At 39.0% G+C, this 66485-nt stretch overlaps 2 long non-coding RNA genes across 2 annotated transcripts; both read right to left on the reverse strand.

Moving 5' to 3' along the window:
• Positions 1 to 51553: 51553 nt before the first annotated feature.
• On the reverse strand, positions 51554 to 52644 carry LOC133849943 (uncharacterized). The gene is made up of 3 exons (XR_009895532.1): positions 52517 to 52644; positions 52359 to 52445; positions 51554 to 52289 (listed from the first exon to the last, which is right to left on the reverse strand). It is a non-coding gene; the product is annotated as an uncharacterized LOC133849943 (long non-coding RNA).
• A 4345-nt stretch (positions 52645 to 56989) lies between these two features.
• Positions 56990 to 57425, reverse strand: LOC133849942 (uncharacterized). The gene is made up of 3 exons (XR_009895531.1): positions 57292 to 57425; positions 57134 to 57220; positions 56990 to 57064 (listed from the first exon to the last, which is right to left on the reverse strand). It is a non-coding gene; the product is annotated as an uncharacterized LOC133849942 (long non-coding RNA).
• Positions 57426 to 66485: the final 9060 nt, after the last annotated feature.

A 66485-nucleotide genomic window follows, 5' to 3' on the forward strand; every position in this document is an offset into this window, starting at 1 on the left:
TTTTGTCTGTTAACTTATATGTATGTGGGAATGTGTCTGGCAACGCCAATCTTTCCCCCTATCGATGATATGAAGCAAGGAGTATCGATGATATGAAGAAAGGAGTATCGATTAAGAAGGAGTATCGATTGAGAAGGAAGTCGATAGAATATACTTAGACTTTACTTTTGTGACGACGACGAGAAAAGCAAGAAGTGCTAACGACGACCGCGACGATTTATTAAAATAATTAAATTAATCAATAAACTAAATATCATAATAATTAAGGATTAAACTTATGAAATAATAAATAAACATTATCATAAAACCAATTCCACATATATTGGGGGCTCAACCTTAAAGAAAAGCCAAATGAAGTATTTCACAATGTGGTGTGAAGCAAATTGAAGTATTTCACAATGTTGTGCAAAGTTGCGTAAACGTTTACAAGCGTGTGACCGACATTCATCTACGAATACATACAAAATCTTGAACATTGAGACACATACTGGTGAAATTCGAAAAAATGTCGCGACTTGGTGAATTTGAAGAGGTATGCGAAAATTTGCGCATTGCAAAAAGGAAGAATATTAGTTTGCTGCATAAATTCGTGTTTGAAAGTGAAGGGGATAGTAAAAATCGTGAACGCTTACGTGAATTTAAAGGATTTGAATATGATGAAACTAGCCAAGAATACAAGGACAAAATAAATTTCGTTGCTGAAAATCTAACAGATGGTGATCTTGTTATAATCTGCCATTTGCTTGACGTCATAATGTAAACGATTTAGCATTTAGTAATGGAAAAAAATATTGAGTTCGCTGCTGTAGGCAATAGGAACGTGCCAAGATTCGCTCTTAATTTTCGAGATATCGAGGATTCAATCCGTTTGTTCAGTGGCGACGATACATTATCAATCGAAGTGTGGATTAATGATTTTGAAGATATGGCTTCTATAATGCAGTGGGACAGCTTACACAAATTTATATTTGCAAAACGATCTCTTAGAGGTTTGGCTTGTATGTTTGCATCAAGTGAGCGTTGTATATCAACGTGGCAAGCATTAAAACAAGCACTTCTTAGTGAATTCAAAAAGACAACTAATAGTGCAGAACTTCACAAACAGATGAGTGAAAGAAAAATGAAACGAAGTGAAAGTGTCTTAGAGTACTTACTGGTAATGAAAGAACTAGCAACGCGCGGAAATATATGTAGATGATGAAGCTATTATGCAATACGTGATAGATGGTATAAATGATCGAAGTGTTAATAAATCTATATTATATAATGCCCGAGATATCAAAGAGTTCAAAGAAAAACTAAAAGCGTACGAAAAAATGAAGGGAAAAGTGAACTATGTGAAAAACGATGATTATTCAAAAAATACAAATAAAAAAGAACAGTGGAGTGACGCAAAGGAAAAATATGACGACAAAGATAATAATAATAACGCTATAAAATGCTATAATTGTGGCGGCAGGGGACATGTTTCCGAGAATTGCGATCATAAGAGTAAAGGCAAGAGATGCTTTAATTGCAGAAGCTTTGGTCATATTTCGAAAGATTGTCAAAATAATAATAACAAAGCCGAAAGTGAGAGTAAACCTAATATGGAAATTGTGGACGAAGATTCAGTGATGTACAAACGAGTGAGAGTTCAAGATAAGAATTTCATAGCCTTCTTCGATTCGGGAAGCAAGTACAATATCATGAATGACGTTTCGTACAAACGTTTGAACAGTTCAGTCTTAAATAAAGTGAATATTTATTTAACGGGTTTCGGATCTAAAAATAAAATAAAACCAATCGGATTGTTTAAAGAAAAACTATTAATTGACGGTGAAGAATATGAGACAGAATTTCTGGTGGTTACCGCAGAAATACTTCCCAACGAAATAGTTTTAGGTGAAACTTTTGCTAAAAATGCCAAAATAATTATAAGACCGGATGGTTTAACAGTTCGCAAAGTCAAGAGGGAGTGTAATAACTCCTATAACAATCAAAAACTAAATTATGACTCTACAAATGAAATAGATATGATGATGAAAATAGAAATTGACAGTGCTGAAAGTAATATGATTGATATCGATGAAAATCTAGTAAAACCTCAATTGACTATGTGAATAAACTCATCAAAAACTTCAAGCCGGAGTGTACAAAGTCGACAAACGTTGAAATGAAAATAGTGGTAAATGATGAGACTCCGATATATTCACGGCCGCGCAGATTTCCTTTCACAGAACGCTGCATAATCGATGATCAAGTTGAGCAGTGGTTGCACAGTGGTATAGCCGAGCATTCTGACTCACAGTACTGTAGTCCCGTGGTGCTTGTAAAAACGTGATGGTACCCCACGATTATGCATTGATTATAGACGGTTAAACAAGGTAATAGTGCGAGATCCATTTCCGTTGCCACTGATTGAGGATCAACTTGACAGATTGCAGGAAGCCAGTTACTTCAGCACTATTGACCTTAAAAATGGTTTCTTTCATGTCGATGTTAACCAAGACAGCCGAAAATATACATCATTTATAACACACAGCGGTCAGTATCAGTTCCGCAAAGTGCCGTTTGGATTGAGCAATTCACCTGGTGTCTTTCAAAGACACGTAAATGCCATATTTCGAGATTTGACGCGTAAAGGCATTGCTTTACCTTATGTGAACGATATAATTATACCAGCGAAAACCGAAGAAGAAGCTGTGAAAAATCTTTCAATCGTGTTCCAACGTTGCCAAAAGTACGGACTAAATATAAATTTCAAGAAATGTAGTTTCCTGAAGATAAAAATACAATTCTTAGGACATATTATAGAGAACAATAAAATAAAAATATCTGATGAAAAGACATGCGCCGTTACCAAATTCCCAATTCCAGTGAACCAAAAACAACTCCAAAGTTTTTTGGGCCTAGTAGGATATTTTTGAAAGTTTATTCCAATGTTCTCAATCATTGCAAAACCGTTGACCGATTTATTGAAGAAATATGCCAAATTTTCAATTGACGATAGAGTGCTGAGTGGGATTAACAGTTTGAAATCGCTAATAACAATGAAGCCTGACTTAAAAATATTCAACCCAAAACACGAAACCGAATTGCACACGGACGCATCGATTGATGGATTTGGTGCTGTCCTGCTCCAGAAATCACCTGATGATGGAAGTGTACACCCAGTATACTACATGAGCAAAAAAAACTTCAGATGCTGAACGATGTCTCACGAGCTACGAATTAGAACTTTTGGCAGTGGAAGTAGCATTGACAAAGTTCCGTGTTTATCTTCTGGGCAAGCACTTTAAGCTTATAAGCGATTGCAATGCATCCATAAAATCGATGAATAAACATAACATAAGCCAGAAAATTGCTCGATGGATCATGGTTCTTCAAGAATTTAGCTACACTCCTGAGCACAGAGCCGGCAACAAAATGCGTCATGCGGATGCTCTTAGCCGTTACCCTACAATGATGATGATTACTGACGATACCGTATATAGCAGACTTAAATGCATCCAAGTGCAGGACGATGAGTTGAAGGCCATTATTGACGTTCTACGAGATAGAAGCTCTCATAAGTCAGCGCACGAGAGAGGTCATTTCTCCATAAAAAAGACAAAAGAAATTATTGGAAAGCAGTATCACATTCCGAAGTTGGAGGAGAAAATACAGCAGCAAATTCGATGTTGCATACCTTGCATTGTGCTTACCCGTAAAAGTGGCAAGAAGGAGGGAGAGCTGCATCCGATTCCGAAAGAAGAAGAACCACTGCAAACCTTCCACATCGACTTTCTTGGGCCTCTGGAATCTACTCATAAGCAATACAAGCATATCCTAGCTATTATTGACGGATTCACGAAGTTCTGTTGGCTTTACCCGACAAAGACGACGTCAGCGCAAGAAGTCACAATGAGGCTACAGACGCAGAGCTTAATGTTTGGAAATCCAATCCAAATCATCACCGACAGAGGTTCCGCATTCACATCAGACGAGTTCAAACGTTATTGCGAATTGGAGAACATAGCTCATCATTTAATAACGACTGGTTTACCAAGGGCCAACGGACAAGTTGAACGACTAAATTCTATTATCATTTCAGTGCTATCTAAGATGTCGATCGACGACCCTACCAAATGGTATAGACACGTGGGCAAGGTGCAACAAACCATCAATTCGACGTATTGTAGAAGTACCCATGCTACACCGTTTGAAATGCTTTTTGGCATCAAGATGCATACTAAGGACGACCTCATTTTGAAGCAGATCATTGCCGACGAGATGATTCAGATGTTTAACGACAACAGAGACGAGCTCCGAATGCAGGCCAAACAGCAGATAGCGACTATTCTAGATGAGAATAAGCGCTCCTACAATCTTCGACGAAAGCCAGCTACAACTTACAAAGTCAACGACCTTGTAGCTATAAAACGCACTCAACTAGGAGGTGGGCTTAAATTAAAAGCTAAATATTTTGGCCCGTACCGTGTGACGAAATCAAAACCGAATGATACCTATGATGTAACCAAAGATGCGGTGTTCTATGAGGGACCGAGACAAACTATCACATGTGCGGAATTCATGAAACCATGGCTTCCAGGTGACGACTGCAACGACGACGCATTCGAGGCGAATGCATGAGAGGATGGCCGAGTTGTGGGAATGTGTCTGGCAACGCCAATCTATCCCCTATCGATGATATGAAGCAAGGAGTATCGATGATATGAAGAAAGGAGTATCGATTAAGAGGAGGAGGAGGAGGACGACGACGAGAAAAAGCAAGAAGTGCTCACGACGACCGCGATTATTAAAATAATTAAATTAATCAATAAACTAAATATCATAATAATTAAGGATTAAACTTATGAAATAATAAATAAACATTATCATAAAACCAATCCCACATATATATATATATATTCATGTATATATATGTAACAAAATAGAGTAATTTATTGATAGAAAATCTAAAAGAAATGAAGTAAAGATAAATTAAACAGATTAATGATCAACACAATTAGAGAACAACTGTTCTTGTCAACGCCGACACACCAACTGACTTCTCGTCGATCTGGCTTTCGTGATTAGTGCTGTCATATCCTTTCCCAAAGCTCGCGTTGCCACTCGTTGCCAGCGACCAGTAGTGCCATACTTCACATTCGGCCATCCTGATAAGCATCGTCTCCAGACGACAAACAATCATCGTTGTACCCGACGTACTACCACAGCTTCATATTGTCAGAGCTTGTGTTAGTAATATTGGGCCCCTCGATCTGTGCAGCTTTTCTGACTTCAAAACACCCATTGCGTTTCACTTTTATTACCTCATATGGACCAAGATAATTATTGTGTAATTTCTTCCCAGAAAAGAATTGTGTCCGCTTCACAGCAACAAAGTCACCTTCTTTGTAGCCATACATCTTTTTACGCTTTTTCTCGTACTGCTTTTGTTGCAAAGTTTCCAGCAACTCACCATTCGACTGATTCAGCAGTTGCTCAGCTACCTCGATAGATGTGCCCTGCAAATTCCGATCGGTTTGTTGCAACAACTGTCGAAAGCTCCGCATTTTTGGCCGATAAATTGGCATTGGCCACCTGAATGGCCTCGACTAGCGTTTTCAAGTCGTCGATCTTTTGTTCATCTTCTCGTGCCAACTGCTCCTTGTCCTGCAGCTCGGTGTTTGTGATCTCCAGTCGCTCTTGCAGCTCCTTCATGGCCACCTCGTTGTCGCTGCTCTGTTGCTGCTGTTCCAATTGCAACTTGGCTAAGTCTCGCTCATGTTTGCATTACTCGTTTGAAGCTGTTGACGCGCCTCCTGCAGCTCACGCTCCAGCTGCAAGCGTTCCTTGCTGCTCGCATCGCTACGTACGCTGCTCCGCTCCGGCTTCAGCGACTCAATGCTTGGTTTGTACTGCAGGGGAGCATCTATATCAACTTTTGTTTCTACGATATTATAAATACTCATCTGATTAAGGTCAGCGTGATCCTCCTGAGCTGACGACGAAGAAAAATTAAACCCATTTTCATTCAGGGCAAAATAAAACTGTACCGTTCTTTTGGTTTTCGACTTCTTTTACAGACTCATAATCGCAGAATTTTTCTTTTAGTTCCTCAAAAGTTTTGCAAGCGTACATGCTATATTTAAACTCTTTTGCAATATTTAAGCCATTTACTATGTAGCGAATAATTGACTTTGTTTCGACGTTACCCAAGGCAGCAATTTTTCTCATCTGCAGTACATATTCTTGGAAACTTTCAACATTTTGTTTCTTCCTTTCATTCAGTTTTGTATGTATCTCTGCACTTTCGTATTCTCTTTTGAACTCCTTTAACAGCTTGCTCTTTAGTTCTCCGTAACAGTGTTGCCAACTTGGCTATTTTCTAGCCAGATTTGGCTATTTTGCATGACCTAAAACTAGAAACTACTCAATTTTGCAGGAGCCTGTTATGTTGGCTATTTCACAAAAAACAAGTAAGAAAGCTACAGTCGAGTGTACTCGACTGTGAGATACCCGCTACCCATTTTGAATAAAAGAAACATATTTTGCGGTATTTTCTCAAAATATACCGAATATACTGCAAAATACTAAAAATATACCAAATGGTATATTTGGTATATCGACATAGTACCGCATTCAAAATATACCATAGACGGCACAATATACCAGATTGTCACCCAAAGCAACTCAGACCCCTAGTAAGTAGGCGTTTTTGCCCATACAAAAGTATTTCTTTAATAACTTCGACAATTTTTATCTGATCGCAACCAAATTTTCAGAAATCATAACTACTATAGTAGTTATTATATATACCAAAATTCGGAACTCTAGCTTTAAAATTACGCTTGTTATTCGATTTTTGATTTGCTGGGGCGGAAGTGGGCGTGGCAAAAATTGAAACAAACTTGATCTGCGTGCAAACATAACAAATGCTGTCGAAAAAATTATAGCTCTATCTCTTATAGTCTCTGAGATCTAGGTGTTCATACGGACAGACGGACAGACACACAGACGGACAGACGGACAGACGGACAGACGGACAGACGGACATGGCTATATCGTCTCGGCTGTTGACGCTGATCAAGAATATATATACTTTATAGGGTCGGAGATGCCTCCTTCTACCTGTTACATACATTTCCTGCCGGCACAAAGTTATAATACCCTTCTACCCTATGGGTAGTGGGTATAAAATGCTATTTTTAGCTATTTTAAATAATTTGTAATAATAAAAAAATTGTTAGAGCATTACATATTAAGGTCGACCGTTTTTAGGTCGACTTTAAGAAAATAAATATTATCAAATATTACAAATTTTTAAAATAGCTGAAAAATAGCAAATTATTTATGTGAAATAGCCAAAATAGCAGGCTCCTGCAAAATTGAGTGACTTTCAGTTTTAGGTCATACAAAATAGCCAAATCTGGCTAGAAAATAGCTAAGTTAGCAACACTGCAACTTGCTCAATCCTTGGTATGTAAAAAAAAAAATTGTTTAAGAAAAGTAAGAGGTAGTAATTAAGTGAAGAAGTAGTAAAGTAACAATAATGTAGTAAATCAACGATAATTAAATTTTAACAAATTATGTATATCAAATATCAGTTAAACAAATTCACGCGTTTCTTTTATTAACACGGTCTTTGGCATGTACGAAAAATTTTTAAAACCATGTTCTTGTCCTTATCCCACAGTGGGCGATTTTGTCACGCTAGCGGCATTTAATTAATAACATTTATACTAAAATAGATGTCTCCAGAAGGTTTTTATACCCGCTACCCATAAGGTAGAAAGGTATTATAACTTTGTGCCGGCAGGAAATGTATGTAACAGGTAGAAGGAGGCATCTCCGACCCTATAAAGTATATATATTCTTGATCAGCGTCAACAGCCGAGACGATCTAGCCATGTCCGTCTGTGTGTCTGTCTGTCTGTCCGTACGAACACCTAGATCTCAGAGACTATAAGAGATGGAGCTATAATTTTTTCGACAGCATTTGTTATGTTTGCACGCAGATCAAGTTTGTTTCAAATTTGTGCCACGCCCACTTCCGCCCCAGCAAATAAAAAAATCGAATAACAAGCGTAATTTAAAAGCTGGAATAACTATAGTAGTTAGTATTCCTGAGAATTTGGTTGCGATCAGATAAAACTTTTGGAAGTTATTAAAGAAATTCTTTTGTATGGGCAAAAACGCTAGGGTCTTAGTTGCTTTGGCTGACAATCTGGTATATTGTGTCGTCCATGGTATATTTTTAATGCGGTACTACGCCGCTATACCACATGTACTATTTGGTATATTTTTAGTATTTTAGCAGTATATTTGGTATATTCTGAGAATAATACCGCAAAATATATTGCTTTTATTTAAAATGGCTAGCGGGTATCTCACAGTCGAGTACACTCGACTGTAGCTTTCTTACTTGTTGGCATTAACACTGTGCCTGTGATTCACACATTCGGCTAATAAAAGAGTTAGACTGAATCCACTTGAATCCAGTAAGTTCGACTCCACGAAAGACAGGTGTACGCTAATCCGACTCGTTGTTAATATACTGAATTACCACTACGTTTTATGAGCTACACATTTATAGACCGGTCACAAACATTAATTTTTTTGTAATGCATACCTATATATCCGTACAATTGTATTTTAGGTGGCAAATATTTAGGAGGAGAAAAATATTAATTTGTTCACCAATAATATAAGTATTTTCTTACTTTTAATTATTGTTATAATGTGACGCACCATACTGCGCCACAAAAATAAACAATAGTCCGAAAACATATGAGTAGTTGGAATAACACGTTTCTATACAAAGCACATTTCTGTACAAGGAAGTACTAATTATGGTCACATGTCATTAATGTCAATTTAGGGGTAATAAAGATGCAATTTAATTAGGGTAACCTATTGAAATGTCAAGTGTGAGGTAATAAAGATGCAATTTAATTAGGGTTAGCTGTGGAAATGACAAGTGTGGGATTTGTGTGACGAATCGTACGCGACCCGAGACGGGGCGATGAAAGGATCGGGATCGGGGTCGGGGGAGTTTCGTCAGACAAATCCTTCGGAGTCGGGGTCGGGGTCGAGATCGCTTGTCCCGAGACGCCCTCGGGGTCGGAGTCGAGATCGCTTGTCCCGACACGCCCTCGAGGTCGGGGTCGCAATCGGTCTCGCACTCGGGGTCGCAATCGAAAACGATTCGTAGATCGAGGACGAAAACGTGCAACGAACATGTGCTACGATACGCTCTCGAGGTCGAGACGAGACGGTGAGGGATCGGGTCGGTGTCGCAATCGAAAACGATTCTTAGATCGAGGGCGAAAACGTATGACGAACACGTGCTACGATACGCTCTCGAGATCGAGACGAGACGGTGAGGATCGCGGTCGGGGTCGCAATCGAAAACGATTCGTAGATCGAGGGCGAAAACGTGCAACGAACACGTGCTACGATACGCTCTCGAGATCGTGTGTCCCGAGACGAGACGGTGAGGGGGTCGGGGTCGCAGTCGAAAACGATTTGTAGATCGAAGGCGCCTTTGCACGCTAGCTAGCATCGCTAGCTGTAAAACGATCGTAGGCGCCACGCTATCTATAAAACGAACGAAGGTGTGGCGCCCTCTTGTCTCGTCATTTCGAATGTATTCGAAATCGGAGCGGAGGAAGGACGATGTGATGAACGTTAAAAAGGATGGGAACGTGATGTAATTCAGACGAGAGTACAACACCATTTCCAAGACACTTGAAGATAAAATAGAAAATCTAAAAGAAAAGCCGAATATTATAAGCAAGATGCAATGAGGGTAGCACACCATGAATACCCATAGATATTCGTCCACTATTCAATTTTCCTCGGTTTTCATCCAAAAACCTAAAATCCTTAAAATCACTTCTAGTTTGTGACTCGAAGATACACATCGGCTCCGCGATTCTCCAAAGTTAACAATATTTAAAAATTGTTAAGTGAATAATTGTGTAGTGAAAAATTGTTTAAACATTCAGTATTAACAATAAAACCCTCGTCGAAAACAAATTATAATTGTGCAGTGAAAATTGTTAATAACTTTCAAAATCAAGTTATTCAAACAACATTGTAAAAATCAATTTTACAATACACAATCAAATACTTTAAAACAATACTTCAAATAAAATAAACTTTATTTCATTCAACCATCAAATAAAAAAGAAACAAACAAAAAACATCAACTTGAATCCCGAGAATATCAACAACTTCAACTACACCACCAACACCATCAATGGGGAGTATTGCTATTCCTGCCAGCATAACCTGCAGGTATGCAATGGCATTTCCACGCTCGCACCGATATACATAAATACAACTCTATCCGTCCGGTGGACGGAAGAATCAAGCAGATTGTGAATGGGTACAAGGGTCGTATTCTCCAATACATGTTTGAGAATGAGGGAGCGGATGTAAGGATGCCTATTGAATTCCTAAATGAGGCTGGATTAGCACTGATCCCACACTTGGAATGCGTGATGACTACCCACCTATCATCCAAATGCAATTTTGAGTTGTTTGTTGAGTACATGCTAATAAAAGAGTATGATATTCAACAAGAAATAAAATCGTTCCAGAGCACAATGTCTCAGGTTTCGACTGGATCCGACTTCACCCGCTTCTTTGAATCACATAAAAATGTGATAGACGCAAAAATGAGTGAGTTTCAGGAAAAGGATAGTGGATGGACCTTGACACGAATTATTAGGCTGGAGCTTAATGTTTACAAATATGATCCGACAAAAGGATCTAATCATTTTGAGCTTCCGCTTAAATTAAAAATAGAAAGGCAGTTGTTAATGTACATAACAAAGATGCCTTCTGTTTTAAGTGGGCAATTATATCAGCTCTCAAACCAATAAGTAGATCATACCATTGTAATAGTTATGGTGTTGAGATTACGTCCCCAATAATTGAGGTGAATAACATAAAGATTGACTTCAATGGATTAGCATTCCCGATGGAAATTCGAAAAATAAAAGAGTTCACTCAACGAAACCCTCACATAAGTTTAAATGTTTTCGGGTATGATGAGGAATCTGACAAAATAATTGGACCACTTTACTGCGATGGAGTGGAAATGAGAATCCACATTAATTTATTATTCGTCGACGGACCAACGGCGGGTATTCATGGACACTATGTGTGGATTAAAAATAATTCATCGTAAGTACATTCATTAAATTTGAAAATATCACAATCACCTTACAATTTCAATTTTCATACACAGTCTACTTGCCAAACAACTGGGTAAACATCGAGTTAAGCGTTGGTTCTGTAATCAATGCTTACAATACTCAACGAGTGAGGAGAGGGCGGCTCAACATACATTGAGATGTAGTCGGGTGGTTACCGAGGGACCAAGGAAGGATCAGAAGATTAGCTTTAAAAACCATCACCGTCAGTTGGAGGTTCCGTTCGTCGTGTATGCAGACTTTGAATGTATATTGGAACCAGTATCATTAGATGTAAGTGTAAACACGAAAATTATTAATAAGCATGTGCCAGTAGCATTTGCATACTACATAAAGTGTGCGTTTGACTCTGGCTTAGATAAGTTTGTTTCGAAGACAGGAGGTGATGTCGCTCGCACTTTCATTAAAAATTTAACGTCAGATTTGTCCGATTTGTATGAGAACCACATGAAAATAGTGGTTCCAATGCACATGACTCATAATGAGTTAGATAATTTTAGGAAAGCGACCATTTGCCACATATGTAAGGGTATTTTAAATAATGATAGAGTGAAAGATCATTGTCATTTTACAGGTAGATATAGAGGTGCAGCCCATAATTCCTGTAATCTTAATTACAAGACGGGTGATTTTATCCCCGTATTCTTTCACAATTTCTCCAAATACGATTCTCATTTGTTTGTTAAAGAACTTGGAGAAATTGAGGGGGAAATAAAAGTTATTCCTTTGAATAAGGAATTGTATATTTCAATTTCTAAATATCTCCCTCTAAGGAAAAATACGCTAGAAATCAGGTTTTTGGATACTATCAGATTCATGCCCTCTAGTCTAGACACACTCGCGGGGAATTTGAGTGAGGAGAATTTCAATGTGCTGAAATCACAGTACAAAAACAAGTCAGATTTTGAACTACTTCGCAGGAAAGGAGTTTTCCCATACGAATATTTAGATTCTGTTGAAAAACTAGATGAAACTTCTCTCCCACCAAGATCCAAGTTCTATAGTAATTTAACAGAGTCAGAATGTTCAGAAGAGGATTACGCTCATGCCATCCAAGTATGGTATCATTTTAATTGTCGTTCATTGAAGGAATATTTAGAATTGTATTTGAAAACTGATGTTTTATTGTTAACAGACGTTTTCCAAAATTTTAGGGCAATTTGTTCTTCAATTTACAATCTTGACCCAGCCCATTATTACACTACACCAGGATTGTCGTGGGATGCTATGTTAAAAACCACAGAGATTGAACTCGAGTTACTCACTGATATTGATATGATTACATATTTTAAGAGTGGAATTCGGGGTGGGTTGGTGCAATGTAGTCATAGACATACAAAAGCAAACCATTAAATACTTAAAAATTTCGATCCTACTAAAGAATCGGAATTTTTAATGTATGTGGATGCAAACAATTTGTATGGATGGGCTATGTCTGAACCACTACCTTACGGTGAGTTCAAATGGTTAGACACGAATCAGATTAAGAGTTTTAATCTAGAAAATATTCATGAAAATAGTGAGTATGGATATATTCTAGAGGTTGATCTAGATTACCCTTACTCAGTTCATGATGAACATAATGATCTACCATTCTGTCCGGATAACAAGCTACCATCAAGCAGTTGTAAAACTCCCAAGTTAATAGCCGATCTCGCTGAAAAGAAGAATTATATCATATACTATAAGACTTTAAAACAGTGTATGAGACATGGCTTGGAATTAAAAAAAATTCACTCCATCCTTCAATTTAGGCAGAAAGCCTGGCTTAAGAAATATATTGATATAAACACTGAGCATATAACCAGAGCCAAAAATAATTTTGAAAAAGATTTTTTTAAATTATTGAACAATGCTGTTTATGGAAAAAACCATGGAAAACAGTGAAAAAGGGTGGATGTACGGATAATAACGGAGTGGGACTATCCAGTTGAAAATAGGAAGTTAGGACGACCCAAATTATGTGCCAGGGATTTAATATCAAAATCTAATTTTCATAGTGCATCAAGGTTCAGTGAAACTATGTATGCAATTCAAATGAAGAGGTTACACAACATTTGTGATAAACCAATTTATTTAGGATTTGTAGTGTTGGAGATGTCAAAATACAAAATGTATGACTTCCATTATGACTACATGAAACCTAAGTTTGGGAAAGCACTCAAATTAAATTATATGGATACGGATTCATTTATTTATAGCATAAAACAAATGATTTTATGCAGATATTCGGAATGATGTGGAGTTAAAGTTTGACACGTCCGAATATCCAGATGAATTGGCCGAGTTGTATAAGTTTAAGAAATGTAATAAGAAACGATTAGGTTTCTTTAAGGATGAGTTGCATGGTAAACCAATGACTGAGTTTGTTGGTTTACGCTCAATGTATGCGTACACTTATGAAAATTTCTGATAACTCTGGTGAAATATGCATAAAAAAATAAGGGGTAAAGGCATGTTGTTTGATGGGCATTTCATTATCAAATTATTCAAATACTTTGTATACAGGAAAGCAAGAACGTTCTAGTATGCAGATGTTTAGGTCTAGAAGGCATGAAATCACTACAGTCGAAGTAACAAAAACTACATTAGATAGTCAGGATGATAAGCGAATAATAGAAGAAGATGACATTTCAACTATAGCAAGAGCTCATTATTTAGTAATACCCTTTGAAATTGAGAGTTCCATATCAATTTTAGAAGCGGAGTCAAGAGTTTGGCGCAGCCAAATGTTTGCACTACAGAACTCACACAGTAATCAAACTAGTGTGAACAAAATAAATAATCTTAAAAGAAAGTTGGATAGTAATGAAAGTGCGATCAACATTTACGAAGGACAATTAATATTTCATTTCAATTTCACAATTCGCTCGCTCTCGCATTCGCAGTCGGACGTGTTTTTTCTTCCCTCTTAAATTTGTGATTTTTCATTAAATTTCATATTTATTTACAATTATTATAACATTAATTTTACTCTCTCACTTGTATTTAACTACTGATCGTTAAATCGCTGTGTGCTTTCGTGTATTTAGTAAATTATTATCATTTTTCTAAAAATATAACAACAAATTGTGTGGTCAAACTTTGCTTTGCTTTGTTAGCAAAACAATTCTGTTTTCGTTGCCGCTGCACTTTGTTTTTGTATTTTTGTTTACTTTCGCGCTCTTCTTTTTCACTTGCTTTTCTTTGCGCTCAACGCTGTTACAATAGTTAACTCTCCCTCTCTTGGTGTTGTTGTTGGCTATCATCTATCTTGCGTCTCGCTCGACCCGCGCTTTACTCTCAGTGCTTGTGCTTTGTGCTCTCAACGCTCTTTAGAATAGTAACTCTCCTCTCTTGGTGTTGTAGTTGCCTACCTATCTTGCGTCTCGCTCGACCTGTGCATACTCTCTGTGTTTTGTGCTCTTCGTAAGTACAGATCATATTAGTTTGCAAATAATTTACCTATTTTGATTTATTTCTTTTTTTGTTTTTTAATTGGTTTAATAATCTTTGTTTTAGCAACATGTTGGTCTGCTATAACAAGAAATGCCGGGTGCCAGTTGGTGCCAAAATGGGTTTTGTTTGTTGCTGGTTATGCGACAACGTTGCACATGAAAAATGTGCTGGCTTTAACGGCCGTATTGTTGATTTGATTTCGGCCAAGTCTGGTTTGAGATGGACTTGTGAACATTGTAGGGACTCTGAACGCGATATTGCTGGGTTTATACGGCAGACGCGAACTGGTTTTAAAGATATATTGGCGGGCTTTAAAAACTCTCCGATAGCTTTTCTGCTTTGGATTCTGGGTTTAAGAGTATGAATTTGACCGAGTCTCCGAAGCGTAAAAGGTCAATACGCGTCTGTCGATTACCCCAATCGAGCTTTCTGTCCCAGTTGATGTTCCAAGCTTATCTGTACCACCTGCTGGGGAATTAATGTCGTTTAGTTCTCCGTCCCCTCAACCTTCGGTAGCTCTGGATGTTCCAGATCATGACATTACGTCATTAAGATTGGAGTCGCCGGCTCCGGCTTCGATTTTGTTGCCGACTGAGATGGAGACGGTTGAAGAAATTCAACCATCACCATCCTCTGTTGAGATCGTTAGTGCTGTAACGATACAAGAATCGCCTCCAGCTCCTACCTCTGTTGTCCGCAATACATTAGTTACAGTGCCGCCTCTTAAGCAGATTTTCGTTTCAAGGCTTTCCCCTGATACGACATCTGATGATGTTCGGGCTTATATTAAGTCCAAATCCCAAGCCAGGGTTAAAGTAGATAAATTTAATTTCTCGTATGAACGGGAGATTTCATCTTTTAAAATAAGTGTTCCCGCTGAACAATTTAGCATGATGTGCAAAAGAGTTTTGGCCGGAACACCTATTAGTTAAAGAATTTGTTGCGAAAAAGAAAAATCGGTCTCCGGTTTCTCTTCCTGGTAGTGGCAAGAATTTGATTGCAAAGCCTTCTTCTATGTCTGTCAGTTCAAAAAACTAACATCCTCTTTACTTTTGGCTATCAGAATGTAAGAGGTATTTGTAGTAAACTTACTGACCTATATTTAAATAGTGTATCTTTCCCTTTCAATGTCATTGCCTTTACTGAAACGTGGTTAAAATGACATCCTTGATACGGAAATCTTTTCTAGTAGATTTTCCGTATACAGACGTGACCGCAAGGTACGTCGCGGTGGTGGGGTTTTAATCGCAGTAGATGCTCAATTAAATTCAGAATTGATTGATCACACTTCTGACATTGAGCTAGTGGCTGTTAGATTATCCTTTGGTAGTTTAAACATTTTTATTTCTTGCTCATATATCCCTCCTGCTTCAGATGATGCTTTATATTTAGCTCATTTTTCTATTATTAATGACATTTCTAATATGCTTTCTGATCGGGATCACTTTATTGTCCTTGGTGATTTTAATATAGTGGGGTGTCATGGCTTTCAGCCGAGAATATAAATGGACTTTCCCCTCTGTATCCCTTTTTATTGATATCTTCTTCATTGTCTCAGATTAATGATATTCCAAATTGCTTAAACAGGTCTCTAGATCTTATTTTTGTTTTAGACCCAGATTCATGTTCTCTATCGAGAATATCTCCTATATCTTCCCCTGAAGACCCTTACCATCCCACTTTAGAAATTACGTTGGAGTTCCCATTTATTGCGTCAGAATCGAGTGTACGTTGTGGTGAGCTTTCTCGTTGTTTTCGGAAAACCGATTTTGAGAAACTTTCTTGCTTATATCTCGAACTGACTGGTCCCAACTTTCTTTGTTTACAAACTTGGATATAGCGGTGGAATTTTTTATTCTACTTTAAACTCGCTATTTGATGCTTGTGTTCCAGCAAGTATTCCACATTTGTCTGATAAACCCTTATGGTTTACCAAGAAATTATCGAATTTAAAAAATCGTAAGTCGAGACTTTACAAAAAATTCAAAGGAACTGGCTCTTCCTTTGATTTTCTGCGTTATTCTGTTGCACAAGCTGCTTTTCGCACTCATAACAATGAGTGTTATAATAATTATTTGAGTGGGCAGAATAAGATTTCAGCGTGATCCAAAGCGATTTTACGACTTCGTTAACTCGAAGCGTAGATCCGCGTCATCACCAGCATTTATGTCTTTGGAAAATATGACAGTATCTAATGGTCATGATGTTGCCGATTTATTTGCGGACTTTTTCCAAACGACATATTCTGTCCCAAGTTCTCAAAATTCCTTTTCTTATCCTTATCAGTTAAATTCATCTAATTGTATTTTTGGTCCTTTAATTACTGAAAGCTCTATTTTAACGGAACTATTGGCTATAAAACCTGTTTTTTCGGCTGGTCCGATGGAGTACCTAGTTGTGTGCTAAGGTATTGTGCTGGTAGTATCTGTAAACCGCTTTTAAATTGTTTGAATTATCCGTTAACTCATGTTCTTTCCTAAAATCTGGAAAAATCATACATTATACCTATCCTAAAAAAAGGGAGCAAATCTAAAGTTCAAAATTATCGCGGTATATCTAAATTGTCTGCGATTCCGAAAGCATTTGAAAAAATTATAACTTCTCAACTGCAACATCTGTGTAAATCTATAATTTCACCTTACCAACATGGGTTTGTGAAGTCTAGATCCACTTCTACTAACTTATTGGAGTTCTCTTCTATTGTAATTAAAGGATTCGAGAATAAAATGCAAACGGATGTCATTTATACCGATTTTAGTAAAGCTTTTGACTCTGTTAATCATCACCTTTTACTGTATGCAATGTTTTAGGGTTTCCTCATAGCCTAATTGAGTGGATATCCTCATACCTTTCCAACAGAATTCAGAATGTTTATTTTAATGGTTTTGTATCTAAATGTGTTCAAGTCACTTCTGGTGTGCCCCAGGGCAGTCATTTGGGTCCTCTATTGTTCACTTTGTTCATAAATGATCTTCCTTCTGTTATTGAGCATTCCCTGTACTTATGTACGCCGATGACGTTAAGCTTTGCCTGACATTTAATGATAGTCTTGCGAGCTCACTGTTACAATGTGACCTTAATCGTCTAGAATCTTGGTGCAGAGTAAATATGTTACATCTGAACTGCAATAAGTGTAAGTTTATGACCTTTTGTAGGGGTTCTTCCCAGTTAAATAACTATATGTTATATGATACTCCTCTTGAGCGAATTGAAGGTGTGAATGACTTAGGGTTCTGCTTGATGCAAAACTAAAATTCGATAAACATATTCTGTCTGCTGTAAATAGGGCCATGGGTGTTTTGGGATTTATAAAACGCTGGTCGAAAGAGTTCAATGATCCCTACATCACTAAGACTTTATACGTCTCACTGGTTCGTCCTATCCTTGAGTACGGATCTCTTGTCTGGAATCCCCAGTACAGGGTTTATCAAGATAGGATTGAATCGGTGCAGAAACAATTCTTATTATTTGCTCTTCGTAGTTTAAATTGGAATCCTAATATTAGATTACCACCGTATCGAAGTAGACTTTTATTACTAAACCTTCCTTCTTTTGACCGTAGAACTATGCAAGGTGCTTTTTTATACAGAGACTAATTAATGGTGAAATAGACTCTTTGGAGCTGTTAAGTCAAATTAGTTTTGCAGTTCCTGTCAGGATCACTAGGAATTTTCTTCCTCTTGTCATTTCACGTAGATCTACTAACTTTGCTTGCCATAATCCCTTCCGTATTCTGTGTGTGAACTATAATAATCTCAATAACGTAGTTTGCTCTAGTAAATCTATTCCTTTGCTTAAAACCTTATTATTAGCTTATTTATCGAGTATTTAATTGTTATTTATTCTATTATACACTTATTCTAACATATTTTTTAATCTAAATTAATTAGCTGTCCAGCGTCTTTTAATATTTATTCGCGGTTTTCGTTTAATGCATGCTGTTTACAAATTTTTTTGTTTTGTCCGCGCGTCAACAAGCCCGTGCTTGGTATCGCTGGGCCACTTGATGGTACTGCCGTTAGTACGTCAACGTCCAAATAAATAAATAAATAAATAAATAATGGATAGAATGAAAAAGAAAACTAGATGATTAGATTAATAAACAATACTTTATTGAAAATTGAAATGTATAAATTAAAAAATAAAAAATGATTAAAATTAAGTGTACATATTAGTAAATTAAGAAAAATAAAAATTATAAATAACTTGAAGATAAAATAAAAAGAAAAATACAAAACACAAAATTGTTTTCAATCTTATAATATTACAAAATTTCATTCTTATGAATCCAGCTGTCTTCGGTTTTGGGGAAACCCAACCAGCGCACTAGAGCTCTATTGCCTTTCTTTTTAACACTTTTCAACCAGATAAGTGTTAGGAAAACTTGTTTTTCAGTTCCTCTTTGTAGAAACCACCTTGAATTGGATTCCCATTGAAGTCTTGTAGTAAGTATGTTGTTGGGTAAGTATTCTGTACTTTGTTTATTTTAAAAATTTCAGTTGTCCAATTAGAGTATAGCCTTTTTCAAATACGTGTTTGTACTTGCTGATGCGTACATAATCACCCATTTTCAATTTGCTTCCCGCAAACATTTTAATGTTATTGTAGACAGTTTTCAAAATATGTTTCTCATTTTTAGTGTTTACATTAACGGGTGGCATTCGTATAGTTCTATGATGTCTATTGTTGTAAACGGAAATTAGTGATTTGAATATATCAACCCACTTGTATGTCCCATTGAAACTAAATTCACGCCACATTAGGTCTTTTAATGATCTATTAAATCGTTCAACAATTGAGGCCTTTAGACTACTAAATGTTGAATAGTGGTTGATTCCATATCGTTTCATTAATATCTTAAATTGGGTGTTAAAGAACTCTTTTCCATCGTCTGTTTGAAGATTTTTGGGGAATCCTCTCCCTGATTGAAATATTTTCTCCATGGCCTCAGCAACATCTTTTGCATTTTAGACTTTATTGCTTCCCCAATCCAAATTTTGAGAATGTGTCTATCACTGTTAGCATGTAGCGATACCCATTGTTTGAGTGTGCATACTTCCCCATTTCAACCAAGTCAGCTTGCCATAATTCGTTTATCCCTTTTGTTATGACTCTACGTCAAGAAAATGCTTACGTGAAGAAGCATGTATTTCATTAATTATTCCCCGTCTAGACATATTTATTACTTTCGAATATGAGAGCGTACAATTTTATCAAGAATATCTGATGTAGATTCCTCAGTCTTGATTATTCGCTGTTCAACTGTAGACAATTTATCGGATAATAATCTCTCATTCCTTTCATGATGACTTGAAATCATTGATGTTAGAAAATTTCTCAGATCGTCTACAACTTGGTCCACATATTCTTTTATCGCCAAGTCGGCATTCTCAATTGGTAAGCGACCATTTTTAAACGTCTTCCTTGTATATTGTAACTTCCATCATTATCAATGTGGAGGGTATTTTCTCACGTCGTTTTAAATGAATAGAGATCTGCTTATCATTTACATAACGTCCAAACTTGTCAACACACATGATGATTATAAGTTCATTTCAATGTTATCAATCAATTATATATGAATTTAGTGTATAATTTGAGCCTCTCTCAATTCTTCAATTATTGATGTAATTTCATTAGTATGATTCGTATTTCCAGCTGTTTGAGAGGCAATTAAGAGTTGTAATCGTTCAACCAACTCATTTGGATCGTCCCAATATACATAATTGGGTTTATTCGTCGCGAGTGAGATGAAACCAGTCCAGAAACAATAGATTTTGAGAATTTAGGTGTAGACTCGGCAGTACGTGATTTTGTTAAGAGTGGTTTAATAATTTTTGTATATTTATTTGCCCTTGTTCCTCTGATCTGTCCATCGGAATTAAAATTTCTCCGGTGCACATTAGTTATCAATAAAATTTCATTACATATTTCTAGATCATTTGAATTATAATTCATAATAATCCATTGTAAGACGCCAGTTTTTCCCATCATCCAATTCAATTTTTTTGTGAGTCACATTAATATGTGAATTCCCCAACATTAATTGTCCACTTGCATTTTTGTATGGACCATATGTCTTATCCAAAAGATCTTCCCGTGCCACTGATATTCACTGATATTCAAATTTTTTGAGTTGTCTTCATGTTGGATTGCTTGACTCGTTATCGAAGGCGTTGAATGTATAGCTGAATCATTTGATAACACGTTCGATGAATGAGAGGGCTCTTGACTCATTAACGGCAATGATGAATGGGGTGAGTCTTGAACCGGTAATGGAAGCGAAGTGTGGGGGGATATTTGCTTCATAAACTTAGTTGATGAATAAGGAGAACCTTCTCTCGCTAACGATTTCGAGGTATGAGGTAAGCCTTCAAACGATGTGTCTTCTATAGCTGGTTGAGAATAGAATTGATCATCATCATTATCATCATCATCATCATCATCTTGAGCATTAACACTATCCATCCCCCAATCCAATGCCTTCTCAATATCATATTTAGGTTTTGAGAATTGACTCTTAGCACTGTGAAATGTGAGCTTTTCTTGTTAGGTGGTGTGTTTTCTCTCGGTCGATTGGAGAGTAGTTTTGCATAGTTTTTTCCAGTCTCAACATTATTGAACTCTGATGGTATCAATGTCTGAAATTTTTGTTATCATTCACAAGTTCATGTAGTGGTTCAGTTATAGGTTTAAATATTTCCTCCAGACCAATACTGTTCTGACTTTTGAGTTGTTTAAGATCAGAAATATTTTTTTAGAGCATTTCGGCTTTTAGTTAATTGAGTTAAAACTTTTGATTCATTTTCTTTCAAATTTATCTCATTCAACTGTTAGTGGGTTAATGATTATTTCAGTCTTGTGGTCATTAGTGTACTGTGATCTATTTTACGAAACATAACCATATATAACCAATAAACAGATACATTAGCATGTTTTTATGAAGAGAGTTGGTTGTACAGATCAGATACCTGGTTGTACAGATCAGGTACCTGGTTGTATCGAACAGCTAGCTGTTCTTCTAAACAGACCTGGTTGTACAGATCAGATATCGGTTCTGATAACAGACCTGTTTCTGTTAACAGATCTGTTTCAATTTCCCATATCCCCATTTAAAATTATGAAATTAAATTTCCAATTACATTTATTCACGCAATGTAAAAGGAGAACAGTGGCTGAAAAAAGAAAGGAAAATTCCCCAATTTCCCATTCCCTAATGAAAATTTCGATTTTATATTTCATTAACATTTATTTGTAATAAGTATCAGAACTAATAAAGCTGGAAAAGAAAGCTGAAAAAGAAGGCTGAAAAGAAGGCTGAAATTCCCCAAATTTACCAGTCCCCATTTAAAATAATTTTGTTATTTTATTTTGATAATATAATTTATTGTTTTATATATTTTATTACATTTTCAATTTGAATAGAATTTTTCCATCATCCTGTTTTGTTATGGTATAATTACCAGTATTTAATTTTTAATGTATACAGGTTCAACTTTATCATAACATTTCGGGAGATAAATTAAATAGTTTTCCAATGTTAATTTTAGTGAATTGGTATTAAATTTACTAGGAACCTTCGACGCTTCATATATCCTGAATTCCGTATTCCTTGGAAGAGCGCGGAAAGGGAGCTTCTGTTTCTTCTTGATTGCATTCAAATATTTCAGTGTTGATTCAATCTCCATGTCATTGGCGAGGAATTGAATGTCCTCAAAGAAGTAATAAGAGGAAGATTAACTTCGGTGACTTCCATCTCAAACGATGGATTCTGTCTGTGTGTGTTTCTGTGTCTAGTACTGCTGTTGCTGCTGATACTGCAGTTGTCGTTGTTGTTGATGCTGCTGTTGGTGAGGATGTTGATGATGGTGATGATATTTTGTTGTTGCTGGTGCTGCTGGTGTTGTTGAGTGGTGATGACTGAATGATATTTTCCTTCGAGAGGCTAGCTGATTTTATACTTCTCACTTTCCCTTCCACTGTTGTTTTCAAAGGTTTTCATTACCTAAGGACGTTTTCCTTTGATTGGTTGACTTTCTAGCTGTTACTAGCTGTAGGACTTCTCAAGTGCTAGAGAAGGACAACCATCCCACTGATAAGTGTCTCCCTACTCTTCAACCGACATACACCACATTAAAAATTCTAAACACAAATGTCCACAGTTTACAGTCCCAAAATTTTGAAAACGCTCATAATTGTACTTAATGTTTTTTCCTAAATATCTGACTACTTCTAATGGTGGTTGTAAATTCCCAAAACTATCGAAATAATAAGAATCTGATCCTCTCTTGTAATATGCTACCCAATGCGTTCCATTCGATATTGAGTCTGCTAAATTTATTATTCCACACTCGAAAATGTGGAAATTTGGGTAATTGATCCTTCATATAAACACCTCGAAAATGAGAAATCTTTCTAAAGGCAAACTTCATTATATCAAAGTTTGATAATGCTCTCGGGTAGCTTACCTATTAGTTTTTTGAATGTGTTTTTGACTTTGATTATTTCTACCAAATGATATACCATATCCATTTTTGTATGGATGTAAATACAAGCCAGCTCCCAATGCAACCGTTTCCATTTTTTTATTATGCCTCTTGTTTTCCTCTAGATGTTGTTTAGCCATCTTTGCATTGTTAATAGATTTTACTATTGCTGCACTACCTGACGCCAAACTACCCACAGCGCTCAGAGCTGTTAAAATTGGGACAAGTGGCAAGAACCCACCTATCTTGGGTACATTTATAATACGTGGAATAACAACATTTTTCCTACATCCCATCGAGTTCGATACTGCTTTACGTGCAACTTTTATTGCACTCAAGATATCAAGCGGTTTATTCTTTTTCAATTCCTTTCTAGCCTTTTTGATTATTGTAGTCAATGATGTTTTCACTCTTTTCTTTCTCTCCTGATTTGATCCCATTCCAAATTTTTCTTCTCTTCTCATGTTTGTTACAAAGTATGCTGCTGCTCTCTCCAATACTACTGTCTAACGCTTTTAACGATTCCAAGCCTTTTCAATTAAAACTGAGTCAGCTTTATGACGTTCACTCAACTCTTTACTGTTTGAATATGCAATATCATTCTCTACACGCTTCATTCAAACCATTAATTCCACGATCACCACGTGCTAATCGTTTCTCTAACTTTGTTCCAGGTCCACAGTAATTGTATCCAGGTATATGAGCCTCAAAAGGTAGATAGTCTATTATATTGTTTACAAGACCACTACCCTGTTTGAATTTTGATTTTGAACTAATTAAATTATAAAAACGTTTGGCCATTTTCAATCATTTCAACAAACGTTTCCCATTGAATGAAGTACTTCTCTCACTAACATGCGTTTTTAAGACATAAGAAAAGCATACTAGTACGAAACATTGAGGGTGGTGGACATGGAGAGAATAATCAACAACCTCGACATAGTGTTTTGCTACCCAATACAATTAGAGCATTAATTGTTGGACCATCAAATTGTGGAAAACCAATGTGATGCTTAGTCTTATAGAGAGTCCCAATGGTCTCAAATTTGAAAATATTTATGTATTTTCAAAGAGTTTATACCAACCCAAATATGAATATTTGGAAAAACTTATCAAACCAATTCAAGGAATGGGATATTTTACATTTTGGAAACGATGCAGTGTTATCACCGCACGAAGCTAAAAATAATTCCATTATGATATTCGATGATGTGGCATGTGAAAAGCAGGATAATATCCGAAACTATTTTTGTATGGGAAGACATAAGAATATTGATTCATTCTATTTATGTCAAACATACACACATATACCGAAGCATTTAATACGTGACAATGCTAAATTATAATGTTTAAACAAGATGATTTGAACATGCGTCATATATATCGAGATCACGTAAACAGTGACATGGACTATGAATCATTTATGGAAATTTCACGAAAATGCTGGGAGGAGAAATTTGATTTCTACTAATCTCTAAAGATGATGATATGAAAAATGGGCGATACAGAAAAGGCTTTGATCAATTTATTATACTTTAATAATATGAATATAAAACTAATGATATGATGATTAAACAACAGTCCAAACTCAGACTTCAAAATGTCACATCACTAACATTTGCATTAAATGGAAACACATCAGTTATAACCGAAAATTTTTTCCCACAAATTGAATTAAATAGAAATTATGAGTGTGCTCTCATTGACTTTCACACATACAATTCTATACCAAACGTAGATAGAGGGAACAATCTATTTCATATTGAAATAAATGTATAGAAATACCTGTTGGATCGTATGAACTCGAAGAGATTGCAACATATATTATTGATGTCCTAAAGGGTATGGTTCTTATGATGAGTTAAAAATAGAAACCAACAATAATACGCTGAAAGTTCAAGTTACCACTAAAAAGAAACAGTATATTTTAATCGTGAACGAAGTATTGGAAACTATTTGGATTTGGTGGTTTCTAAAACCGCACAATACTGAAATTTATGCCTCAGATAATCCTGTGAATATTTTAAAAGAAATCAATTACGTCGAAGTGGCAATTCCACAGATCGTCTTCGCAACGTTTAAGACATGCCTCACGTGAACTTACTAAAGCCTACAGCAAGAAGAAGCATATGTCCAACGACTACATAGAGCAATTGTGTACTTCTAGTACGAAAACTCACATGGAGAGCTCACCCTACTCTGAGCTCACCGAAAGAAGCCGTGATGCCTATAAGAAATCCCCGGACTGGGCGCGTAGCGATGCAGACAGACCAGCACGTTTGCCAACCACCAAAAAGTATTCCAACCAAATCCTGCCACGAGTCGTTTACTCCCGATTTATCAAATGAGCCTCAGCTTCAACGTGAGCCAATCGAATTTCGCCCAAATGAAATCGTTAGCATCATCAAAAATCAACTGAATCCAAAAATCCCCGGGCGACTCATAACTCCCAAAATGATCATCGAGCCCCATATTGCGCCGTTTGCACTATAACCCAGCTTTTCAACACCATCGCAAAACCATTCCAATAGATGGAAGAAGTCAATTATAATAATGATAAAAGCCGGGAAAAGCCACACAGTCCCCACGTCGTATAGACCTAAAGCCTACTTTCGCTTATCTAAACTCTTTGAAAATGCGTTTTGATTCGGATAAACACGTACCTAAGACTGAAGGAATCCCGTCACATCAATTTGGGTTTCGTGAAAAGCACGGAACAAGAGCAGGTCAACCGGATAACATCAGAAATTCGAACGCGTTCGAAAACGAAGTACTGTACTGCCATATTTTTAGATTTCTCAAGCATTTGACAGAGTCTGGTAGAAGGTCTAATGTAAAGATCAAGACAATGCCCCCAGCAACACCCATGCTTTTAGAGTCTTACCTTTACGACAGAAAATTTGTTGTGAGATGCAACCTGCTATATCTGATGTTTTCACTGTTGGGCTGGAGTTCCTCAAGGTAGGTGTAGGGCCAACACTATACGTCCTCTACACAGCAGACATCCCGACAAGCACACGAATAACAACATCTGTTTGCTGATGATACAGCTATTCTTAGCCGCTCAAAATGCCCGAGGCAAGCAACTGCGCAGCTAGCCTTCATATGGTCGATGTTGAAAAATGGCTATCAGATTGGCGAATTAGAGTGAACGAACAAAATGCAAGCCCGTTACATTCACCCTGAACAGACAAAACTGCCCGCCGCTAACGTTAAACAACACTACTCCCGCAACAAACGAAGTGACATTCTAGGAGTACACCTCGACAGAAGACTCACATGGCGCCGGCACATTGAAGCCAAAAGAACACACCTAAAGCTAAAAGCCAGCAGCCTTCATTTTATCAACCTCGGTTCCCCTTAGCCTTGAATATAAAGTCCTGCTGTATAACCGGTACTAAAACCTATATGGATGTACGGCCCCAATTATGGGGAGTGCCAGCAATAATATTGACATTGTCCAGCGAGCTCAGTCGAAGATCTTGAGAACCATCACCGGGGCACCGTGGTATTCGCAACGAAAACATACAACGCGACTTAAACATCCTACCATGAAGTGATCGCAGAACAGAAGGAAAAGTACTTTACCAAGCTACGTTGCACCCTAACCACCTGGCGAGAGGTCTAACAAGGTTGAGCAACCAATCACGTCTTGTCGTAATGATTACCTACCCAGCGACCGACCTGAGGGACGCCAACCAGAATGCAGTTTTAACACCTTTAGCTAAATTTTAATGTTAAGATTCGTAAACTTATTGTTAGTCTCAAAATCTAGAAGATTCAATAAATAAAGCAAAGTCCTCAAAAAACAATTAGATTGGAATGCAACATTATCAGTGGGTCATATGTAGGTAATAGACCAAATCATGTGCTTCATGAATTTGGAATCAATGTTCCTCCGGGATATAAAATGAGTATTACACCACGAAACTTGATTTATTTACCTATCAACACTAGAGAAATAAGCACGCTCGAAGTACGGATAACTGATCAGGAGGGGGAATTAATCAATTTTCGAGGGAAACTATATCAATTCGTCTTCATTTACGAGCAACAGAATGATTATTTATAATAAAAGGTCGTTACATCACCTCACAACTCCCATTACTAAATGTAAAGGTGAAGTGAAAACACCATCATCATTATCATCTCGAGCACCATCATATCCACGACCTGCGGTATCATTAAAAAAATAAACTGATTTTAAAATCACTTGGATTTAATATTCAGTAAAATTACTACCTTCATTTCAAATGAATGAAATTTTTTTTGTGCAAGATAAACCTCACAATGATGAGAGTATCACGAAAAAGAATATCACACTTATTACCCATATCAGTAGAACTTCAAAACAAATGATGAAGTTCGTATTACAATACAAAACCAAGATTTGTATGTATTGCCGTCTGAAAGTTTCCTCCACTTTGAAGGGACACTTAGTAAAATTACTAACCAAAATTCAGGCACAAGTACAACAAATTATGTTGCCGGCTTGCTTAAAAATAATTGCATGGCCTATTTTTTGGATGAAATAAGATATGAATTGAACGGATGCGAACTGGATAGAACACGGTTTACTGGAATCACATCTACTCTGAAAAACTTTCTTTCCATTGGTCGACAGGAGTCTCTATGTTATCGTAATGCCGGGTGGAGTGGAGGAGAGAGTATATCTTCCGGAGGTCATTTCAGCTTCTCAATACCACTAAAAATGCTAATGGGATTCGCTGAAGATCATAAAAAAGTTATATTAAATTGTAAACATGAACTCATTCTCTTGCTAGCTAAAAATATGAATGATATGTTTGAAAAAACGGTCGGAGGTGTTGAACATAAAATTGCTATACAGAACATTAGTTGGAGAGTACCCCACATTGTTCCAAGCGATACTACTAAAATTAAAATGTTCAATGTAGTCAAAAGTGGTGCTACACTTCCACTTTCATTCCGCAGCTGGGATTGTTATATAAATCCCTCGTTGGTACAGGGGACTCATCATGTATGGAACGTTAAGCTAGCTGCAAATAGAGAACGTCCACGGTTTGCAGTCATTGCGTTTACATTAAATGGCCATATAATTACAAACAATTTGAGAAATGCAAAAGGTGTATTTAAATTCTGAAGTCTATCCATATGAAGATTTAAATGTAAAATTCAATGAAAATCGGTTTGCTGCCTTGTATGATATGTACGTGAAATTCCAAGAGAGTTACTACAACCGTGAGCCTCGTCCGCTTTTAACACCACTAGACTTCAAGTCAAAGGCTCCTATTGTTGTTGTTGATCTTTCATATCAAAACGAGTCGGTCAAATCAGGGCCAATTGATGTTAAAATTTCAACTGAATTGAGAGTACCAAGTGAGTTGAATACAAAGGTATATTGCCTTCTCATTCACGATCGTCTAGTTGAATATACCCCACTGACCGGATTAGTTCAACGTATCGTATAATTTTTTCTCAAAATATTTCTTCATTCACCTTTTGGAAATCATTACGAGTAGACGTCAACGGATCGAAAGAAATTTAAAATGATGTTGATTGAAAACAAGACCAACTCCACAACTCATATTTCGATACAACAACTTATAACTGAAATAAATAATTTTATGAAAATGTTTAACGATAAAATTTTTCCTGAACACATGGAATATTTATCAGAATCATTGAAATATTTTAATAATAGAATATGTGATGGACCATTGGTTTCTAATGTTCATGGTCAACATTTCGCATCCTGCTGTTGGGCTCATAACGATGTGGAGGATGGAGTCGATACATGTGCCTGTCATTTCTATACTGTTCGCTCACAAAAATCAAAAAAATTATAAAAATGTATGTTAGTTTAGAGAATCGATTTTAAACAATGTATTTGGAAATAAAATTATGTTACATACAAAACATGCAAAGAAGAATACTATATCTTTACGGGAAATGGAATTTTTACAGCACTATTCGGTTTTTCTTTCAGATTTTGTATTTTATCTTCAAGTGTCTTGGAAATGGTGTTGTACTCTCGTCTGAATTACATCACATGCGTCACGTGCAAGACGCCTTCGATCGTTTTTCAGGTAGCGTTGGGTTTCCGAATATATTTCATCACGTTTCGTAACGTTGATTCGTGTTAGACGTTCACGTATTCGATCGTCTTGGATGTGGCGTTGCGTCACGTTTCCGTCCATTCGTTTCGTAACGTTTCGATCTAGTATGATGCGTTGCCCACGACCTACGTTTTCGATGTGGGTGTTCGCGCGTTCATACGCTACGTTCGTTAAAGAGCGTATCACGTTTTCGTAGAACGACTTCGTCTCACGTTTTCGTGTACGAACTACGAATCGACTACGACCCCGACCCCCTCACCGTCTCGTCTCGGGACACACGACCTCGAGAGCGTATCGTAGCACGTGTTCGTTGCACGTTTTCGTCATCGATCTACGAATCGTTTTCGATTGCGACCCCGACCGCGATCCCTCACCGTCTCGTCTCGATCTCGAGAGCGTATCGTAGCACGTGTTCGTCATACGTTTTCGCCCTCGATCTACGAATCGTTTTCGATTGCGACACCGACCCCGATCCCTCACCGTCTCGTCTCGACCTCGAGAGCGTATCGTAGCACATGTTCGTTGCACGTTTTCGTCCTCGATCTACGAATCGTTTTCGTTTGCGACCCCGAGTGCGAGACCGATTGCGACCCCGACCTCGAGGGCGTGTCGGGATAAGCGATCTCGACTCCGACCCCGAGGGCGTCTCGGGACAAGCGATCTCGACCCCGACCCCGACTCCGAAGGATTTGTCTGACGAAACGCCCCCGACCCCGATCCCGATCCTTTCATCGCCCCGTCTCGGGTCGCGTACGATTCGTCACACAAATCCCACACTTGTCATTTCCACAGCTAACCCTAATTAAATTGCATCTTTATTACCCCACACTTGTCATTTCCACAGCTAACCCTAATTAAATTGCATCTTTATTACCTCACACTTGACATTTCAATAGGTAACCCTAATTAAATTGCATCTTTATTACCCTAAATTGACATTAATGACATGTGACCCTAATTAGTACTTCCTTGTACAGAAATGTGCTTTGTATAGAAACGTGTTATTCCAACTACTCATATGTACCAGAGTTTTCTCTTATACATGGTCCCTCACCCAGCTGTGCTGAGTTAACAGCGCAAGGGCAACGCAAAGAGAGTTCACAGAGCATGCGCAACGCAAATATGAGCCAAGCAAGTTGACAGCGCGTGCGCAGCGCAAAAATGAGCCAAGCAAGTTCACAGAGCATGCGCAACGCAAATATGAGCCAAGCAAGTTGACAGCGCGTGCGCAGCGCAAAAATGAGCAAGCGAGTTAACAGCACAAGTGCAACGCAAAGCGAGTTAACAGCACAAGTGCAACGCAAAGCGAGTTAACAGCGCATGCACAAATTTAGGAAAAGAAAGTAAAAAGCGAGTTGGCAGAGCCAAGACCTTGACCTAGATAAAAAGGCGAGAGTAGGAGGAGCGGGGCTCTCACTCTGATAACAACTTGTCAGTGCGTTACACGTAAACCCGCGAGTGATAAAGAAAAGTCTAAGAACCACGTGCCAAGTACACGTCGAACAGTTTAAACACGCAACACACGAGGATTTTAAAAGGTACGTTCAAGCTAAATGCTTGATACCCTTTTACACTATAATTATTCCCTTTGCTCCCCGTTCAACACATGCGATTACGCATAGCCATTAGCATAGTCATTGTATTAACCCCCTTCGAGTGCGACAACGCACAAACACCACCACACTAACGATATACATTGTTTTTTTCTTTTCGCCGCGTCTTTCGCTCGTCGTTGTCTACCTTTTCACACAACGCACACATTTTTCCCCGTTCACCGTAGTAGTGTGATTACAGATTACTACAGTCGACGCTGAAAAAGGGTGTATAGTGTGACTGTGCCAGTGTGATCACACGCCAGCATTTGTCTCACTCATACTGTGTGCCTCGTCTTCTCCCGTAGTGCTTGTGTAAAGCAAAGTGCCCGTTCGCGGGAACAGTAGTACAGTCGACACTGTAATAGTGTGTATGGTGCGGCCGTGTCAGTGTGATTACACACCAATACTCGCCTCACCTACACCGTACATCCCGGTTACGATTCTCCGCGAGGTATACCTAGCTCCCATTAGCTGTAGTAGTGTGACTACAAACTACTACAGTCGACGCCGGAACAGCGTGTACAGTGGAATTGGGCCAGTGTGATTACACACTCTCAACCACTTCACCCACGCCGCGTGCTACGATTCATACAATCCGTCAGAACCCCCGTTTCTTCCCGTTTAGCTGTGGTAGTGTGACTACAAACTACTACAGTCGACGCCGGAACAGCGTGTACAGTGTAATTGGGCCAGTGTGATTACACACTCTCAACCACTTCACCCACGCCGCGTGCTACGATTCATACAATTCTTCGAACCCCGTTTCTTCCGTTAGCTGTAGTAGTGTGACTACAAACTACTACAGTCGACGCCGGAACAACGTGTACAGTGTAATTGGGCTAGTGTGATTACACACTCGCAACCAGTTCACCCACGCCGCGTGTCCCGTTTTCCATATTCTTCGCACGAACCACAACTCTTCCCGTTTAGCTGTAGTAGGGTGACTACAACCACTACAGTCGACGCCGAAAAGTGTGTACAGTGCTGCATAGTCGGTGTGCTTCACACTGACTTCCGTGACAACTTCCCCCGTGTAACAATCCTATCGACGTTGGACCCGAGAACAACCCCAGAAGCAGAAATATTCACATCATTGTTGACAAATCTGTTGCCAGAGAAATAACAAATAAAAATAAACAACGTTACAAATTGAGAACTCCTGTCTTTTCTTTACATCTTGATCTCCATTTGCCTACGAAGATCGTCTCACACCTTGAGATACTCGACTTGTAGGGTTTCAGCAAACATAAATTTCTTCTTTCGATCCCTGGACAGCGCTAGCTACCTCGGCGTTGTGACGGTTCGTTACAAGTGGCGCCCGAGCAGGGACCCTACAAGTCAAGTGGAACTCAGTTTCCGAGTGGCATAAAAACCCACTAGCAAGGTGTGATTTTGTAGTTCAAGTCGTTGAATTTCCGCGAGTGTTTCAAAGAAAAAAATAAATAATGAGTGATCACGAGAGTGATAGCGACGCATGCTCACAGGAGATACCCAACCCTGGAGTTGGCGTAAAGTGGATCTACTACCGTCGGCGCGATGAGCTAGAAGCATTGGCGCAAGAATTCAAGTTCCCAGTCGAAGGCAAAGTCGAGGACATGCGAAAGGCGTTCGCGTCCCTAATAGCCAAAAGTAGGCTTTGAAAGAAAGTCTGGGCTCGACTGGCCGAATGGAAATAATATACACGCGACCGCGCACTCCACAACCCGACGCTCAAGCCACCACCTCGGGCTTGAGCCAGCAGTTCTTACACGCCCCGTCGGTTACCCTATCCAAGACGGAAACACGTACGACGTCTCACGTCCCGGTGCTATCTTCCACCCCCGCCACGTCAAGTCTACACAGGCCAATTCCCCCGGCACTCGTCAGCGAATCCCAGCCGAACCCGATCATCGCACAGTGGGCGATTTGGTCCCGCTAGCGGCATTTAATTAATAACTTCTAAACTAAAATAGATATTCTCAGTCGGTTTTTTTTCACTGATCAGAAAAAAATCATAAAATTTTTTAAGTTAAAAAAATTTTTTTTTAATTTTTAAATTTTTTTAATTTAAAAAATTTTTTTTAAATTTAAAATTTTGTTGTACTTTTATTTTATTTGAACTTCAATTAACATATTTCATATATAAACTTTATCTAAAAAATGATGGGATGATGGAAAAAAATGGGATGACTTCTGAGTGCAATACTAAAAAAACATCCCTTTTTGGTACTAACACTGTTTCTAAAAAGTACCATAGTTTCAAGGCTAGCAGATAATAGCAGTTGATATTACACATTTTGGACGCCACTGATTCACACTTTCGGCTAATAAAGGAGTTAGACTGGACTTAGTTGAACAAATTAAGTTCTACTCCACGAAAGACAGGTGTATGCTAATCCGGGCTAGTTGTTAATACACTGAATTACCACTACGTTTTATTAGCTACACATTTATAGACCGGTCACAAACATTGATTTTTTTGAAAATACATACCTTGAATATAATAAAAAACCAAACTTCTAACAAATTCACCAAAAATGTTAAATTTCCGAGGAACTCAAGTTCCATGCGCGCAAAGAGAAAAAATTGTGTAAAGCTCTTTGCGAAATCATATGGTGTGTTTGACCGATCACAGCTGATGATCAGCTGATCGTAGAGCTTTCAAAAAGCTTTTAAAAATCTAATCAAAGCATCTGCTATCGATATGTGAAAAAATATTAACGGATTTTAGATTTGAAAATTTTAATTAAATGCCGCTAGCGGGACCAAATCGCCCACTGTGCATCGCCAACCCAAGCCATGGACCATACGGTACTCACCTGGATCGAATTCGGAAATGGGGAATCAATTCGACGGTCAGGGTGATCCGTTGGCTTTCGTCGAGGCATTGGAGGAACGGGCTCAGGCATACGGGATCTCGGTCGATGCATTGCCAAGGAGTATGGCCGAAGGCTTGGTGGATCGTGCCGCGCGTTGGTTCCGAACCAGTGGGCTGAGCGCAGTCCTTGGTCGGAGTTCCGTAAGGAATTTCTCGCGTTTTTCTTGCCCACGCGGTATTTTGAACGGCTAGAAGATAACATCCGTGAGCGTAAACAGCGAGAAAACGAATCCTTCAAGGATTTCGTAACGGAAATTCCGTTCCTCATGCACCATGCTGATTACAGCACGACGCAAGAGTTGGACCGAACCTACGACAACGCCCGCCCCGAATACCAGTACTACGCCCGTCGACACGAGATCACAAGTCTTCCCCAACTGATCCAGTTGGCCACGGAGTTCGAATACATACAGGATCGAATCCAGCCACGGACCTCACTGGCGACGGCGACTGCCATTTCACCCCCGGCACCGGCCCGCCGCGAGGCATACCCGCCAACACAGACTCCACCGACGTGGCATAACCCTTTCCGAGGACCACCCGAGGACAGGCCCCGCTAACCACCAGTTCGGAACACTCCCACAGGACAACCTTCAGTGCCGGATGTAGCCCGGGTTTGCCGACGATGCGCAGAACCAGGACATTTACAGGCAGCATGTCAGAATCCTGCCGTGATATTCTGCTGGGACTGCGGCAAACGAGACATACGCACGATCCATTGCTGTCGGAACAACGGGACGGGAAACGGTCATCGTCCTCTACCCCGGCGGGAGGAGCAGAGGACGATAGACACCACGACCCGCCAGTAATCCCCACGATGCATCTAACCGGTGGGAGAAACGTGGCCAAGATCCAGATCGAAGGCATGCCCATCGAGGGAACTGTGGATACCGGTGCCACCACGAGTTTCATCAACGAAGAATTGGCCGCACGACTTAGCACCTCCGAGAACACATTGGCTAGGGATTCGCGATTTCGTCTCGCTGACGGCTCCGTTCGGGGAGGTCACGAAGACGCTCACAGCGCGTGTCCGCCTGGAGAATCGAGAAGTTCGCGTAGCCTTCCTAGTCCTGCCACATATCCTTGAGCCCGTGATACTGGGCCTGGATTTCCTCTGTTCCATAGAGACAACGATTTGCTGCGGTGCCCTATGCATAAGTGCATAATACACTCTCTCACTCTAAAGAATTTATGTAAGACAAAGCATGCTTGTCCATTGACGAATAAGTATAAGTATATACATATACGGCTGAACCGGCAGCGCAGTGCGCGCTGAACTTATGTACTTAGGGTAAGAGAACATTTTACTCAAAATAAATGAACATTATGAAAACCAAACCAAAACTGCACTGACGTGCACGAGTTGATTCAATTGAACTTCAAAAGCTAAAAGATTCAACCACCAACTGTGACGTTGATATAACATGGCGACCGTGACAGCGGTCTTAGAATAAGACACAACAGCGACATCTGCAACAACAACGGAGACATCTGCAACAGCAATTCGGCAACAACAAAGGCAACATTGGCAAAGAAAATTAAAAGAACTGATGGACAACAAAGGAAATAAAATCTGAGTGAGTAAGAGTTGAGTAATGGGCAAGCAGCGCGGTGGTTTAAACCACAAGATTAATAAAAGAATAGCCAAGCTAAAGTGACTAATCTATAAACAATCGCCACCGCCTGCATGGTCTACAGCACAGAAATTACAAACTGAGCTGGACCACCTCATAGAGACCCTAAGGGTTAAAAAAGCCTCTCACTCTAACTCTCACTCTGACAATAACAATCAAATAAGGAATTTACTAAAAACCATTCCCGCCCACATACCAGCAGTTGTGCCAAAAGTACAAAAAGATGTCCTGTTGACTGCGAGGACCCGCTCTACTCCCCACATTGCGTTGCGACGTGCAACCAACAACAACAACAACAATAGCCTGTGCCAGCCCAGCACCGGCAACGCCACGCGCATCACGCTGGCCAACAACAATCAAATAATAGAAGCAAAAAGCAAATGAAGGAATCAACAAGCAAATAGAAGAAGCAAAAAGCCTGTGCCAACCCAGCACCGGCAACGCCACGCACGTCAAGCTGGCCAAGGAACCGACAGTGCCACAGAGGGCACAGAAGCTGGCAGCACTACAAAGAGTGCAGGAATCAACGAATGCTGAATATAGAATATAATATAATATAATTAATTAATATAAAACAATTGTATAATCTTGCGAAACACTTTTTGCTCGATAGTAGTGCAGCCCGTATAGCTGTACGAAAAATTAGGCAGGAAACTGTTAAACAAAACATAACTAAATGAGAATTTTCAATTAAAATGTAGGAATAACAATAACATGAAGAAACAGAATTCTTATTAAAGACAAAATTCTTAAGAAAAATTAATGTCTATAGAGACAAATAGAATAAGTAAATATTCAGAAGAAGACCCATATAAAAACATAGTTTAATTAAAAGAAATTAATAATCCAACTAGTATGGGGTTAGTAGACGTTAAGACATTGGATTCCACTGCTAACGTAATAAATAAAGTCGAACCAAATAACATAGATTTGGAATTCGTCAATATAATGTTATTAATAATTGTCATAATAATGTGTGCCAATTGCTTTTTACAAACTGTATAAACTTCATAATAAATGCTTAAAGAAAAGATACGCGAGCCAAGCAAACGACTTGGACAGAATTTAAAAAAAAAAAGCAAGGCACATATTATAACTATAAATGAAGTTAAACATAATAAAATATAATTAAGCGAACGAACAAAAATGAAGAAAATCGTAGAATGATTAATGATTATTAATAAAGAAAAATGAATTGAAAAATTTAATTATATATATATATATGATCAAGAAAAATAATCTCCCCACTAGAGTAAAAACACACAATCTTAATAGGTAGTATTTTGAAATATGAGCCGGAGTTTTTAGAGACTCTCGGTACATGTACACTCTCGTGTCACTTAATGAAGTAAAATAAAAATACTCCAAGAAAAAAAGCTATGAGTAAATTAGCAAAGAGGAGTTTAAAGAAAGTCTTGTTAAGAGACCCAGACCTAGCCAAAAGAGTTAATTTCATCGTGTCATATAGTCCCACGTATATATGTAATTTCGAAAGTATATATATGAGGACATATGACCTAGATTTCTCCCCATTTATTGGCCTATCTAATAAAGAAAAGGCTCAATTATTAAAGTTAATACCTGGCATAGAAATTATGACGGTATTTAACGAAAATCTGAGGAAATTAACTACGAGGTATTTAAGTACTAAACCTCGTATAGAAACAATTTGCTAGCCCATATTATGGAATGGTCAGAACTTTCTGAACGAATCCATAATATAAAAATCAGATTTGAAAAGCATAGAAATGCTTAACTCAGAATAGACCAACTCACAGAGACACAGTAGATAGACACGCAATAACCCTAATCGACTGCTTCAATGAAGCACGAATATTAATCTATAATCATAAAGACGTATTAACCGATCAACATTGGTCAGAAACGTCAAGGTTATTGACAAGATTAAGAAATAATCTCCAAAGTATAAAGGAGAAACATAATCTTAATCTAACTGTGCCATCTATTCTGAATACCCCAGTAAAATTTGAGGCTAGTACAGAGGAGGATATACAAGTCCAAGAACAAGACTTGGCAAATCTTACCATCCCAGCCATTCTAATGTCAACTGTAGATTCTGATTCTGATACACATTCAAGTGTAATAGAAATCAAAACAGTCACAATGGCACAATCAATATCGAACGAGTTTTCGATGGTAAAGCGGAAAACTTAACAAGTTTTCTTGATGCGTTAAACATTGTCGATGCAATAAAAGGCGAACACGAACAATTAGCTGTGTCAATGATAAAGACCAAGCTAAAAGGTGTTGCCAGAAATTTAGTCGGAAATGAAACAACTATATCAGAAATCATTTCCGGACTACAGAGCAATGTCAAAGGCGAAACTGTAGAAGTATTATCAGCTAAACTGATGAATCTACAGCAACGCAACAAACTGCTAACCAATACACAGCAGAGGTTGAGCAGATGACAAAAGCTTTAGAAAGTGCGTACATAACGGACGGCCTACCACTTACACAGTCTGCAGTTAAGCCAATGACAAAGAATTGCGCAATTGATAAGGTAAAACTTATCATGCAGGCTGGCACCTTCAACACCATGAATGAAGCTGTATCGAAATTTGTAAACAGTTGCACAGAAGCAACTGGACAGCAAAAATACAGTCCTTTATTTTAGAAATTCTTCACAGCGTGGTGGAAACCGCGGACGTGGAGGTTTCAGAGGAAACTCTCGTAGTCGTAATTACAATTACAACAACTACAACGGTTCCAATAATAACAATAATGGACGAGGCCAAAATAGAGGAAACTCTAGAGGCCGTGGCAACTCGAATAGAGGCCACAATAACAATACAAACAATGTTAGAGTTGCCCAGAATAATTCGGGAAACTCTCAACCTTCAGATGTTCAGCAATAGGACATACGGTTCATACCATCAATCTTAATTTAAATATATGTCGTAGTGTGATTCCCAATAAATGTAGCATTCTGGTAATTTGGGAATTCGGGGAATTCCCTGCTTCTGCTTTACTCGTTGATATTGAGCGAATGCACGGCAGCAGAGGCAGAGACGCTCTGCTGCTGAGTGAGGTTCGATGGTAAGATACTAAGAGTCTTGAGTAAGACAGAGATGGCTGTATACGCTCGACTTGAGTGAGTTTATGACGTGAGCGCGTATGCAAGAGTCAGTTGAGCTTGGGTATTCGAACCAAACGGAACTCGCTGTGCAGCTGCGAAAATCAATAAAAGCATCAAGATGGAAAACATACCCTTGCCGCCGACATCAGAAGTGGGATCTGCTTTGCCTACTGCTCATGCCACCGATCCGTATTTGTCAGCGTTGGAGCTACAAAACCGCAACCTAATGGAGATCATCAAAAACATGCAGACACCAAGGGCACCGCCAGCCGATGGAAAAGCGTCATATGTGACTCTTCCAAAATTCAATCCTGACATCGCTGGAGCGGATGCTTCCTCTTGGTGTTCAACAGTTGATTTAATTTTTGCGGATAACGTGCTCGAGGGTAGCAACCTGGTGATCGCCCTAAGCAAGGCACTAGAAGGCTGCGCATCACAGTGGCTTTCCCAAATTTGCTTTGCCGGCATCACTTGGGCGCAGTTCAAGGAGCTGTTTATACAACGCTTTGTTGGAATTGAGACTTCTGCCGCCATGCTATTAAATGTTCTGAATGGTCGACCAAAGCCGGAGGAGGGCTTCGCCGAATACGGCAGCCGTATTGTGACGCTACTTATGTCAAAATGGAAAACCAAGGATTTGGAAGAAATAGCGGTATCCGTGACTCTGGCTCACATGGCGCAAATAGACAACAAGTTGACGCGCTGGGTTTTTACAAAAACGTGAAAACTCGCAATGAGCTACAACAACAGTTACACGCACACTCTTTCAAAAAGCGCAGTATGGACGACGATTCAACAGGCTCGGAGCGCAAGAAGTTCAAGGCTGGCCATAAATACGCCGAATGTCGTGCTCGCTTGGAGAAGGGCCAGAGCAAAGGCAAAATCCACAGCGGCAGCAACATGACTGGACCGAAGGATCGCTCAAGTGTTAAGTGCTTCAAGTGTGACGAAATGGGACATTTTGCATCTGCTTGTCCAAAAGGCCGAATGTATGAGAAGCGGGTAGATATCTGCACAGTAGCTCCACCGTCTGGAATAATAAAGGCATCCGGTGAGTCTATTCCATTTTGCTTTGATTCGGGTGCTGAATGCTCTTTAGTGAAGGAAAGCGCCGTGGATAAATTTAAGGGAAAAAGAATAAATAACATTGTAAAACTTAACGGTATAAGTAATGATGCCATTTGTAGTACTCAGCAAGTATTATGTAATATAAATATTGAACAATACTGCATTGAAATTTTGTTACACGTAATTATGGATAAGTATCTGAAATACGATGTGTTGGTTGGTCGTGAAATCCTTAGCCAGGGCTTTGGAGTAACAATAGACGCCGACAAATTCCAAATTTATAAAACAAAAAGGTAGATGTTTTGACTGTAACTGATTACAGAGATATTATAAATGCTGATATTGATTTAGTCGAATCCGATAAAATGGCCTTAACAAATATCCTAAAGTGTTACTCTGATTGGTTTATCAGCGGTATTCCAAAAACTCGAGTCTCGACAGGGCAGTTAGAAATTAATTTAATAGATCCACTAAAGACAGTGCAACGACGTCCTTACAGGCTAACCGAGGAAGAAAAAAACCATGTGCGCTGTAAAATTGATGAATTATTGAAAGCAAATATTATTCGTCCAAGTTGCTCACCTTTCGCCAGCCCTATGATGTTGGTAAAGAAGAAAAACGGCACTGATCGTCTTTGCGTGGACTATAGGATATTAAATGAGAATACCGTTGCTGATAGGTATCCGTTGCCTCTTATCGCAGACCAGATTGCCAGGCTTCGCGGTGCCAAATATTTCTCCTGCTTAGATATGGCCAGTGGTTTCTATCAAATTCCAGTACATTAAAATTCAATAGAGCGAACCGCGTTTGTAACGCCAGAAGGGCAGTGCGAGTTTTTGACCATGCCTTTTGGCTTGAAAAATGCACCTTCTGTGTTCCAGAGGGCCATAATAAGAGCATTAGGAACTCTAGCACACACATATGCTATCGTTTATCTGGATGATGTGTTGGTTATAGCCGAAACCAAAAAAGAGACGTTGGAACGGTTGCATACTGTACTCGAAATATTAAGTAATGCCGGATTTTCGTTTAATGTAACTAAGTGTTCCTTCCTTAAAACTCGTATAGAGTATGTGGGGTTCGAAATAAGCAACGGGGAAATTAGGCCAAACGCACGTAAGATAAAAGCATTGATTGATTTACTGCCTCCACAATCTGTGTCGCAGTTACGACAATTTATTGGATTGGCTTCATATTTAAGACAGTTCGTTCCAAAATTTTCGGAGACGCTTAAGCCCTTGTATCACCTAACGTCAAAGAAAATTGCAACTTTCACTTGGCAACAAGACCATGAGCAAATACGAGCTAAAATCATATCTGTGTTGACACAGTCACCCGTTTTGATCATATTCGACCCGCAATACGCAATTGAGTTGCACACTGACGCCAGTTCAATTGGCTATGGAGCTATACTATTGCACAAAATTGATAACAAACCCCATGTCGTTGAGTATTTTAGTAAATGCACGTCTCCTGCCGAGTCAAAATATCATTCTTATGAATTAGAGACGCTAGCGGTAGTTAACGGTATCCGACATTTCCGCCATTACTTGCAGGGACGTAAATTTGTCGTATATACAGACTGCAATTCTTTGAAGGCTAGTCGCACAAAACTCGACTTAACGCCGAGGGTACATAGGTGGTGGGCATTTTTGCAATCGTTTGACCTTGACTTAGAGTACAGAAAGGGTGAACGAATGGCGCACGTAGATTGTCTATCTCGGAATCCAGTGCCTGAGAAAAATAATGATCAAAATAAAATACCTGAGGAAAATAGTGTTCAGAATAAAATACCTGAGAAAGGAATAAATTTGACTGAGGTAACCGACAACTGGTTAATTTCGGAGCAACAGCGTGATAGTGAGATTTTAGATATATCAACTAAATTAAGAAATAATGAATTACCAGATAATTTAGATAAAACCTATGAATTACGAAAATGTATTTTGCATAGGAAAATACAGCGAAATGGTAAAACTAAATGTCTACCGCTAATTCCAAGGTCATTTAGATGGGCAATTATCAATCATGTCCACGAATAAATAATGCATTTGGGATGGGAAAAGACATTAGATAAGGTTTAAAGCTATTATTGGTTTGAAAACATGTCAAAATATGCGCGTCGGTTCGTAGAAAACTGTATTACTTGTAAACTATCGAAGCCACCCGTAGGTAAAGTGCAGGCAGAGTTACATTCTATTCCCAAAATATCTATTTTGGCACACGGTACATATTGACATAACAGGAAAATTGAGTGGTAAAATGACTTAAAAGAATACGTTATTGTCTTAATAGACGCATTTACAAAATTTGTTTATTTTACCACACTTTGAAAATAGATACGGAAAGTTGTGTTAAGTCCGTAAGATCAGTTGTTTCCTTATTTGGCTTGCCTACCCGAATTATAGCGGATCAAGGTCGTTGTTTTGCAAGTTCAGATTTTCATGAGTTTTGTTCCTCTCAAAAAAATTAATTTGCATTTAATTGCCACCGGTGCGAGTAGCGCCAATGGACAGGTCGAGCGAGTAATGAGTACACTCAAAAGTCGTGGCAGGATGCGATGGCCCAGGTGCAATTGGCAATGAATTGTACGGCGAATAGAGTAACTAAGTTTAGCCCACTAGAATTGTTAATTGGTAAGGAAGCTAGACCTTTTGGCTTACTACCAATAGATGAAAAAGTTGATGACAAAATAGACAGAGAAAATCTAAGAAAACAAGCCAAACAAAATATGGAAGACGGCGCACGATATGATAAGCGCAGGTTTGATAGTAATAAGGCGAAAATTATTAAACATAGTTTAGGCGATCACGTATTGATTAAGAATGAGGAGCGTCATCAAACTAAGCTTGACCCTAAATTTAAAGGGCCGTTTGAGATTGTCAAAATACTAGATGGAGATAGATATCTGTTAAAGTCCTTAACAAGTAAGCGAACTTACAAATATTCTCATGAATTCTTAAGAGCATTGCCGAATAATGAGCTAATACGCGAAGATAGAGACGGCACGATGGAAGATGCGTCAGACAATCAAGAAAGAGAATCTTAAAAAAAAAGAAAGTGTTAAAGGAACTACACTAAAGTTATTGTAATGTGTTAAAGGAACTACACAAATTTTAAAAAGTGTTAAAGGAACTACACTAATGTTATATTGTAAGATGTGTTACAGGAATTACACAATTGTTAAAATGTGTCAAAGGAAATGCACAAATGTTTTATTTTACAAAAGAGAATAATGTTATTAAAGAATAACTAAATGAATTAATAAGATTATGTTTAATTGAAGAAATGTAATGAATACAGAATATTTGATATTTATATAAGTGATTTTTATTTTGAAAGCTTTTGTCCAATACATGAAATAAAAATATCTGTTTAAAAATAAAGAAAACTTTAAAGTGAAATTGAGTCTCGTGGTATTGAAAGCTAAACACACGAGGACGTGTGATAGGTCAGGAAGGCCGTGTCGTAGTGTGATTCCCAATAAATGTAGCATTCTGGTAATTTGGGAATTCGGGGAATTCCCTGCTTCTGCTTTACTCGTTGATATTGAGCGAATGCACGGCAGCAGAGCCAGAGACGCTCTGCTGCTGAGTGAGGTTCGATGGTAAGATACTAAGAGTCTTGAGTAAGACAGAGATGGCTGTATACGCTCGACTTGAGTGAGTTTATGACGTGAGCGCGTATGCAAGAGTCAGTTGAGCTTGGGTATTCGAACCAAACGGAACTCGCTGTGCAGCTGCGAAAATCAATAAAAGCATCAAGATGGAAAACATACCCTTGCCGCCGACATATATTTGTAGATTTCTACAATGTAAAAACTAATAAAAAACTTGTGTTTTTAATAGATACTGGTGCAGACATATCACTGTTAAAAGAAAATACTGATGTCTTTCATGACATCCAAATCAACAAAAATCAATATCCAAGGCATAGGCCAAGATATAATACAGTCAAACGGACTGATTTCAATAGAGATACAGACAGGTAAATACACGATTTTCACTTAGTAAATTTGCACTTCGCAATACCTTGTGATGGAATAATAGGCATTGACTTTATCAAAAAATTCAATTGCCAGTTAGACCAAATAATTTGAATTTCCCAATTTATGTTCCAATAACATACAGTTCTGGTACCAGAAGCAAGATCCCAAGTTGTCCGAAAGATTCATCTGTCATCAGATGAAGAAACTATATTAATACCCAATCAGGAAATTCAACATGGCATTTATGTTGCGAACACGGTCGCAACAACCAAAAATGCATTTGTCCGATTACTGAATACAACCAGTAATGATCAAATAGTAAATATTCATAGCCTAAAATATGAACCACTTTCGAACTATGACATAGTTCACGAAAATCAAGAAAATAGAGAAAAAACTGTCTTATCTCAATTATCTAAAAATTTCCCACCACAATTCAAAAAGGAATTGCCTAATTTATGCACCCAGTTTAGTGACGTATTCGGACTCGAAACCGAATCAATCACTACCAACAATTTCTACAAGCAAAAGTTAAGATTGAAAGATGATGAACCAGTATACATAAAAATTATAGAAGTCCACATAGTCAGAAAGACGAAATCAATATACAGGTACAAAATTAATAAATAATAAAATAGTAGAACCGTCTGTATCAGCATATAACAGCCCACTTTTATTAGTTCCGAAGAAATCACTTCCCGGATCTGATACGAAAAAATGGCGATTAGTAATTGACTATCGTCAAATTAATAAAAAACTGTTGTCGGATAAATTCCCGCTACCTAGAATTGATGATATTTTGGATCAATTAGGAAGAGCGAAATATTTCTCATGTCTGGACTTAATGTCTGGCTTTCATCAAATTGAACTTGAAAAAGGTTCAAGAGATATAACGTCATTTTCAACGAGCAATGGCTCGTATCGTTTCACACGATTACCTTTCGGTTTAAAAAATAGCGCCTAATTCATTTCAGAGAATGATGACTATTGCATTCTCTGGATTAGAACCTTCACAAGCATTCCTTTATATGGATGACTTAATAGTTATAGGTTGTTCCGAAAACCATATGCTTAAAAACTTAACTGATGTTTTTGAGAAATGCAGGGAATACAATTTGTTGCATTTTGCAATTACTATAGACGTTTTATTAAAAATTTTGCCGACTATGCTCGTCACATAACAAGATTATGTAAAAAAGATGTTAAATTCGAATGGTCAACTGATGCAAGCGTGTGGAGCAGTTTTAACTCAAAACCAAAATGGCCTCCAACTTCCAGTAGCTTATGTATCAAGATCGTTTACTAAGGGTGAAAGTAATAAAAGTACAACAGAACAAGAATTGACAGCAATTCATTGGGCAATAACTTATTTCAGACCATACGTTTATGGTAGACACTTCACTGTCAAGACTGATCATAGACCTCTAACCTACCTGTTTTCAATGACTAATCCAAGCTCCAAGTTAACGCGCATGCGACTTGAGCTGGAGGAGTATAATTTCACTGTAGAATATCTGAAGGGCAAAGACAATCATGTAGCGGATGCGTTATCAAGAATAACCATCCAAGACTTTAAAGACATACAAAATAAAATCCTGAAAGTCACTACCAGGTACCAAAGTAGACAGAATTTCTGCGCAGAAAATGAAAAAGTAGAATTGCCAAGGCAATCTACAGAAAAAGCTTCTCAGCCCAACGTATACAACGTCATAAACAATGACGAAATACGAAAAGTAGTGACCTTGCATATAAAATATTCGCTATGTTTCTTTAAACATGGTAAGAAAATTATTGCAAGAGTAGATATTGGTGACATATATACAAATGGAAATATTGATTTAGGTCAACTATTTCCAAGGCTCGAGAAAGAAGCCGGTATATTACAAATAAGCCAATTAAAAATAGCACCGTGGGAAAATATCTTTGAGAAAATTTCAATAGATAATTTCAAAATAATGGGCAATGAAAAATTGAATACATTAAGAGTAGCGCTACTCATCCCGGTGACTACAATAAATACAAATAAAGAGAAAGAAGCTATACTGTCTACACTACATGACGATCCAATACAAGGTCACACAGGCATTACAAAAACCTTGGCCAAGGTCAAAAGACATTATTACTGGAAAGGTATGACTCGTGATATAACACAGCACATCCAGAAATGTCAAAAATGCCGAAAATCAAAAACAGTTAAACATAATAAGACCCCGCTAACCATTACTGAAACACCAGTACAAGCTTTTGACAGAGTTATAGTGGATACAATTGGTCCATTACCAAAGTCAGAGCATGGAAATGAATATGCAGTCACGCTTATATGTGACTTGACTAAATATTTAGTAGCTATACCAGTTGCAAACAAAAGTGCAACAACAATAGCAAAAGCAATATTTGAATCTTTTATTCTCAAGTACGGTCCAATGAAGACGTTCATTTCGGACATGGGAACGGAATATAAGAATTCAATTATAAATGACTTGTGCAAATATTTAAAGATTAATAATATAACATCTACTGCACACCACCACCAGACCGTTGGAACAGTCGAAAGAAGTCACAGAACTTTCAATGAATATATACGATCTTATATATCAGCTGATAAAACTGATTGGGACGTATGGATTCAATATTTCGTATACTGTTTCAACACGACCCCCTCTATGGCACACAACTATTGTCCATATGAGTTAGTTTTTGGAAAATTGCATAATTTACCAAACGATTTTAGTACTATAAATAGAATAGAATAGAATATGCATAAGTGCATAATACACTCTCTCACTCTAAAGAATTTATGTAAGACAAAGCATGCTTGTCCATTGACGCCTAAGTATAAGTATATACATATAAGTAATATATAATGCAGCCGCGCCGCTGCCGGCTGAACCGGCAGCGCATTGCGCGCTGAACTTATGTACTTAGGGTAAGAGAACATTTTACTCAAAATAAATGAACATTATGAAAACCAAACCAAAACTGCACTGACGTGCACGAGTTGATTCAATTGAACTTCAAAAGCTAAAAGATTCAACCACCAACTGTGACGTTGATATAACAACAATGGCGGATGTGCGTGGACTACCGACAACTCAACGAGCGATCCGTTCCTGATGCATACCCCCTTCCGAGGATTACCTACATCCTGGAACGCCTACGACACGCGAAATTCATATCCACGCTGGACCTTAAGAACGGCTACTGGCAGATACCGATGGCTACGGGAAGTCGAGAGGCCACCGCTTTCACCGTACCAGGATGCGGCGTGTATCAATGGCGAGTGATGCCATTTGGACTACATTCGGCCCCGGCGACATTCCAGCGTACTTTGGACTCCGTGATCAGAGTCGACATGGAACCTTTCGCCTTCGCATACTTAGACGATATTGTGGTGGTCGGGAACTCCCTAGAGGAACACACTAAGCATCTTAGAGAAGTGTTCAAAAGACTCCGGCGGGCGAACTTACGTATAAGCCACGAAAAATGCGCATTCTTCCAGCGAAAAATAACCTACTTAGGACATGTGATCAGTGAGGAGGGGATTCACACGGATCCCAGCAAGGTGGCAGCTGTCCGCGAATTAACTCCCCCGTCGAACCTGAAAGAATTACCCCAGTGCATCGGCATGGCGTCGTGGTACCGCAGATTTGTCCCTAACTTTGCAACGGTGGTGCAACCCATGTCACAACTCCTCAAAAAGGGGCGAAAGTGGACATGGGGCGAAGAGCAGCAAGTCGCGTTCGATGAATTAAAAACCCTGTTGACCACCGCCCCTGTGCTAGCATGCCCGGACTTCCACGTGCAGTTCGTGCTACAAACTGACGCTAGCAACGTAGGAATCGGAGCAGTCTTGACTCAAGAAATCGACGGTCAAGAGCGGGTGATATCCTATGTTAGTCGACGGCTCAACAAAGCGGAGGAGAACTACTCCGCCACCGAGAAGGAATGTCTCGCAGTGATCTGGGCCATCAGGAAACTTCGTTGCTATCTGGAGGGTTATCGATTCGAGGTCGTCACCGACCATCTGGCACTCAAGTGGTTGAATTCACTAGAATCACCACATGGACGTGTGGCACGTTGGGCTTTAGAGCTGCAACAATACCAATACGACGTGCGATATCGACCCGGAAAGCAGAACGTAGTCGCCGACGCTCTTTCCCGACAACCCCTTACCAGGCTGGCTATGTTAAAGGAGGAGGCCCAACCTTGTTCGTGGTTATCCCGGCGCATACGACAGGTGAGTGAGGAACCACAACGCTACCCGGATTATACCATCAGGGACGGGCAACTGTTCCGGCACATAGTGCATCGATCCGATGACTTCGACGACGTGACGTGGAAGTTGTGCGTACCCCGGCCATGCGACCCCGCGTTCTTCACGAGTGTCATGACCAACCAGCTGCCGGCCACTTAGGAGTACGTAAGACTATTCTTCGAATTAGTCAGCGGTACTACTGGCCAGGTATGCACCGGGACGTCAAGAAGCACGTCCGGCAATGCCTGAGCTGTCAAAAATTCAAGACATCACAGCAGAAGCCTGCCGGACCCATGCATACCCGGCCCGCAGAAGAACCCTTCGCCGTCATTGAGCTGATTTCGTCGGCCCACTTCCTCGTTCCAAGCAAGGTAACACTATGCTCCTCGTTTTCTTTGACTTGTTTTCCAAATGGGTAGAACTAGTGCCACTACTGCGAGCCTTCAGCGTGCGTTCCGAGAGCGAATCCTCGCTCATTTCGGGGTTCCGCGACGTTTCGTGTGCGACAATGGGACGCAATTCACTAGCCGGTCTTTCAAGGCATTTCTAAAAATCGCCGGGGTCGACCTACAACACACTGCTCCCTATTCGCCACATGAAAATCCAACGGAACGAGCCAACCGGACGATTAAGACCATGATCTCGCAACTAATCGACGGACAGCAGAACCAATGGGATGAGTTACTTCCAGAGAACACACTAGCTATCAATTCCAGCGTCTCCGAGTCCACCGGCTACAGTCCAGCTTTCCTAGTACAGGGTAAGGAGCCACGACTTCCCGGAGGATTATATGACGAGGTGACACCAGAGGCCCCCGGCGAACTAGAAGACCCCAGCAATAAGGCAAAAAGACTGCAGGAGATATTTACAATCGTACGCGGAAACCTGAATCAAGCGAGCCATGACCAGAGTCAACATTACAACCTACGCCGGAGGCAATGGCGACCTACTTTGGGCGGAAAGGTGCTTTTGCGGCAACACCATCTTTCCAACGCTGCCGACGGTTTCGCAGCAAAACTAGCTCCGAAGTTTGATGGCCCTTACATAGTAAAGAAGTTCATTGCAGCAAACATCGTCCGCTTACAACACACTACGACCAACCAAAGAAGAGTGGCTAACATTGCCGATCTCCAGGAGTTCCAGGAGCAGAGGCCTGACTCCGAGGCCGAATACTACGAAAGCGACACGTCGGGAACCGCGATCAAACCCTGATCCTATCCCTCCGACCACAATTTCCTCAGTCGCCCTACTAATAATCTCACTACTTTTCTTAATTATTACAGTACATGGAACCTATCGATCTCACCTTTTCTTCTCCGCCACGCGACTACGCTGGCGATGCACCCCCTATGACGCCGGATCGTGCGGAACAGCGCTATTCCCCGTGCCCTGAGGATGCACCCCGTATGTCGCCACACTACACCCCGTGGGACAAGGATGACCCTTTCTACTTGGCAGGCCTACCAGCCGGATACAACTCCACCAGCGAGGGGGAATCGGAGGAGAGGCCATACGAAGAGGACGATGATTCCAAACAGGAGGAGAGCAGCGAGGCGGAAGAGCCCTGTTTCCGACTCCCACCAGGCGCCTGGTCACCCAGGCCCGGGCAACGCCGCGACCCGCGACTAGGGCGTGGGCTGTATGCTCGACCCTCGTCGCCGACCGAGACGGAGGTGCAACAATACCAGCCTCCTCCCACTGAGGATAGCGACGCGGACGAACCGTTTTTCATCGAGGAAGTAGACCGTACGGTAACCTACGAGCCGGCCATCCGCCCATGGGGAATGCGGGTAACTCGTATTGACCGGGCGGTGGTGGATATTATCCTCCCTCCAGGGGAAACCCCCACCTCCTATTTTGAGCTGCCAGAGCACTGGAATTATCGGGGGCCAGCGATCGCTGACCGCCCGGTGCCACCACCCTACTTCCCGCCAGCCTTTCGACGCCCTATGACACCCGTTCTACGCCGACTGGAGGAAATGGATATGTCCGACCCCGACGGGTTCCCCCTCCCTATGTCTTCCTATGCCCCACCGCAAGAAGGTCCACACTGGGAGTCCGCGTCGTCGGACGACGAGCCGGACGGGCCTCGGGTCCGCCGGCAGTACGCAGGACTTCCCTCCAACGAGGAGTCCGACCTCTCGCCGACCTACTGGAGGTCTTGGGGCAGGACTTGATGCCGTTGCAGGAGGAGGAGGAGAAACCTCTGATGACCGAGGTAGCCCATGAAAGCGAGCTGGTGGAAGCTCCTGCCGAGTGGAAGGTAGAAACGCCCCAACGTCAACTACCCCGGGGCCTAGTCGAGGAGGTCCGCTGCAGCGAGGGACGAGGAACCAGGACAAGGTTCACCCATACTTACCTTGACACCACCTACCAGGTGAACCGGACTAAATTCGGACGTATCCGGATTTTCATTCGCCCGGCGGGAAAGGGGAGTGTAACGCACCATACTGCGCCACAAAATAAACAATAGTCCGAAAACATATGTACCAGAGTTTTCTCTTATACATGGTCCCTCACCCAGCTGTGCTGAGTTAACAGCGCAAGGGCAACGCAAAGAGAGTTCACAGAGCATGCGCAACGCAAATATGAGCCAAGCAAGTTGACAGCGCGTGCGCAGCGCAAAATGAGCCAAGCAAGTTCACAGAGCATGCGCAACGCAAATATGAGCCAAGCAAGTTGTAACGAATCACTATTGTAGTATTCGTCTTGTGCTGGTGTTGGGTTTATTAGCGTGGCGTACGCGCTGGCTTCTCTGGGCTTTGCTCAGGTAGCATGGGGTTAAATAAAAGGCCAACTAATAGGACGCACCACTTATAACAATAATACATTTAAAATTCGCGTACATAAGGGAAGACAGAGAAGAAGGAGTGTAATGGGAAGGTTACAATAAACAATAGTGAAAGAGACGAGAAAGGGAAGGAGAGGAAGGTAGGTTAACAAAGAACACGGAGCCACTCTCTCATGCAACACAGCTGTTATTGTGTGCAGACGCCCACCCTACCATGATCCTGCATTCATATGCCAAAAACTTAAAGTTGGCAGGATCCCTAAAAGACAGTGGTTCGGCTAACCTACTCCTGCTTGGTGATGCATGGTTCCAAATAAAAATGATTAAATTAAGCGAACATCCTTAATTTATTAACATATAAGAAAAGTGATTTGAATTTTAACATTACAAACGAAATGAAAAGAAAAATAAATAAATAAATAAATTAACGGACAAACATAGTAAGTGTGTATGAGGCAGAAATTAATTAAATAAGGCAAAAAGAAAAAGAATAAATAAAGAAAACTAAAAATAATTAACCTATAAATATAAAATATGATCTAGCATAAATATAATATAACTAATTATTTTTGGGTTTGAAAATTACTAATACTTTAAGAATTTTGCAATTAAAATGACTTCATTGAGAATGATGAAAAGCACAATGAATATAGGCAAACATAATCTATCTTTTTAAACAGAAAAGCTCTGCGCAAGCAATTGGATGAGGATCAGCTGATGGCTGTCACTCAATGCAGGCATGTATATGGCCAGCCCTTCAAGGTCATTGACCGCTGGGACTGCAGTAGCAGCTATAGCAGCGCTATGGTGAGATGCACCCAAAAGCTCTAACTCAAGTATATATTATCATTTAGTAAGAGTGAAACAGACTTACATTTGGCGACTCCACGCAGAAAGATCTTTCCTTGTGTTAGTGACTGTCTGTGGTGAAGCTGTGGATAAATAGTAACAAGAAAGCTTTTGCGCATGCGTAAAAGCTGGCTGCAATGATCTGCTAGTGCAATTCGACACAAACATACATATGTACATACAAATGTATGTAGGTATGAGTGTACCTACTTGCAGGCAATACAGATACATTAAATTCAATAATTAAATACAATTGTACAAAGATATTTTGCCTATATATGGTGCCTTATATGCATTCTTAAATGATTGCAGTTGTTATTTCATACAACAATACCGTGGTACTTGTATTATGAGTGCCCAAGAAAAGTTGTTGTTTCAACTTTCTCGCCACATCATACTACACTTACAACACTGATGATTGACTCTCACTTATAAATGCATATTGGGACAGAACAACGTAAACTAACAATAATCAACAAACAGAAAAAAAAAACATAAGCTGCTATCCAGCTGTTCGCCTTCCTCCTGGGTGACGCATATATTTGGCCTCGATGCCACCACCAGTGCGGAACAACTAGTAAATGAAGAACGCACGGCTGACAGACGCAGGTGTTTTCGGCAGTAGAATCACAGCCTGCAATTCTCCTGATGCTCAATGAGCGTCTGCAGCTAACAACAGCTCATCTGTTTGTGTTGTCCAGACAGCTGATCTGACCAGCACAGCTGCGAAGTGGAGCTTTGGGTGGTTGGCCGTTAATCCCTCATTTATGTGTGGTGAAGTTACAGTTTAAATTAATTTAAAATTCTACCACTGGGTTTTTATAATTTACACACTAGGGTTTATATAAATTATGACTGGGTTATTATATAAATTACGGCTGGGGTATTAAATTCAGTTTAATACCGGGTTTTATATAAAATATGACTAAGTGCCGAATCTAAAAATAAATAGACAAAACTAAACTTAGAACAACGAAAAACTAAACATACGTATAACAAATATTTACCCTAATCTGGAAAACGGCACTTGGTATGGGAGGACGTGGAAGTGGACAACCATCTATTGCGTAGGTTAAGTGGACGGCATAGGTGCACTTTTGTGAATAAAAACACAATTAACGTATTAGTATATCAATCATACATTGCAGTACCATTGTATACTTACAAATACGATATATGCAACGGACTTCGCCAACCACTTCACTGAGATCTATTTTTTTCTGGTTTTAGTCACATGCACTTTTACACATTTTTTCCTCAGGTTCGGCACATAACCTGCCAACCATTTTCTTGCCAACAAAACCAACAACAAAACCTTTTTTCGGAAATTTGACAATTAATCTTACTCAAAATGTAATCGCTTGTCTATTTTGGTCTGAACTTAACACGATCAGCTGATCTAGCAATCCATGCTTGCATGTATCGTGGTCCACCAATAGAGGGCGCTATTTTTGGAGCTTTCAGTCTCATTTATAAAACATGACAAGATATTGAGTACCATTTTCTCAGACTACAAATTATTTTATGCAACTAAACAAATTAACTAATACAAATTAACTAGGACAATAAACATATAAATAAATAAGATAATAAATAATAGGTATAATTACGTATGTGTGCAGAAAAAGAAGAAAAAAAATGTTGCATACTTTTAGGCTTAGTCAATTTCAGCTACGACAAGCGGCCCATTACACATCCCCCTGGCAAAATCACACTTAGTCGTTGTAACGACAAAGTGGGATACCCGCTTGGAGGTAGCTTAACTGCAACGATGCGAAGATAAACGATTACTGCTTAAGGTCCTTCGCATGAAATTTGCCAGTTTTGTTTGTTGCTCCGATGTCAACTCGAGTTGCTACGAATTGACAAAGGTAATTGAGGCAACGCTGTCAGTCTGCGCCGGGTGCATCAAACATCTTGGCCAAATTGAGTATTTATAAATTGCTAACTAAACAAAAAAAACGTATGAAACACAAAACAATATTAAATAAACAAACAATAATCGAAATCAAACTCAAAAATATAAACCAATATGCCATGAATAAATTTGGAACCATGCAACACTTATCGAAGGAAGAGTTGCTAACTAATAGTCGAAAGCAGATATGGAAAACACCGAAAATAGGGAATCTGAAAAGTTGCTCCAGATATAGCGGCAAGTTAAGTAGTTCCAAACCACTTACTCGTTCCAAGCGAATATCTAGAAACAATATCCAAATACATTTAGGTTTTGTTAAATCGCTACCACTTACACTCGTATCCACGCAAAAGACAACGACCATGTTCGTGTGTATTGATTAACACAGAATAAAAAAAAAGTAGATGATGACAAAAAAGAAATAGGAAATTCAAGAACACAGATAGATTTTGGTTGCATCACTATCACTTACACTCGTATCCACGCATAAGATAACGACCATGTTCGTGTGCAGTGATCAACACAGAATCAAAAAGTAGATATTGGAAACAAGGAAAATAGGAAATTCGAAAACATAGATAGGTTTTGGTTGCATCACTACTACTTACACTCGTATCCACGCAGAAGATAACGACCATGCTCATGTGTAGTGATTAACACAGAAAAAAATAGATATTGAAAAGAAAAGAGGAAATTCGAAACATTGTTCCAGATACAGATCGATTTTGGCTGCATCACTACCACTTACACTCGTATCCACGCATAAGATAACGACCATGCTCGTGTATAGTGATTAACACAAAAAAGAAGAATATATTGAAACCAATGAAAATAGGGAATTCGAAAAAACATAGTTCCAAATATAGCGGCAAGTTAAGTAGTTCGAACCACTTACTCGTTCCAAGCGAATATTTAGAACCAATGTCCCCCTACAGATAGATTTTGGTTGCATCACTACCACTTACACTCGTATCCACGCAGAAGATAACGACCATGCTCGTGTGTAGTGATCAACACAGAATCAAAAAGCAGATATCGAAAAAGAAGAAAAGAATAGGAATGAATGGAAAATGATAGGACTAGTTGCTAGATAAGCATACCTACAATTAGTATGACGAGAAAGCAGCTCTGAGCCACGATCCGTTTCAAACACTAATTGAAATGTGAACGCCTTAACAGCCACTAAAGGGAAAGAAAAGAAATTGGGGAAAATATAAGCATTCATAAAGCTCCTTCATTTTAATAATACCAACTTTAAGAGCAATTATTTCAAAACCAAGTATAGCATAATAGCGCATGCAAACCATACTCAGTCGATAATAGATCGCCTAATTAGTAATATTACATTGTAAACTTTTATGATTGCTAAAGACGGACAATAAACAGTACTAAACACACTAAGCTGACTTGCGCCACCACGGGACTATGCAACCCCAGTCAATGAGTTTAACTGTCAATTGCTGAATTAATTTTGTAGTACTACTTTATTTCCATCGTTTTCATTAGGTGTTTTGCTTACCGCAAGAGGCAGATCTGGTCCACGAACTTTTTCAAAGTAAGCTCTACACCTAAAGAAATACGATAGCATATAAATGACAGTAGACAGTTTGACCGTTTGAGTATAAAGCCATTTTGAAGCTATTATTTTCTAAAACGTCAACCAACACCGTCTTGGTTAAGTTCTTTTGTCCTGATTTTACGAGGTCTTACTTTCTCGCTAATAAAATAGACACAAAGAGACTAACCTAGTACACAAATATGTATAAGGACAACAAAAGACTTGAATCACTAGCTGGTATTTATTCTAGAGCATAATTTTTTTATAGGCCATGTTTAGATTCTACCAAAAACAGGCCACACGATTGGGCGCCAAAATATATTATTAAATTATAATTATATCTGTAACGAATCACTATTGTAGTATTCGTCTGGTGCTGGTGTTGGGTTTAGTAGCGTGGCGTACGCCCCGGCTTCTCCGGGCTTTGCTCAGGTAGCATGGGGTTAAATAAAAGGCCAACTAATAGGACGCACCACTTATAACAATAATACATTTAAAATTCGCGTACATAAGGGAAGTCAGAGAAGAAGGAGTGTAATGGGAAGGTTACAATAAACAATAGTGAAAGAGACGAGAAAGGGAAGGAGAGGAAGGTAGGTTAACAAAGAACACGGAGCCACTCTCTCATGCAACACAGCTGTTATTGTGTGCAGACGCCCACCCTACCATGATCCTGCATTCATATGCCAAAAACTTAAAGTTGGCAGGATCCCTAAAAGACAGTGGTTCGGCTAACCTACTCCTGCTTGGTGATGCATGGTTCCAAATAAAAATGATTAAATTAAGCGAACATCCTTAATTTATTAACATATAAGAAAAGTGATTTGAATTTTAACATTACAAACGAAATGACAAGAAAAATAAATAAATAAATAAATTAACGGACAAACATAGTAAGTGTGTATGAGGCAGAAATTAATTAAATAAGGCAAAAAGAAAAGAATAAATAAAAGAAAACTAAAAATAATTAACCTATAAATATAAAATATGATCTAGCATAAATATAATATAACTAATTATTTTTGGGTTTGAAAATTACTAATACTTTAAGAATTTTGCAATTAAAATGACTTCATTGAGAATGATGAAAAGCACAATGAATATAGGCAAACATAATCTATCTTTTTAAACAGAAAAGCTCTGCGCAAGCAATTGGATGAGGATCAGCTGATGGCTGTCACTCAATGCAGGCATGTATATGGCCAGCCCTTCAAGGTCATTGACCGCTGGGACTGCAGTAGCAGCTATAGCAGCGCTGAGATGCACCCAAAAGCTCTAACTCAAGTATATATTATCATTTAGTAAGAGTGAAACAGACTTTCATACATTCGGCGACTCCCACGCAGAAAGATCTTTCCTTGTGTTAGTGACTGTCTGTGGTGAAGCTGTGGATAAATAGTAACAAGAAAGCTTTTGCGCATGCGTAAAAGCTGGCTGCTATGATCTGCTAGTGCAATTCCACACAAACATACATATGTACATACAAATGTATGTAGGTATGAGTGTACCTACTTGCAGGCAATACAGATACATTAAATTCAATAATTAAATACAATTGTACAAAGATATTTTGCCTATATATGGTGCCTTATATGCATTCTTAAATGATTGCAGTTGTTATTTCATACAACAATACCGTGGTACTTGTATTATGAGTGCCCAAGAAAAGTTGTTGTTTCAACTTTCTCGCCACATCATACTACACTTACAACACTGATGATTGACTCTCACTTATAAATGCATATTGGGACAGAACAACGTAAACTAACAATAATCAACAAACAGAAAAAAACATAAGCTGCTATCCAGCTGTTCGCCTTCCTCCTGGGTGACGCATATATTTGGCCTCGATGCCACCACCAGTGCGGAACAACTAGTAAATGACGAACGCACGGCTGACAGACACAGGTGTTTTCGGCAGTAGAATCACAGCCTGCAATTCTCCTGATGCTCAATGAGCGTCTGCAGCTAACAACAGCTCATCTGTTTGTGTTGTCCAGACAGCTGATCTGACCAGCACAGCTGCGAAGTGGAGCTTTGGGTGGTTGGCCGTTAATCCCTCATTTATGTGTGGTGAAGTTACAGTTTAAATTAATTTAAAATTCTACCACTGGATTTTTATAATTTACACAATAGGGTTTATATAAATTATGACTGGGTTATTATATAAATTACGGCTGGGGTATTAAATTCAGTTTAATACCGGGTTTTATATAAAATATGACTAAGTGCCGAATCTAAAAATAAATGGACAAAACTAAACTTAGAACAACGAAAAACTAAACATACGTATAACAAATATTTACCCTAATCTGGAAAACGGCACTTGGTATGGGAGGACGTGGAAGTGGACAACCATCTATTGCGTAGGTTAAGTGGACGGCATAGGTGCACTTTTGTGAATAAAAACACAATTAACGTATTAGTATATCAATCATACATTGCAGTACGATTGTATACTTACAAATACGATATATGCAACGGACTTCGCCAACCACTTCACTGAGATCTATTTTTTTTCTGGTTTTAGTCACATGCACTTTTACACATTTTTTCCTCAGGTTCGGCACATAACCTGCCAACCATTTTCTTGCCAACAAAACCAACAACAAAAACCTTTTTTTTCGGAAATTTGACAATTAATCCTACTCAAAAAAGGAAATCGCTTGTCTATTTTGGTCTGGACTTAACACGATCAGCTGATCTAGCAATCCATGCTTGCATGTATCGTGGTCCACCAATAGAGGGCGCTATTTTTGGAGCTTTCAGTTTCATTTGTAAATAAAGCTCCGCTTCTCAGAACAAAACATGACAAGACATTGAGCACCATTTTCTCAGACTACAAATTATTTTATGCAACTAAACAAATTAACTAATACAAATTAACTAGGACAATAAACATATAAATAAATAAGATAATAAATAATAGGTATAATTACGTATGTGTGCAGAAAAAGAAGAAAAAAATGTTGCATACTTTTAGGCTTAGTCAATTTCAGCTACAAAGTTGACAGCGCGTGCGCAGCGCAAAAATGAGCAAGCGAGTTAACAGCACAAGTGCAACGCAAAGCGAGTTAACAGCGCATGCACAAATTTAGGAAAAGAAAGTAAAAAGCGAGTTGGCAGAGCCAAGACCTTGACCTAGATAAAAAGGCGAGAGTGGGAGGAGCGGGGCTCTCACTCTGATAAGAACTTGCCAGTGCGTTACACGTAAACCCGCGAGTGATAAAGAAAAGTCTAAGAACCACGTGCCAAGTACACGTCGAACAGTTTAAACACGCAACACACGAGGATTTTAAAGGTACGTTCAAGCTAAATGCTTGATACCCTTTTACACTATAATTATTCCCTTTGCTCCCCGTTCAACACATGCGATTACGCATAGCCATTAGCATAGTCATTGTATTAACCCCCTTCGAGTGCGACAACGCACAAACACCACCACACTAACGATATACATTGTTTTTTTCTTTTCGCCGCATCTTTCGCTCGTCGTTGTCTACCTTTTCACACAACGCACACATTTTTCCCCGTTCACCGTAGTAGTGTGATTACAGATTACTACAGTCGACGCTGAAAAAGGGTGTATAGTGTGACTGTGCCAGTGTGATCACACGCCAGCATTTGTCTCACTCATACTGTGTGCCTCGTCTTCGCCCGTAGTGCTTGTGTAAAGCAAAGTGCCCGTTTGCGGGAACAGTAGTACAGTCGACACTGTAATAGTGTGTATGGTGCGGCCGTGTCAGTGTGATTACACACCAATACTCGCCTCACCTACACCGTACATCCCGGTTACGATTCTCCGCGAGGTATACCTAGCTCCCGTTAGCTGTAGTAGTGTGACTACAAACTACAGTCGACGCCGGAACAGCGTGTACAGTGTAATTGGGCCAGTGTGATTACACACTCTCAACCACTTTACCCACGCCGCGTGCTACGATTCATACAATCCGTCAGAACCCCGTTTCTTCCCGTTTAGCTGTGGTAGTGTGACTACAAACTACTACAGTCGACTCCGAAACAGCGTGTACAGTGTAATTGGGCCAGTGTGATTACACACTCTCAACCACTTCACCCACGCCGCGTGCTACGATTCATACAATTCGTCCGAACCCGTTTCTTCCCGTTAGCTGTAGTAGTGTGACTACAAACTACTACAGTCGACGCCGGAAAAACGTGTACAGTGTAATTGGGCTAGTGTGATTACACACTCGCAACCAGTTCACCCACGCCGCGTGCCCCGTTTTCCATATTCTTCGCACGAACCACAACTCTTCCCGTTTAGCTATAGTAGGGTGACTACAACCACTACAGTCGACGACGAAAAAATGTGTACACAGCTGCATAGACGGTGTGCTTCACACTGACTTCCGTGACAAATTCCCCCGTGTAACAATCCTATCGACGTTGGACCCGAGAAGAACCCCAGAAGCAGAAATATTCACATTATTGTTGACAAATCTGTTGCCAGAGAAATAACAAATAAAAATAAACAACGTTACAAATTGAGAACTCCTGTCTTTTCTTTACATCTTGATCTCCATTTGCCTACGAAGATCGTCTCACACCTTGAGATACTCGACTTGTAAGGTTTCAGCAAACATAAATTTTTCTTTCGATCCCTGGACAGCGCTAGCTACCTCGGCGTTGTGACGGTTCGTTACAATAAGGAAGCACTTTTCAGCGCTTTGTGTTGGTGCCTTTCCAACTATAATTTGTAGCCAATTCGTCAGAAAATACTTTTCGAATTGCTGCTCTCAAAAATTGAGTTGGTCCTTCTTCACTAGTTTTCCCTATAATTTGTTTCTCAAAATTTGGTTATTTATAACAAATTAAAATTGATTCATATATACTTACAAATTGTTGTAATTTCTAATTATCCTGCTGTACGTCGTTATCAAAGAAATCTGGGAAATCATCCGTGTGTTGCCCTCTGGTGCTGTGAAGTTTTCTATTTTCCAATTTGACGGTAATCACTTCCTCTGCCAATTTGGTAATAGAAAGCTTTATGTACAAAACTTCAGCCTTTAACATTCGGTTTTCTTTTTGTATATTTAGTAAAATTTCAGTAATTTTGTCAAATCTGGCATCATTTTGCACTAAAAATAATATCGTTATTAAAATATGCTCTACTTACATGATCATATAGCCTTGGTGTATCAAACACAAAATATTTTAAAAGATTTTCAGCACATGAGTTAAGCTAACAGACATATTTACCTAAAAGAATTCTTAAGGCTAAAGTTAATTTTAAAAAGTGAGCATATCTTTCCGTAGCACTATGGTCCGGATTCCCGATTTGGTGGCATTAAATCGAATATTGCATCTATCGAGCTGAAACTTGGCATACTTCAATAATAGACCACTCTAAATATTTAAGCAAACCTTTAAGTAAGTTTGACCACGCCTACTCCAATGCCCATATAGACATCATGACGTATACGTGATATTTTATTTTAATTTTTTATTTATTGCACTCTTTTTTTGGTTTTAAAATTACCCAGTGCGGAAGAGTGGCGCCCGCTGACGATCCACACGTCCAGCAACGTGGCATGATAGAACTCAAGCACATCTAAATAATTAAAGCATCGGAAAAGCCACAAAAAGCCGCAAACCTTACTGTTATTAAAATTTAATATAAAGTGTCTACTATTGTTTAACATACATTACACAACGCACAAATACGCAGAAAACCTTTTTTTCCTCTACAGAAGACGAACACTTTTGTCAGCTTTTTGTTTTCCTTGGACAATACAAAACAGTACACATATATAACGTTAAACAAATTATCACACAAATTGTGTTTATTATTCTTAATTTACACACCTCAAACTTGAATATCCTCTTTAAAAAATAGAAAATTATTATTTCGTGTGGATTTGCCAAGCGCTCAAAGTCACTAAAAGTTTCCCGCCAATTTTGTCACAAAAATCAGCTGCTCAATCTGCTGATTTTAACCATCTGTAAAAACTGCAAGGTTGCATTTTTGACAAAAATATTTATTGATACTTTCTATCTAGGGTATCTAGTTTAAATATATAAATAAAAAAATTTAGATTTTCTTCTATAAAATTTTGGACTTTATGTGCGTAGATAGAACTTCTTTTAATATAAAAGGTCCAGTATAAAGTAAAAATTGTCTAAGCTCTATTGCTTTCCATCTGTCAAGTTCTTTTAAACTTCGCGGTGTTCTTTTAAATTCCCTTGTCATGTTATTTCTATTAAAATGCAACTCTTTTGAAATAGATTCGATTTTCCACGATGTTCAAGAAAAGTCTGCACCCTTTTTTTTACCTATGCATTCAACAATGTCCGCATCACACCTAAACATATAACGTGCATGTAATCTAAGGAACATTGTGATATAATATCAATATTTAACATTTTTAATAGAGATTGATTTAAGTGATGTTCTGGCTGAGTCCTATTTCTGAGGGAATATTTAGTTCAAGGTGAATTGGTGGTTTCTGGTGGAAAAATAAGACGATGTTTAACCATCTATTCTTTTGAGTACACCTGCCACATGAATAGTATCCATGAATACTATCTCTTAGTTCCCAAAACATAAGACTTTGCCGGTACATCCATTAAGAAACAGCGAACAGAGATTTGGTACAAAATTATTAGAAAATAAAAAAACCTTCTGCATAACAATTTTCATCTCAGAAATAAATTCTTGAAAATAATCCATCCCGCAACTTGGCTTAGAAGTTCCTTCATACACGCCAACAAGAAAAACGTAGGTTGTGTTTGCAACGCTGGCCAATATTGGCCATACTTGTTTCGAGCTGCTTTGAACAAGGGAAGGTCATCAATACCGAAGTCTAAAATCAAGTTCGGTAACTTCCAATCTTGTACAGTCAAAAAGTCAATTAGTCCGCATTTTACTCCATAGTGTATGTAAGTTCCTTCTTTAACTGTTCTCTGAGTAACAGAGCCAGGAGTCTTAAAAATGGTTCTAGCCACAGTTGCCACTCCAAAAAAATTTTGTGTACCAAAATTTTGCAAAAATGCACCAATTTTAGCAAAATTATACCCGCAACCCCTAGGGTAGAAGGGTATTATAACTTTGTGCCGGCAGGAAATGTATGTAACATATTCTTGATCAGCGTCAACAGCCGAGACGATCTAGCCATGTCCGTCTGTCTGTCTGTCCGTCTGTGTGTCTGTCCGTCCGTCCGTATGAAACTCTGGATCTCAGAGACTATAAGAGATAGAGCTATAATTTTTTTCGACAGCATTTGTTATGCTTGCACGGAGATCAAGTTTGTTTCAAATTTGTGCCACGCCCACTTCCGCCCCAGCAAATCAAAAAAATCGAATAACAAACGTAATTTAAAAGCTGGAATAACTATAGTAGTTAGTATTCCTGAGAATTTGGTTGCGATCAGATAAAAATTTTGGAAGTTATTAAAGAAATACTTTTGTATGGGCAAAAACGCCTACTTACTAGGGGTCTTAGTTGCTTTGGCTGACAATCTGATATATTGTGCCGTCTATGGTATATTTTGAATGCAGTACTATATACATATACCAAATATACCATTTGGTATATTTTTAGTATTTATGCAGTGTAATCGGTATTATATTTTGAGAAAAATTCCGCAAACTATTTTTTTTATACCCGCTACCCCTAGTGTAGAAGGGTATTATAACTTTGTGCCGGCAGGAAATGTATGTAACAGGTAGAAGGAGGCATCTCCGACCCTATAAAGTATATATATTCTTGCTCAGCGTCAACAGCCGAGACGATCTAGCCATGTCCGTCTGTGTGTCTGTCCGTCCGTCCGTCTATAATAGATAGAGCAATAAATTTTTTTCGACAGCATTTGTTAAGTTTGCACGCAGATCAAGTTTGTTCCAAATTTTTGCCACGCCCACTTCCGCCCTCGTAAATAAAAAAAATCGTAATTTTAAAGCTAGAATTCCGAATTTTGGTATATACAATAATTACTATAGTTGTTATAATTCCTGAAAATTTGGTTGCGATCAGATAGAAATTGTCGAAGTTATTAAAGAAACAAAACGGCTACTTACTAGGCGTCTTAGTTGCTTTGGCTAATAATCTGGTATATTGTACCGTCTATGGTATATTTCGAATATACCAAATATACCATTTGGTATATTTTTAGTATTTTTGCAGTATATTCGGTATTTTTGAGAAAAATACCGCAAATATCTCACAGTCGAGTATACTCGACTGTAGCTTTCTTACTTGTTTAATTTTTTATTCATATTTTCGGTATTTTTTAATAGTATATTTTGTTAACGTTTTTTTTTTTTTAAATTATCTTTTATTATTTCATATTTCATTTTTTTAGTATAGTATTTACTATATAAAAGAAAACAAAAACATAACTTTTATTTAATCAATTATACTTTTCAAATAGAAATAAAACAAAAACAGAACTTTCACTTGAATAATAATAAATCAAAATTTAAACTATCTTAGTTAATTTTTAAAAATGAACAGTCTTTTGTAGACCAGACATAGTGAAGGTCTTTACAATCAATTCCTTGCAATACATTATGTTATTTAGTGTCTTAAATTCTAATTTATTTGGTAATTTAGTTTTCATTAACGAAATTTAAAAATACTTTCGCTCGCCAGCACCAGAGCTGTGTGGCAACGAAATCGAGTTGTTTATGAATTGTATTAAGTTTCTTACTTTCAATGTCTCCAAAATTTACGAATATCTTTTTCTTTTCCCTGATTAAAAGAAATTCGGAGTTGGTTCCATTGGGATATTATATCACGAGGATCACCATTATATAAATTTTCAAAGGTTTTCACTATGGAAAGTTCTTCTTCGCTTAGAAATTTGGCTGAATCACAAATGGTGAATCACAATATATAACTGTTTACGTTGTGATGGACCTTACATTGGCGCATATATATTTTCTCAATTGATGTCTGGTGGAACAGAGCCATTTGTAAAAAATATGTGTGAACATAAAATTTTATAAAAATGTAAATACTAGACTAGGCATATTGAAAATTTACCAATATGAAAAAAGTGATCCAATGTACCAACGCATAAAAATGTACCAGTTTTGGTACATTTGTACCAAAAGTGGCAGCCGTGGTTCTAGCGTCTTTTGGCACTGTTATATTGCACTTTCGTAATATTAAGAGCAATGCATTAAGTGCAGCAAAGCTTACTCCAAATTGAGTAGCCCATTTTGAAATTTCTTCGCACAAAATTATTCTTTCGCTTTCACTTTCATTTTCACTCTCACTATCGAAATCACTCGTAGAAGAACATTTTTCACTTGACGCACTTGAGTCGTTATAATTTTCATTGTTATTTTCTGCGACAAGTTCTTCATTTGTGTCATCTGCCATGTCCATATTCATTTTTTAAGCAGACAACACAATGTTTTTGCTTAATAATTGTTTGGCTTGTTTTTTTTGCCAATTTTCTTATATTTTTGGCCGACATTCTTTTCACTTTACCTAATCTCACTGAACTCACAAAGTTACTAAAACTGAGTTTAAAAATGCAGAACATTGCAGCAACCACTAAAAATTTGGTGAAAAGTACCGTTTAAAAAAGATCAACGAGATAAGGCAAAGAACAGAAAACCAAGGCAGAGCGCGCAACTAAGCTCCAAGTTCTCTCACCGAATTTTAATGCAAAGCAATAAATAATCTCATTTCAATCATCTGGATGACTAATTTTTTTTTGCTTTTTTATAAATCGTGTTTGAAGATCATTTACGACTCATATTCTAGTCGCGCATAAAACGAATCTTTTTTTAATCATTTCAACGACTCGAAGAAGACTCGTCAAGGTGATTACTGCAAAAGCGATCTTCCAATTGCTGACTGGGTCTCGGCTATCCGAACTCTCTCGATATTGGCTCTCTTTATCACTCTCGCATTTGATGTAGATTAGTTAAGATAATGAAGTTGTCAAATGAAGTTATTAGGGCGAAGTGATAATAAAGCTTTCGTTTTGCTCTCTGAGCGAATTCGCCTCGCTTCGCCACTCTAGTTAAGTTTGGCTTAATGAAGGTTAGGTTAGGTGGGATCTGCTGCCTCTGTACGGGGCAAAGCATAGACCAGTGGAGGTCCGTAGCTGTACCGGTAGCGTATCTACGTCTCAGAAGTCGCGCAGTATGGATGCATTTTTGCCAAAAGCCAGCAGCATCCTGGGAGGTAGCCGTGAAACGTCCCGAAGATCGTTGGGGCACGGCGAATTAAGGTATTTCAGCCGGAGTCGGGATACCGCTGGGCATCTACAGAGAAGATGCTCGAGTGTTTCCTTGCTCGTTGCATTTCCTGCACTGATCACTGTTCGTGATACCCAGCTTTACAGCATGGACAGCCGACAGACAGTGACCAGTTAAAATGCTTAGCATTAGCCTGCAGTCTTTCCTTGAAAGCTGCATGACGAATTTGGTTAGGTTTTTGTTAGTAGAGGCACACATCAGCCTTGCAGTTTTGCATTGCGCCAGCTTGCGTCCCACTGAAGTCTAAAGCGCACCTCAATTTTCCTGCCTAGAGTTCGCAGGGATATCGGAACATTGCACATGTTACCGGCATCGAGCCCCACTCCCTCTTTGGCGAGAGAGTCTGCGATCTCGTTGCCATCGATGCCCTGGTGGCTTGGGATCCAAAAGATACGCACGACCGCAGATTCGTTCAGCGACTCTATTGCTCTTCTGCTGTCCAGGACAACTTTGGACTTGACCACATCAGAGTGTATTGATCTTATTGCAGCCTGGCTGTCAACAAAGATGTTAATTGAGTTGTGATTACGCTGTAAACCCCGAGCCAATTCGGCAGCCTTGCCAATGACAAAAACTTCTGCCTGAAAGATGCTGCTATGGTCTGGGAGTTTATAGGAATGTTTGCATTCCCCGCCAACAGTACGGTTCCAAGAATATTGTTTTTATATGGTCAGTACTGGTAAGGGGGATAGTATAGTCCAATTCTCTACTAGTCTCCCTACCAATGGCGCTGTGACCATAGCCTAGCAGACCCAGATTGCCTGTTTCGTCAATCCTTAGAGACGATTTTGCGGCTATGGATTGCGCGTATAGGTTTAACCGTTCGACACCAGCTATTACCTCGAGGGCTTTAGTAGGCGTCGACCTGATAGCGCCTGTGATGCACAGTAGCGCTTGACGCTGTGTCCTTTCCATGATGGATAGGTACGTCCTTTATTCCGTGGCCTGCCACCACACTAGAGCACCATAGGTGGGGATAGGACGAACAACTGAGATCGCTCGCTCTCGCATTCGCAGTCGGACGTGTTTTTTTTTCTTCCCTCTTAAATTTGTGATTTTTCATTAAATTTCATATTTATTTACAATTAATATAACATTAATTTTACTCTCTCACTTGTGTTTAACTACAGATCGTTAAAACGCTGTGTGCTTTCGTGTATTTAGTAAATTATTATCATTCTTCTGAAAATATAACAACAAATTGTGTGGTCAAACTTTGCTTTGCTTTGTTAGCAAAACAATTCTGTTTTCGTTGCCGCTTCACTTTGTTTTTGTATTTTTGTTTACTTTCACGCTCTTCTTTTTCACTTGCTATTCTTTGCGCTCAACGCTGTTACAATAGTTAACTCTCCCTCTCTTGGTGTTGTTGTTGGATATCGTCAATCTTGCGTCTCGCTCGACCCGCGCTTTACTCTCAGTGCT

The sequence above is a fragment of the Drosophila sulfurigaster genome, unplaced genomic scaffold (assembly GCF_023558435.1).
Source record: "Drosophila sulfurigaster albostrigata strain 15112-1811.04 unplaced genomic scaffold, ASM2355843v2 ctg51_pilon, whole genome shotgun sequence".
Taxonomy (NCBI): Eukaryota; Metazoa; Arthropoda; class Insecta; order Diptera; family Drosophilidae; genus Drosophila; species Drosophila sulfurigaster.